Consider the following 60948-nt stretch of genomic DNA (forward strand, 5'->3'; position numbering starts at 1 on the left):
CCGGTACAGAGTCAATGTGGAGACTATATACAGGGTGTACCGGTACAGAGTCAATGTGGAGACTATATACAGGGGGTACCGGTACAGAGTCAATGTGGAGGCTATATACAAGGAGTACCGGTACAGAGTCAATGTGGAGACTATATACAGGGGGTACCGGTACAGAGTCAATGTGGAGGCTATATACAGGGGGTACCGGTACAGAGTCAATGTGGAGGCTATATACAGGGGGGTACCGGTACAGAGTCAATGTGGAGGCTATATACAGGGGGTACCAGTACAGAGTCAATGTGGAGGCTATATACAGGGGTTACCGGTACAGAGTCAATGTGGAGGCTATATACAGGGGGGTACCGGTACAGAGTCAATGTGGAGGCTATATACAGGGGGTACCGGTACAGAGTCAATGTGGAGGCTATATACAGGGGGTACCAGTACCGAGTCAATGTGGAGGCTATATACAGGGGGTACCGGTACAGAGTCAATGTGGAGGCTATATACAGGGGGACTGGTACAGAGTCAATGTGGAGGTTATATACAGGGGGTACCGGTACAGAGTCAATGTGGAGGCTATATACAGGGGGTACCGGTACAGAGTCAATGTGGAGGCTATATACAGGGGGGTACCGATACAGAGTCAATGTGGAGACTATATACAGGGGGTACCGGTACAGAGTCAATGTGGAGGCTATATACAGGGGGTACCGGTACAGAGTCAATGTGGAGGCTATATACAGGGGGTACCGGTACAGAGTCAATGTGGAGACTATATACAGGGGGTACCGGTACAGAGTCAATGTGGAGGCTATATACAGGGGGGTACCGGTACAGAGTCAATGTGGAGGCTATATACAGGGGGGTACCGATACAGAGTCAATGTGGAGACTATATACAGGGGGTACCGGTACAGAGTCAATGTGGAGGCTATATACAGGGGGTACCGGTACAGAGTCAATGTGGAGGCTATATACAGGGGGTACCGGTACAGAGTCAATGTGGAGACTATATACAGGGGGTACCGGTACAGAGTCAATGTGGAGGCTATATACAGGGGGTACCGGTACAGAGTCAATGTGGAGGCTATATACAGGGGGTACCGGTACAGAGTCAATGTGGAGGCTATATACAGGGGGGTACCGATACAGAGTCAATGTGGAGGCTATATACAGGGGGTACCGGTACAGAGTCAATGTGGAGACTATATACAGGGGGTACCGGTACAGAGTCAATGTGGAGGCTATATACAGGGGGTACCGGTACAGAGTCAATGTGGAGGCTATATACAGGGGGTACCGGTACAGAGTCAATGTGGAGGCTATATACAGGGGGTACCGGTACAGAGTCAATGTGGAGGTTATATACAGGGGGGTACCGGTACAGAGTCAATGTGGAGGCTATATACAGGGGGACTGGTACAGAGTCAATGTGGAGGCTATATACAGGGGGTACCGGTACAGAGTCAATGTGGAGGCTATATATAGGGGGTACCGGTACAGAGTCAATGTGGAGGCTATATACAGGGGGTACCGGTACAGAGTCAATGTGGAGGCTATATACAGGGGGTACCGGTACAGAGTCAATGTGGAGGCTATATACAGGGGGTACCGGTACAGAGTCAATGTGGAGGCTATATACAGGGGGTACCGGTACAGAGTCAATGTGGAGACTATATACAGGGGGTACTGGTACAGAGTCAATGTGGAGGCTATATACAGGGGGGTACCGGTACAGAGTCAATGTGGAGGCTATATACAGGGGGTACCGGTACAGAGTCAATGTGGAGACTATATACAGGGGGTACTGGTACAGAGTCAATGTGGAGGCTATATACAGGGGGTACCGGTACCAAGTCAATGTGCGGGTGGTACAGGTTAGTCGAGGTAATTTGTACATGTAGGTAGGGTAAAGTGATTATGTATTGATAAACAGCGAGCAGCAGCAGTGTAAAATAGTCTGGGTAGGCCATTTGATTAATTGTTCAGCAGTCTTATGGCTTGGGGGTAGAAGCTGTTAAGGAGCCTTTTGGACCAAGACTTGCCGAGTAGCAGAGAGAACAGTCTATGACTTGGGTGACTGGAGTCTTTGACAATCTTTATGGCCTTCCTCTGACACCGCCTGGTATGTAGGTTCTGGATGGCAGGAAGCTTGGCCCCAGTGATGTACTGGGCTGTACGCATTACCCTCTGTAGCGCCTTACGGTCGGATGCCGAGCAGTTACCATACCAGGTGGTGAAGCAACCGGTCAGGATGCTCTCGGTGGTGCAGCTGTAGAACTTTTTGAGGATCTGGGGACCCATGCCAAATCTTTTCAGTCTCCTGAGGGGGAAAAAGTTTTGTTGTGTCCTCTTCACAACTATCTTGGTGTGTTTGGACCATGATAGTTCGTTGGTGATGTGGACACCAATGAACTTGAAACTCTCGACCCGCTCCACTACAGCCCCGTCGATGTTAATGGGGGCCTGTTTGGGCCGCATTTTCCTGTAGTCCACGATCAGCTCCTTTGTCTTGCTCACACTGAGGGAGAAGTTGTTGTTGTCTCTGACCTCCTCCCTATAAGCTGTCTCGTCGTTGTCGGTGATCAGGCCTACTACTACTGTGTAATCAGCAAACTTAACGATGGTGTTGGAGTCAAGATTTGCCATGCAGTCGTGGGTGAACAGGGAGTACAGGAGGGGACTAAGCACACACCCGAGGGGCCCCCGTGTTGAGGATCAGTGTGGCAGAGGTCTGGTTGAAACCAGAGGAAGACCAGTGCCCTGTGTTGATATTGGGTCTAGGTCTGTGTTGTAAAGAGAAATCCACTTAGATGACTTGCTATCGGATGGAACAGTAATTCACGGTGTGTTACATAGAGAGTTTCTTCAGTCTTCCCAATACGACTTATGGACTGTGTCCCAAATGGCACCCTATTGCCTATATACTGTATTCCCTACACCCTATTCCCTATGGACCATGGTCAAAAGCAATTCACTATATAGGGAATAGGGAGCCACTTGGGATGCATCCTTAACCATCTGTGCAGAAAGCAGAGAAGGCGTGTGTCCTGTGTTGGTCTTGTCTCTAGGTCTGTGTTGCATTACAGATCTGATTCAGATCACAACTGACTCAATGGACATAAACAGGAAATGGCTCCGTTCCTTCAAGAGAAAGAGAGCATAAACAGGAAATGGCTTCGTTCCTTCCTTCCTTAAAGAGAAAGATCTTTCCTTCCATCTCATTGGCATTCATACTACAACCCCACCAGTTTATCCATCAAATTAAATGATCTTGTCTTCGTCTGTCGGCTGGTGGATTCATAATAATGAAATGATCTTGTCTTCGTCTGTCGGATCTATAATAATGAAATTATCAAGTCTTCGTCTGACGGCTGGTGGATCTATAATAAACTGATCATATTTTAAGAACAAATTTGTTTACATCCCTGTTAGTGAGCATTTCTCCTTTGCCAAGATAATCCTTCCACCTGACATGTGTCATATCAAGAAGCTGATTAAACAGCATGATCATTACACAGGTGCAACTTGTGCTGGGGGGCAATAAAAGACCACTCTAAAATGTGCAGTTTTATCACACAACACAATGCCACAGACGTCTCAAGATTTGAGGGAGTGTGCAATTGGCATGCTGACTACAGGAATGTCCACCAGAGCTGTTGCCAGATAATTGAATGTTCATTTCTCTACCATAAGCTGCCTCCAACATAATTTTAGAGAATTTGGCAGTTTGTCCAACCGGCTTCACAACAGCAGACCGTGTGTATGGCGTCGTGTGGGCGAGCGGTTTGCTGATGTCAACGTTGTGAAGTGTGCCCCATGGGGTTATGGTATGGGCAGGCATAAACTACAGACAACGAACACAATTGCATTTTATCAATGGCAATTTGAATGCACAGAGATACCGTGATGAGATCCTGAGGCCCGCTTTCGTGCCATTCATCCACAACCATCAATCACCTCATGTTTCAGCATGATAATGCACTGCCCAATGTCGCAAGGATCTGTACACAATCTCTGGAAGCTGAACATTTCCCAGTTCTTCCACTGCGTGCATACTCACCAGGATATGTCATGTCTGGGATGCTCTGGATCTGTGTGTTCAACAGTGTGTACCAGTTCCCGCTAATATCCAGCAAATTCACACAGCCGTTGAAGAGTGGGACAACATTCCACAGGCCACGATCAACTCTATGTGAAGGAGATGTGTTGTGCTGCATGAGGAAAATGACTGGTTTTCTGATCCACGCGCCTACCTTTTTTTTTTTAAGGTATCTGTGACCAACAGATGCATTTCTATATTCCCAGTCATGTGAAAATCCATAGATTAGGGTCTAATGAATTTATTTCAGTTGACTGATTTCCTTATATGAACTGTAACTCAGTAAAATCTTTGAAAATATTTGTCTTCCGTATATATTGCTTCTGAAGCTAAGCAGGGTTGGTCCTGGTCAGTCCCTGGATGGGAGACCAGATGCTGCTGGAAGTGGTGTTGGAGGGCCAGTAGGAGGCACTCTTTCCTCTGGTCTAAAAAAATATCCCAATGCCCCAGGGCAGTGATTGGGGACATTGCCCTATATAGGGTGCCGTCTTTCGGATGGGACGTTTGTCCTGACTCTCTGTGGTCACTGAAGATCCCATGGCACTTATTGTAACAGTAGGGGTGTTAACCCCGGTGTCCTGGCTAAATTCCCAATCTGTCCCTCATACCATCACGGCCTCCTAATCATCCCCAGTTTACAATTGGCTCATTCATCCCCCTCCTCTCCCCTGAAACTATTCCCCAGGTCATTGATGTAAATGAGAATGTGTTCTCAGTCAACTTACCTGGTAAAATAACAGTAAAATATGTAAAACAATATGTAAAAAAAAAAAAAAATAATAATTAAACAACAAAGAAATGAACTCCGAGCCTATGGCCTACCTGGGAAAAGGGAGCTAATTTGATGCAGAATGTATGCAGAATGCAGGGTGTAGAGGTCAGACATGTCAGCTGGGTATCTTCTGGCATGTTTAGTCTCACATTACTTTCAAATGGTGTTAACTCTGGTTCAGAGTGAAATCTCTCAAAAGTTTTATATATTTTTTTCCCTTTCACCTCTTGAACTCGAAGGTCTCTAAAGCATTTTCACCGAAATAAACCTATCTACATGACCAGACAAAGACCGTGTCTGTCAAAACATTGTTTATGTCCTGCCTTGGTTTAATTTAAAGATACCTTATAACAAAAAACAAACAGACATGGCTCTTCTCTATAGAGGCTCTTCTATTTAACTCCTCTGCAGAGTTGAATGTGTGCAAAACGCAATGCAAACTCCACAAGGTTACCACCCCACAGGTCCTATTTAAAAACAGCTAAACACATCCTGTCACAGCATTTAATCCATCATGCTGCAACCTGGTCATTTCACCAGTACAGAAACAAAGTCTGCAAAAGTGTATTTTTATTTATATATATATATATATATATATATATATATATATATATATATATATATATAGTTTCACCTTGTAAAACCCTTTACTAACATCAGCCCCTACATCCTGATTCAGGATCAGTTTTACCTGATCAGATTACATGACCAGGGGAGGGAGGACATGGTCCTAGATCAGCGCTCCTACTCTGACACACGCTGCGTACCACCTCAGCCGAGCAGAGCTATTCTTTAAGTGTCGCCCTCTAGTGGCACATTTAAGACATTTCATTTAAAATAAACCTAGATTCTGGTTAATACCGCCTAGCATTTCTCTCTCCAAGCCAATAAATAAACAGACAGACTGTACATGCATAAAGACATAAAATTATGTACAGTATCTCACAAAAGTGAGTACACCCCTCACATTTTTGTAATATATTTGAGTATATCTTTTCATGTGACAACACTGAAGAAATTACACTTTGCTACAATGTAAAGTAGTGAGTGTACAGCTTGTATAACAGTGTAAATTTGCTGTCCCCTCAAAATAACACAACACACAGCCATTAATGTCTAAACCGCTGGCAACAAAAGTGAGTAAACCCCTAAGTGAAAATGTCCAAATTGGGCCCAATTAGCCATTTTCCCTCCCCGGAGTCATGTGACTCGTTAGTGTTACAAGGTCTCAGGTGTGAATGGGGAACAGGTGTGTTAAATTGTGTCATCGCTCTCACACTCCCTCATACTGACTGGTCACTGGAAGTTCAACATGGCACCTCATGGCAAAGAACTCTCTGAGGATCTGGAAAAAAAGAATTGTTGCTCTACATAAAGATGGCCTGGGCTATAAGAAGGTTGCCAAGACCCTGAAACTGAGCTGCAGCACGGTGGCCAAGACCATACAGCGGTTTAACAGGACAGGTTCCACTCAGAACAGGCCTCGCCATGGTCAACCAAAGAAGTTGAGTGCACGTGCTCAGCGTCATATCCAGAGGTTGTCTTTGGGAAATAGACGTATGAGTGCTGCCAGCATTGCTGCAGAGGTTGAAGGGGGGGGGGGGGTCAGCCTGTCAGTGCTCAGACCATACGCCGCACACTGCATCAAATTGGTCTGCATGGCTGTCGTCCCAGAAGGAAGCCTCTTCTAAAGATGATGCACAAGAAAGCCCGCAAACAGTTTGCTGAAGACAAGCAGACTAAGGACATGGATTACAGGAACCATGTCCTGTGGTCTGATGAGACCAAGATAAACTTATTTGGTTCAGATGGTGTCAAGCGTGTGTGGCGGCAACCAGGTGATGAGTACAAAGACAAGCGTGTCTTGCCTACAGTCAAGCATGGTGGTGGGAGTGTCATGGTCTGGGGCTGCATGAGTGCTGCCGGCACTGGGGAGCTACAGTTAATTGAGAGAACCATGAACGCCAACATGTACTGTGACATACTGAAGCAGAGCATGATCCCCTCCCTTCGGAGACTGGGCCGCAGGGCAGTATTCCAACATGATAACGACCCCAAACACACCTCCAAGACGACCACTGCCTTGCTAAAGAAGCTGAGGGTAAAGGTGATGGACTGGCCAAGCATGTCTCCAGACCTAAACCCTATTGAGCATCTGTGGGACATCCTCAAACGGAAGGTGGAGGAGTGCAAGGTCTCTAACATCCACCAGCTCCGTCATGGAGGAGTGCAAGGTCTCTAACATCCACCAGCTCCGTCATGGAGGAGTGCAAGGGCTCTAACATCCACCAGCTCCGTCATGGAGGAGTGCAAGGTCTCTAACATCCACCAGCTCCGTCATGGAGGAGTGCAAGGTCTCTAACATCCACCAGCTCCGTCATGGAGGAGTGCAAGGGCTCTAACATCCACCAGCTCCGTGATGGAGGAGTGCAAGGTCTCTAACATCCACCAGCTCCGTCATGGTGGAGTGCAAGGGCTCTAACATCCACCAGCTCTGTCATGGAGGAGTGCAAGGTCTCTAACATCCACCAGCTCCGTCATGGAGGAGTGCAAGGTCTCTAACATCCACCAGCTCCGTCATGGAGGAGTGCAAGGGCTCTAACATCCACCAGCTCCGTGATGGAGGAGTGCAAGGTCTCTAACATCCACCAGCTCCGTCATGGTGGAGTGCAAGGTCTCTAACATCCACCAGCTCCGTGATGTCGTCATGGAGGAGTGGAAGAGGACTCCAGTGGCAACCTGTGAAGCTCTGGTGAACTCCATGCCCAAGAGGGTTAAGGCAGTGCTGGAAAATGATGGTGGCCACACAAAATATTGACACTTTGGGCCCAATTTGGACATTTTCACTTAGGGGTGTACTCACTTTTGTTGCCAGCGGTTTAGACATTAATGGCTGTGTTGTGTTATTTTGAGGGGACAGCAAATTTACACTGTTATACAAGCTGTACACTCACTACTTTATATTGTAGCAAAGTGTCATTTCTTCAGTGTTGTCACATGAAAAGATAGACTCAAATATTTACAAAAATGTGAGGGGTGTACTCACTTTTGTGAGACACTGTATGTTGACACATCAAAACTTGCGATGGAGGCCAGATGTTTTTAATAAATCATTTTTAATTTAATATGAAAAATAAGTATATTTGTAACACAATGTAAAGTGTAAGAAACCATGTCCCACAACCAGTCATTTTAATCGTTTTCAGCATTTCTTTACAATATAACCCTTTAAGATGTTAACAAGTTGAAAATCAAAACATTGCTAAAAAAAAAAAAAGTTTTAAATAAATCTGTTACTCGTTTACATTCCAGCTGTATTGATGACAACATGGAATTCAAGAAATGAAGACAAAAAAGCATCTTCAACATTTCTCCCATCAAAAACACATGAATGCTACATTTTTCAACATAAGAAGAAGAGCAAGATACAGGAAATATCCTTTTGAATTATCTTAAATGGAATGGCTATGGTACTGTCACTGCGGTGATAGAAATTACACACAATGCCATTTTCCAGTTCAGGACAAACATTTCACTTATAAACCTTAAATCGCCATACTGTAACTTTTCATTGAAACTACGTCCTCAGAAAGTACAAATAAAACTATGAACTACTGGCTTTCTGTCATGGCGCTGTTATAGGTATTACCAAACAGTTAAGAGATTCTCTGCACCTCTCAGTGTCTTTCTGACAGGCGACGGAACAAATCCAACCACTAGCTTTAAAAGGACATCTCTCTAAGATGGAGGTAGACTCCGGAAATGTTCCAAGCTATGAGGGGAACGTAAAATAAAATATCTTAAAAAGGCTTTCAGATAAAATTAAAAAAACTCCCAACAAACCGGTTAGTTACAGACGGCAGTAACCACAGACACCCCTTTACGTTAGAAAACAGAGAAAGAAATCAGTCATGTTCTGTGAAAACACCAGACGCCACCAACCCAGTGTGTACTACAAATCCTAAGAATCATTGATAAAAATTCACATTGAGGTTTGCGAACTTAAAACACAAAGACAATATTGTGTATCTATAATAGATCAGTCTTGTCTAATGAGGAGAAAACCATAGCTGACGTCCGGAACTTGGGTAGACATAGAGCCTCACTCAGGTCTAGACACGCTTTGAAATCGACCAATCATTCATGAAGCAGTTGTGTCGTAATAAAATGTGAAAAGCACCAAAATGTTGCAGATTCATTTATCTGAGATGAAGTGGTTGGAAAAGACAATGCACATACACAGGAAGTAGCACAGGAAATAACACAGGAAGTAACACAGAAAATAACACAGGAAGTAACACAGGAAGTAACACAGGAAATAACACAGGAAGTAGCACAGGAAGTAACACAGGAAATAACACAGGAAGTAGCACAGGAAGTAACACAGGAAAGAAAGGAAGTAAATCAAACCCCTTGAAAATGGAATGTAACTCTTTGATATGGAGCCTCTATATAGTTTCCTGTCTACCCATCCACATGGCTCCAGCCAGACGCCACACCCACCAAGGTTTCTTCTCCACCATGAGTCTGGCTTCCTCCCAGAGGACTTCTCAAACGCAAACACATTCAAACCGTTCTGATTGGTCCAAGAAACCGATGGGTTGAACCCGAGCTGGCCTACATGAATTATAAATCGCGTCATTTTAACGTCAGCACAGACTCATTTGATAGAGAGAATAACGGCTGCATTGAAACTTTAAAACAAACATCCTGTTCTAATATCAACTGTAATCTTTCATTTTGTCTGCATAAAAACCTGGCCTGGCACACTAATTGACAGTTGTCATATTCAGGCAAACCATCGAGGAACTGATTGGTAAAGAAATAGCCGTTAGCTATAGTCTGGTCGTCATTATCAAGGCTATACCCTGATGGTTGTCATATTCAGGCCAACCATCGATCGAGGCTACTTGAAGAACGACAGTAGTGTTCCTTAAAAACACCCAGGGCCCATGCTGCTGGACTGCAGCATATAAAGAGTGGGACATGGAGTTGTCTGACAAGCAGGGATGTAAATGATACAGAATCAAGCCTGTTATTACAACAATCAACCAACCAGGGAGAATCCCAAAACGAGGAGTTACAGGCTCCTACATATAGGCCTTGTATATACCACAGGAAGAGCTAGACCTTGGTAGGGTGTAGCTAGGGGACCCTGACCACTCCCGAACGCTACCACAAAGAGGAGGCTATAAATGGGTAGAAAGAGCTGACATTTTGGGTGGCTACTAGGACGAAGACGGACACTGCAGGGAATGTCTTCACGCCAGACAAATCCCAATAAATACAATGAATTCAATGTAAAACAGATACTGCTACAAATCTGATAATGTGCTGAAAAATGTACTGGGATGCACAGTGTAAACTCTGTATTGAAAATGTAATAATAAAGATCAGAATAATAACATAATTTACATGTCACCATGGTTACTGATAACGTACTGTACTAACAGGGAATGAAACATTCTGTTAACTTTCCCAGAAATCCCAGTTGGAAGATTCCCAGAATCAGGAAGGAATAGGCAGGAAATACAGTATCCTACAACCAGGATTCATGGAAAACATGGGAAATGTACCCGGAAACTCTACTCTAAATCCTCTAAGAAGCAAAAATGATAAAGTAGCATTCATGTTATATTGAGAAAATGTGTTAATATTTAAATATAAAGATATTAACAAGTATTTGTTATTTCATATAAACAAATTAAAAACCAGTCCAACGAAGACAGACAACAAACGCAAGGAGAATTGTTTTTGTTTTTGTTGATAAGACATAAGAATAACAACAGGGGTGTAATGTAATTCAAGCTTCCAAAAGGTGGGATACCAGAAGAGACAGAATAAACGCATCAAACCAACCTCCGCATAACAGAGATTTAACGTCAGTATAACAGAGATTTAACGTCAGTATAACAGAGATTTAACGTCAGTATAACAGAGATTTAACGTCAGCATAACAGAGATTTAAAGTCAGCATAACAGAGATTTAAAGTCAGCATAACAGAGATTTAAAGTCAGCATAACAGAGATTTAAAGTCAGCATAACAGAGATTTAAAGTCAGCATAACAGAAATTCAACATCAGTATAACAGAGATTTAACGTCAGTATAACAGAGATTTAACATCAGCATAACAGAGATTTAACGTCAGTATAACAGAGATTTAACGTCAGTATAACAGAGATTTAAAGTCAGCATAACAGAGATTTAAAGTCAGCATAACAGAGATTTAAAGTCAGCATAACAGAGATTTAAAGTCAGCATAACAGAGATTTAAAGTCAGCATAACAGAGATTCAACATCAGTATAACAGAGATTTAACGTCAGTATAACAGAGATTTAACGTCAGTATAACAGAGATTTAACATCAGCATAACAGAGATTTAACATCAGTATAACTGAGATTTAACATCAGCATAACAGAGATTTAACGTCAGTATAACTGAGATTTAACGTCAGTATAACAGAGATTTAACATCAGTATAACAGAGATTTAACGTCAGTATAACTGAGATTTAACGTCAGTATAACTGAGATTTAACGTCAGTATAACTGAGATTTAACGTCAGTATAAGGTTAAAGTTTAGATCAAGTAAAAGGTCCAAAGCTTCAAGAACGCTGGGAGAGAAACATAATCTCTCCATATTTGTCTGTCTGTCTGCTGTTTGATTAAACTCAAAACGTCGACAGACTCTGAAAATAAATTCATATATATATATATGAACATGCCGTTCAAAAACAGGCTAAATATTTATTTTTTTTAAATAAAAGCTTTTACCCAGGTCCTCTATCTGTTTATTCGTCTTTCTATTCATCTCCTCAGCCAATGGGTGCATCTTCCTGGAGCAGGTAAACACACCCAGTGGAATTAAAGTGTAAACAACAGAGTCCAGTTTCTCAAGTCAGATCAGTTGAGCTAGACATCCACAGGAGTCCCCTGTGTGTCCATATGTACTTGTGTGTGTAAGTCCCCAGACCAGAGTGGTAATAAACGGTGTGTGTGTGTGTGTGTGTGTGTGTTTGGGACAGTAAACAATGTTTTGTGTGGTAGCTCCCGAGCCCGGCAGGACCAGAGGTAAACAGCTGTTTGTGTTTCCACCTCTCAGCCCGGCAGGACCAGAGGTAAACAGCTGTTTGTGTTTCTATCTCTCAGCCCGGCAGGACCAGAGGTAAACAGCTGTTTGTGTTTCCACCTCTCAGCCCGGCAGGACCAGAGGTAAACAGCTGTTTGTGTTTCTATCTCTCAGCCCGGCAGGACCAGAGGTAAACAGCTGTTTGTGTTTCCACCTCTCAGCCCGGCAGGACCAGAGGTAAACAGCTGTTTGTGTTTCCACCTCTCAGCCCGGCAGGACCAGAGGTAAACAGCTGTTTGTGTTTCCATCTCTCAGCCCGGCAGGACCAGAGGTAAACAGCTGTTTGTGTTTCCATCTCTCAGCGGTTCAGCGGGAGGTGAGCTGGATGTTGGGGGTCAAAGGTCAGAGTACGCTCCCCCTCAAGGTCCTGGGGTCACCAGTTGGCCTTCACGGCCTTGACGTCACTCACCAGGTTCTGAGCCAGGCAAATCCCAAATATCTAAACAGGAAATTACATCACAGGTTAGCTAAATTCCATTTCCTCTCTACCAGCCTCTGGCACATAGCTGACATTTATAGCATAGGTTCTCTGATTTAGAGCGACACACAGAGAAAAGGAAGTAATCATGATTCTCGTCAGCAGATGGCAGTCTCAAACTAATTCGACACTCCCAGCAGGGTTTCCTTTAGGAAAATGTCGGGGCAAACCGTAACCGGGAAGATTTTGATTTAACAGCCATTTGAGAAATTTACCGGACCCATATGCAGTGGGTGGATAACCGACTAGGGCGTCCAACACGGTGCTCATAATGACAGAAATCACATTTACAATATGGTAATGATATGAAACAGAACATTTACAATATGGTAATGATATGAAACAGAACATTTACAATATGGTAATGATATGAAACAGAACATTTACATTATGGTAATGATCTTAAACAGAACATTTACATTATGGTAATGATCTTAACAGAACATTATGGTAATGATCTTAACAGAACATGCACATTATGGTAATGATATGAAACAGCACATTTACATTATGGTAATGATCTTAACAGAACATGCAACTCATGTATTAAAGCAGCCAATAAAACGTCATTTTCAAACATTCGCCAAAATGCAACTCGGTGGGAAAACACCACTTTAAACAGGGCTCCTGATAAAACACCACTTTAAACAGGGCTCCTGATAAAACACCACTTTAAACAGGGCTCCTGACAAAACACCACTTTAAACAGGGCTCCTGGGAAAAAACCACTTTAAACAGGGCTCCTGACAAAACACCACTTTAAACAGGGCTCCTGATAAAACACCACTTTAAACAGGGCTCCTGGGAAAACACCACTTTAAACAGGGCTCCTGGGAAAACACCACTTTAAACAGGGCTCCTGATTAAAACACCACTTTAAACAGGGCTCCTGGGAAAACACCACTTTAAACAGGGCTCCTGATAAAGGTTCCATATGTGACAAGAGACGAAAACATCTGTTAGAAACTTAGAAAGAAGGGGAATCTAAAGATGCAACAACTAGGACGGGTTGCTAATACGACTAGGATTAGGAATGCACATTTTGGGGAATATTCAGAGGTGGAAACTTTCTGTGGGAATTAACGGGAATATATGGAAATTAATGGAAATATATGCAAATTAATATTAATACAATTTAAATGTAGGTGTTTTTTTTGCATTGGATATATTTACCATATCATATGGAGACAGAAACATAAACCTTTTACCTTATCATAAGTAGACATAATTGCAAATTATTAAATCCTTCCAATAGAAAAAAAAGAAAATTTAGTTACGAATTGAACTTTAATTAAATGAGTTGACTCTTCACATGAGATGATTTCACTGAACAACAAAAGAAAGGGAATATTGATCCATCACATTTCCCCAAAAACATTTTCAACATATCATCTGTAAAATGATAGTCTAGAAACTAAAGCTTTGGTTGTCTTCCTCTCAGGCTTCCATGTCTTCTCCCTGGACCTCCTCAAAGTCCACCTCTTGGACATCAGACTCTGAGGCCTCATCTTCACTGTCACTTTTATTGCATCTCCATCCGAAAGCCCCCCCAGAAGTTGCGGTCAAACAAATTAAGCTTTATTACCAAAGCATTATTGTAAACACATCGTTCGTGACCGGTGTTTGCCTGTTTGCAGACTTCTTTGTACAGCTTTGAAAGTGCTACTGTATCTTTTTTGGCACGCAAAGACCCAAACGGCATTCCATTGTATGTTGTGAAGCTAATAGCAGTGACGCTTTTACTGTGTAACTCCGGTAGGGCAACATCGGAAAAATAGCACATTGGTAGTGTGTACCGGGGCTCGACCAGTCGGCGAAAGCCAACATCATCGACGACAGAGAACGGTTGATTGTCAAGGGCAATGAATTCCACTATCTTGGCTTTAATGGATTTCGCCTTTGAGTTGTCTCGCTGAAATTGTCATACTCTTTCAAATGACTGCTCGATCCACACAGCAGACATTGTGGACTAGGTTAGGAATGCTGCGTTGCACGTGTAGCGCACCATTTTACGTGGCGTCATTACGTCATCTACCTCCGTTATAGAGGTATGTACCTCATCTACCTCCGTTATAGAGGTATGTACCTCATCTACCTCCGTTATAGAGGTATGTACCTCATCTACCTCCGTTATAGAGGTATGTACCTCATCTACCTCCGTTATAGAGGTATGTATCTCATGTACCTACGTAATATAGGTATATACCTCATCTACCTACATTATAGAGGTATGTAGCTCATGTACCTACGTAATATAGGTATGTACCTCATCTACCTACATTATAGAGGTATGTAGCTCATGTACCTACGTTATAGAGGTATGCACGTCAACTTTGACATCGGTTTTTCACATCGGCGTTAAAACTAGACATCGGGCCGATACCGATGTTGACATTTTTAGCTAATATTGGCCGATTCCGATATGTTCACTGATATATTGTGCATCCCTAATTAAAACTATAGTTCCACGAAGTAAGCTATTTGAAAAATCTTTCCAACAATCTGCCCCTCGATAATCACCAATCCTCAGGATGAAAGAACAATGGAAATAGGCCTACTGCTGCATTGGCCTATAGGCTATGAGTTCCACGAGCTCATTTCTTTAGCTGCCACTGGATCACAGTGTATCAATGTGTTTATATGGCAAAGACCGATGACCTCACATTAGTTGAATTATAACTTTTCCCGATTTTTATCATTTTAATTCCATTTTTTTATTTTTTATTAATCGCTTGATAGAAACAAAAAAACTTTATTGAAATAAAACTGTTCCATGAAAATACACATATGAATATCATAACTGGCAAGCAGAATGGTAAAAAAATGGCAGGATAAATTGTAAGCTTCCCCATTGTAAGAAATCCCGCTCGAAATAGGCTCTTCTATATGCTGTGCGCATGTAATAGACGTGTAGGATAAATAAGACACATGATGACTAACGAAAATACACACAGACCAGTTTGATTACACTATATTATGCTAATTAACCTATAGACCGATAAGCATGACGGTCAAATGTATTTCCATCAATGAATAACAAGTATTATTTTGCAATGGGATTTTTTTTCTCCCAGTCATTTTGGCCCGGCAACCGTTTTATTTATGGGATATATTTGTTTTTGTATATGCCAAAAGCCGGTAATGGTCAACTAGCAGAAACCCTGACTTCCTGTCATGATGATGACAGCAAATGCAGACATAATTTATCTGATTCACACAAAGCTGATTCTTTAACTATACATTTGTTAAATAAATGTCTTTGGAAGTCCTCCTTACCTGTAAAAGTGCAATGCCCACAAAGACCCCGGCTACAATGATCAGGTTGTCCTGAAGCCACCTCTCAAACTGGCCCACACAACCCTTAGTGTGGATGTACTTCTGCTGGTCCAACTCCTGGAAGGAGGAAATGGGAGACATGTTTTAAATACAGTGTTTCTCCCAACCAACAGTTTGGAGAAAAACCTTTTTAACACCGAGTTAGCCAAACCAAACCACTGTCCATTAGACTATGACTCACAGAAAAATGAAGGATAAAAAAATGAATAAAATACTATTTGATTCCCAAATGACACCCTATTCCCTATGGGACCTAGTTAAAATAAGTGCACTTTTAAGGGAATAGGGTGCCATTTGGGATGAATTCACTGTGTCCCCTCTGGCATAGATAGTGTAGTATTAACATTATGCCAAGTGTACAACCCTTCATAGGAGGTCATGAGAGCAGCAATAAGCTTTGTGTCTCCATTAGAGCTGTGATGGTCTTGGAGGGGGGGGATTGGTGCATATCAGAGGAGGGGATTGGTGCATATCAGAGGAGGGGGATTGGTGCATATCAGAGGGGGGGGGGTGCATAACAGAGGGGATTGGTGCATATCAGAGGAGGGGATTGGTGCATATCAGAGGAGGGGATTGGTGCATATCAGAGGAGGGGGGGTGCATATCAGAGGAGGGGGATTGGTGCATATCAGAGGAGGTGGATTGGTGCATATCAGAGGAGGGATTGGTGCATATCAGAGGGGGGGGGGGATTGGTGCATATCAGAGGGGGGGGGGATTGGTGCATATCAGAGGGGGGGGGGGGATTGGTGCATATCAGAGGGGGGATTGGTGCATATCAGAGGGGGGGGATTGGTGCATATCAGAGGGGGGGTTGGTGCATATCAGAGGAGGGGATTGGTGCATATCAGAGGGGGGATTGGTGCATATCAGAGGAGGGGGATTGGTGCATATCAGAGGAGGGATTGGTGCATAACAGAGGAGGGGATTGGTGCATATCAGAGGGGGGATTGGTACATATCAGAGGAGGGGGATTGGTGCATATCAGAGGGGGGGGGTGCATAACAGAGGAGGGGATTGGTGCATATCAGAGGAGGGGGATTGGTGCATAACAGAGGGGGGATTAGTGCATAACAGAGGAGGGGATTGGTGCATATCAGAGGGGGGATTGGTGCATATCAGAGGAGGGGATTGGTGCAAATCAGAGGAGGGGATTGGTGCAAATCAGAGGAGGGGATTGGTGTATATCAGAGGGGGGATTGGTGCATATCAGAGGAGGGGATTGGTGCAAATCAGAGGAGGGGATTGGTGCAAATCAGAGGAGGGGATTGGTGCATATCAGAGGGGGGATTGGTGCATAACAGAGGGGGGGTGCATGACAGAGGAGGGGGATTGGTGCATAACAGAGGGGGGGTGGTGCATATCAGAGAGGGGGGGTGGTGCATATCAGAGAGGGGGGGTGGTGCATATCAGAGGAGGGGGGGGTTGGCGCATACAGTATCTCACAAAAGTGAGTACACCCCTCACATTTTTGTAAATATTTGAATATATCTTTTCATGTGACAACACTGAAGAAATGACACTTTGCTACAATGTAAAGTAGTGAGTGTACAGCTTGTATAACAGTGTAAATGTGCTGTCCCCTCAAAATAACACAACACAGCCATTCATGTCTAAACCGCTGCCAACCATTATTACTGAAACAGAAAACAGGTGGTAAATATAAAGATCCAGTCCATTAAAAAAATTGGAGGCCCCTTACACTTCAGTGTTGCGATGCAAAAATTCTAACAAATTGCACAGCACATAGAATTAAAAAAGTATTTAGGGATATTATTAATACTAATCAGACAGGTTTTTTTTACGATACATTGGAGATAATATAAGACAAGTACAGGAAACAATAAAACACTTTGAACAACAAGATCATTAGATAACTTGTTTTGGTTCTGCCCATATGTAGCTTGTTTTTGAAGTGTTTTTCCCCATATCTAGGAAATACCAGAAATATTAATATATAAACTCCGCAAAAAAATAGAAACGTCCTCTCACTGTCAACTGAGTTTATTTTCAGTAAACTTAACATGTGTAAATATTTGTATGAACATAACAAGATTCAACAAGTGAGACATAAACTGAACAAGTTCCCACAGACATGTGACTAATAGAAATGGAATAATGTGTCCCTGAACAAAGAGGGGGGTCAAAATCAAAAGTAACAGTCAGTGGATGAAGCTGTGTGTGTATAATGTGGATGAAGCTGTGTGTGTGTACTGTGGGTGAAGCTGTGAGTGTATAATGTGGATGAAGCTGTGTGTGTATAATGTGGATGAAGCTGTGTGTGTATAATGTGGATGAAGCTGTGAGTGTATAATGTGGATGAAGCTGTGTGTGTATAATGTGGATGAAGCTGTGAGTGTATAATGTGGATGAAGCTGTGAGTGTATAATGTGGATGAAGCTGTGTGTGTATAATGTGGATGAAGCTGTGAGTGTATAATGTGGATGAAGCTGTGTGTGTATAATGTGGATGAAGCTGTGTGTGTATACTGTGGGTGAAGCTGTGAGTGTATACTGTGGATGAAGCTGTGAGTGTGTGTATACTGTGGATGAAGCTGTGTGTGTATAATGTGGATGAAGCTGTGAGTGTGTGTATACTGTGGATGAAGCTGTGAGTGTGTGTATACTGTGGATGAAGCTGTGTGTGTATAATGTGGATGAAGCTGTGAGTGTATAATGTGGATGAAGCTGTGAGTGTATAATGTGGATGAAGCTGTGTGTGTATAATGTGGATGAAGCTGTGTGTGTATAATGTGGATGAAGCTGTGTGTGTATAATGTGGATGAAGCTGTGAGTGTATAATGTGGATGAAGCTGTGAGTGTATAATGTGGATGAAGCTGTGTGTGTATAATGTGGATGAAGCTGTGAGTGTATAATGTGGATGAAGCTGTGTGTGTATAATGTGGATGAAGCTGTGTGTGTATACTGTGGGTGAAGCTGTGAGTGTATACTGTGGATGAAGCTGTGAGTGTGTGTATACTGTGGATGAAGCTGTGTGTGTATAATGTGGATGAAGCTGTGAGTGTGTGTATACTGTGGATGAAGCTGTGTGTGTATACTGTGGATGAAGCTGTGAGTGTATAATGTGGATGAAGCTGTGTGTGTATACTGTGGATGAAGCTGTGAGTGTATAATGTGGATGAAGCTGTGTGTGTATACTGTGGATGAAGCTGTGAGTGTATAATGTGGATGAAGCTGTGTGTGTATACTGTGGATGAAGCTGTGTGTGTATAATGTGGATGAAGCTGTGTGTGTGTGTATACTGTGGATGAAGCTGTGTGTGTATACTGTGGATGAAGCTGTGTGTGTATACTGTGGATGAAGCTGTGAGTGTATAATGTGGATGAAGCTGTGAGTGTATAATGTGGATGAAGCTGTGTGTGTATACTGTGGATGAAGCTGTGTGTGTATAATGTGGATGAAGCTGTGAGTGTATAATGTGGATGAAGCTGTGTGAATGTTTTGTCAAGCTCTTGTCTTTTATTCTTTTCCCTTATAAATCTAGTGAAGCACAGGTCCTGTTGAGCCCCAGCAACAATAAGGCTCTCTCCCACAAAGCCTGTCTTTGTCTCTCTACAGAGACACTCCACCAAGGATTCCTTCGGTCCAAAGCTAAAACCTGTAAAACGACTCTCCACCAATGGGAGCAAATAGAATCCCTGGGCGTTCAATGAAATGTTTCAGATGGTGACTGAACTTCCCCTAGAGCCATTTCAGTTTGTCTCGTCTTTGTTAAAGCGCTCCTATCCTCTCACTCTCTGCTATTCTCTCCCTCTCTGCTATTCTCTCCCTCTCTCACTCTGCTATTCTCTCTCACTCTCAGCTGTTCTCTCTCACTCTCACTCTCTGCCATTCTCTCCCTCTCTGCTATTCTCTCCCTCTCTCACTCTCTGCTATTCTCTCCCTCTCTGCTATTCTCTCCCTCTCTGCTATTCTCTCCCTCTCTGCTATTCTCTCCCTCTCTCCCTCTCTGCTTTTCTCTCCCTCTCTGCTATTCTCTCCCTCTCTCACTCTCTGCTATTCTCTCCCTCTCTCTGCTATTCTCTCCCTCTCTCTGCTATTCTCTCCCTCTCTCTGCTATTCTCTCCCTCTCTCTGCTATTCTCTCCCTCTCTGCTATTCTCTCCCTCTCTGCTATTCTCTCCCTCTCTGCTATTCTCTCCCTCTCTGCTATTCTCTCCCTCTCTGCTATTCTCTCCCTCTCTCTGCTATTCTCTCCCTCTCTCTGCTATTCTCTCCCTCTCTCTGCTATTCTCTCCCTCTCTGCTATTCTCTCCCTCTCTGCTATTCTCTCCCTCTCTCTGCTATTCTCTCCCTCTCTGCTATTCTCTCCCTCTCTGCTATTCTCTCCCTCTCTGCTATTCTCTCCCTCTCTGCTATTCTCTCCCTCTCTCTGCTATTCTCTCCCTCTCTCTGCTATTCTCTCCCTCTCTCTGCTATTCTCTCCCTCTCTCTGCTATTCTCTCCCTCTCTCACTCTCTGCTATTCTCTCTCTTTGTTTGTGAACAGAGCCCCAGGACCAGCTTGCTTAGGGAACTCTTCTCCAGGTTCATCTCTCTGTAGGTGATGGCTTTGTTATGGAAGTTTTGGGATTCGCTTCCTTTCAGATGGTTGTAGAATTTAACGGCTCTTTTCCGGATTTTGATAATTAGCGGGTATCGGCCTAATTCTGCTCTGCATGCATTATTTGGTGTTTAACGTTGTACACAGAGGATATTTAGCATAATTCTGTATGCAGAGTCTCAATTTGGTGTTTGTCCCATGTTCTGAATTCTTGGTTGGTGAGCGGACCCCAGACCTCACAACCATAAAGGGCAATGGGTTCTATAACTGATTCAAGTATCTTTAGCCAGATCCTAATTGATATGTCAAATTTTATGTTCATTTTGATGGCATAGAAGGCCCTTCTTGCCTTGTCTCTCAGATCATTCACAGCTTTGTGGAAGTTACCTGTGGCGCTGATGTTTAGGGTGTCAGTGGGCTGACTGTGAACGCTCTGAGAGACTCTGGGTTGGAGGTCAGTGATAAAGTAGTCTACAGTACTACTGCCAAGAGATGAGCTATAGGTGTACCTACCATAGGTGTCCCCTCGAAGCCTACCATTGACTATGTACATATCCAGCGTGCGACAGCGCTGCAAGGAGTTGTGTTGGTTATGTTGTCATAGTTGTGTCTAGGGGGGCATATGGGGGAGGGAATGCTGTCACCCCAAGTAGGTGTTTGTCCCCCTGTGTGCTGAGGGTGTCAGGTTCTTGTCTGTTTCTGACATTTAGGTCACCACAGACTAGTCTCTCTCTCTAACTCTCTCTCTCTCCCCCCCCCACCCCACCCCAAACAAACTCCACAGGAATTGTGTACATTAAATGGCTTGTTTCAATACATGGTTCAAGGCAAAGACTACAAGGCTGTATACAGTAGGGGACGCTAACTGTACACAGTAGGGAAAGCTAACTGTACACAGTAGGGGACGCTAACTGTATACAGTAGGGAAAGCTAACTGTATACAGTAGGGGACGCTAACTGTACACAGTAGGGAAAGCTAACTGTACACAGTAGGGGACGCTAACTGTATACAGTAGGGAAAGCTAACTGTATACAGTAGGGAAAGCTAACTGTATACAGTAGGGAAAGCTAACTGTATACAGTAGGGAAAGCTAACTGTATACAGTAGGGAACGCTAACTGTATACAGTAGGGAACGCTAACTGTATACAGTAGGGAACGCTAACTGTATACAGTAGGGAACGCTAACAGTATACAGTAGGGATTGCTAACTGTACACAGTAGGGATTGCTAACAGTATACAGTAGGGAAAGCTAACAGTATACAGTAGGGAAAGCTAACTGTATACAGTAGGGAACGCTAACTGTATACAGTAGGGAACGCTAACTGTATACAGTAGGGAACGCTAACTGTATACAGTAGGGAACGCTAACTGTATACAGTAGGGAAAGCTAACTGTATACAGTAGGGAACGCTAACTGTATACAGTAGGGAAAGCTAACTGTATACAGTAGGGGACGCTAACTGTACACAGTAGGGATTGCTAACAGTATACAGTAGGGAAAGCTAACAGTATACAGTAGGGAAAGCTAACTGTATACAGTAGGGAAAGCTAACTGTATACAGTAGGGAACGCTAACTGTATACAGTAGGGAAAGCTAACTGTATACAGTAGGGAACGCTAACTGTATACAGTAGGGAAAGCTAACTGTATACAGTAGGGAAAGCTAACTGTATACAGTAGGGAAAGCTAACTGTATACAGTAGGGAACGCTAACTGTATACAGTAGGGAACGCTAACTGTATACAGTAGGGAAAGCTAACTGTATACAGTAGGGAACGCTAACTGTATACAGTAGGGAAAGCTAACTGTATACAGTAGGGAACGCTAATTGTATACAGTAGGGAACGCTAACTGTATACAGTAGGGAAAGCTAACTGTATACAGTAGGGAACGCTAACAAAATTGCAGCACATACAGTCATTTGGGGCTTCACAACATAACAGTATGCATAGCAACAATGCTCTGGTTGAGATCTGTATTGCGAGTACACACACACACACACACACACACACACACACACACACACACACACACACACACACACACACACACACACACACACACACACACACACACACACACACACACACACACACAGCATAGGGAGGCATAACCTACTTAATCCCCAATTATAGAGTGTAGTGCTGTGATGCTTCCCAGGGCTATAACTGGAGTCTAATCAGCACTTTTAGAGAAACACACTGTTATTAAGGAAGAGAGGAGGACAGAGGAGAGGAGCCTGAATGCTAGCTAGCTAGGAAGAGAGGAGGACAGAGGAGAGGAGCCTGAACACTAGCTAGCTAGGAAGAGAGGAGGACAGAGGAGAGGAGCCTGAACACTAGCTAGCTAGGAAGAGAGGAGGACAGAGGACAGGAGCCTGAACACTAGCTAGCTAGGAAGAGAGGAGGACAGAGGAGAGGAGCCTGAACACTAGCTAGCTAGGAGGACAGGAGCCTGAACACTAGCTAGCTAGGAAGAGAGGAGGACAGAGGAGAGGAGCCTGCTGAACACTAGCTAGCTAGGAAGAGAGGAGGACAGAGGAGAGGAGCCTGCTGAACACTAGCTAGCTAGGAAGAGAGGAGGACAGAGGAGAGGAGCCTGAACACTAGCTAGCTAGGAAGAGAGGAGGACAGAGGAGAGGAGCCTGAACACTAGCTAGCTAGGGAGAGAGGAGGACAGAGGAGAGGAGCCTGAACACTAGCTAGCTAGGAAGAGGACAGAGGACAGGAGCCTGAACGCTAGCTAGCTACTAAACCCCTAACTACCATGCCTGGCTAGATGTTCAGAGGAAAGGCTGAAATATCAGCCGCCTCTCTCTCTCTCTCTCTCTGGATAACGACCAGCATGGTTTTAAAGACTGATTGGGTCTGAGAGCAAAACACAAGAGAAAAACCAACCCCTTGAAGTCTCACGTCGTAGCCACACTGTGTGTTAAGGACATCTTCCTGAAACGAATGAAAGCAAAACAATCATGAGAATAGAAGAAAGTGAATATGTTCATGTGTTAATAAACTGAATTAAGTCTGAGGTTTATAATGTAGTTCTATAGCCCAGTAATGGTATCTTACGGCAGGGTCTGTAGAATATGTTCATGTGTTAATAAACTGAATTAAGTCTGAGGTTTATAATGTAGTTCTATAGCCCAGTAAGGTATCTTACGGCAGGATCTTTGACGCAGCAGGAGAAGGGGACGCCACAACGCTCTCTACTTGGGTTAAACTCAGTGCAGTTGAAGTAGATATTCAGGTTCCAGTCATTAGGACCGTGGGCTCCACAGCACGACCACTAAAACACACACACACACACACACACACACACACACACACACACACACACACACACACACACACACACACACACACACACACACACACACACACACACACACACACACACGTATAAGGCTTTGTTACATGTTATAACCACCTATGAGCCTTTAGCATTGGAGGTTGGTCCGAACTACAGATCTAGGGTCAGATGCAGCTATGTAATGACACTGGGTCCTTGAGCAAGGCACTTAACCCCTAAAATGCTCCAGGGACACTTTTCTACTACTCACATACAGTTGAAGTCTGAAGTTTACATACACCTTAGCCAAATACATTTAAAAACTCAGTTTTTCACAATTCCTGACATTTAATCCTAGTAAAAAAAAAATTAAGAATGTGAAATGTCAGAATAATAGAAGAGAGAATGATTTATTTCAGCTTTTATTTCTTTCATCACATTCCCAGTGGGTCAGAAGTTTACATACACTCGATTAGTATTTGGTAGCATTGCCTTTAAATTGTTTAACTTGGGTCAAACATTTCAGGTAGCCTTCCACAAGCTTCCCACAATAAGTTGGGTGAATTTTGGCCCATTCCTCCTGACAGAGCTGGTGTAACTTAGTCAGGTTTGTAGGCCTTCTTGCTCGCACATGCTTTTTCAGTTCTACCCACAAATTTTCTATAGGATTGAGGTCAGGGCTTTGTGATGGCAACTCCAATACCTTCACTTTGTTGTCCTTAAGCCATTTTGCCACAACTTCGGAAGTATGCTTGGGGTCATTGTCCATTTGGAAGACCCATTTGCGACCAAGCTTTAACTTCCTGACTGATGTCTTGAGATGTTGCTTCAATATATCCACATCATTTTCATGCCTCATGATGCCATCTATTTTGCGAAGTGCACCAGTCCCTCCTGCAGCAAAGCACCCCCACAACATGATGCTGCCACCCCAGTGCTTCACAGTTGGGATGGTGTTCTTTGGCTTGCAAGCCTCCCCCTTTTTCCTCCAAACATAATGATAGTCATTATGGCCAAACAGTTCTATTTTTGTTTCATCAGACCAGAGGACGTTTCTCCAAAAAGTACGATCTTTGTCCCCATGTGCAGTTGCAAACCGTAGTCTGGCTTTTTTATGCCGGTTTTGGAGCAGTGGCTTCTTCCTTGCTGAGCGCCCTTTCAGGTTATGTCGATATAGGACTCGTTTTACTGTGGATATAGATACTTTTGTACCTGTTTCTTCCAGCATCTTCACAAGGTCCTTTGCTGCTGTTCTGGGATTGATTTGCACTTTTCGCACCGAAGTACGTTCATCTCTAGGAGATAGAACGCGTCTCCTTCCTGAGCGGAACGACGGCTGCGTGGCCCCATGGTGTTTAAACTTGCATACTATTGTTTGTACAGATGAACGTGGTACCTTCAGGCATTTGGAAATTGCTCCCAAGGATGAACCAGACTTGTGGAGGTCTACATTTTGTTTCTGAGGTCTTGGCTGATTTCTTTGGATTTTCCCATGATGTCAAGCAAAGAAGCACTGAGTTTGAAGGTAGGCCTTGAAATACATCCACAGGAACACCTCCAATTGACTCAAATGATGTCAATTAGCCTATCAGAAGCTTCTAAAGCTATGACATAATTTCCTGGAATTTTCTAAGCTGTATGTAAACTTTTGACCCACTGGAATTGTGATACAGTGAATTACAAGTGAAATAATCTGTCTGTAAACAATTGTTGGAAAAATGACTTGTGTAATGCACAAAGTAGATGTCCTAACCGACTTGCCATAACTATAGTTTGTTAACAAAAAATGTGTGGATTGGCTGAAAAATGTGTTTTAATGACTCCAACCTAAGTGTATGCAAACTTCCGACTGTATTCCTGTTAACTCTATAACATCTCGTACTACTGACACATTCCTGTGTTAACTATATAACATCTATTACTACTCACATATTCCTGTGTGAAGTCTATGAGGTTCTGCAGGTCGATGTCGTCGCGGTAAGCCTTGACGTTATTGTTGATGAAGAAGTTGAGCTGGTCTTTTATCCAGTCTTTAAACACAAAGGTCAGGATGCCTGCTGTCAGCTCCAAGAAGAAGATCAAACCCAGGAACACTGAGAACTAGAACACAGAGAACATTAGAACATGTGAGAAAATAGGACATACGTATATTTCAGTGCTGTTCTAGAGATATCCGTAAACTAAAAGAGCATATCTATAATACTGTACTGTTCCGGAAATAGGTACCTTTGTAGCCTGACTGGCTGGCTGGCTGGCTGGCTGACTGTCTCAGAGCAGCAGTGAGACGCCTCAGGCCTGACTGAGGGACTGACTCGGAGCAGCGTTGAGATGCTTTATCTCTTCTCTCTCTCCTCTACTGTATGATGGTCAGCCAGGAACTATGTATTCTCTCTCCTGACTGGCTAGGAGCAGCGTTGAGATGCCCCAGGCCTCTTGTGTTTCATTATATCATCCATTCACTGTAAACACTGAGGAAACAGCAGAGCCACATCAGTTCTGGAGCACTGTAGACCCAGCTATGAGCTATTTCTTCTGTCTCTCCTCTTCAGTAGGATGTGCAGCCAGGAGCACTCTCTCCTCTCTCATAGGATGGCCAGCCAGGAGCACTCTCTCCTCTTCTGTAGGATGGCCAGCCAGGAGCACTCTCTCCTCTTCTGTAGGATGTCCAACCAGGAGCTCTCTCCTCTTGCCTTTTCTGTAGGATGGCCGACCAGGAGCTACCTCTCCTCTTCTGCAGGATGGCCTACCAGGAGCTACCTCTCCTCTTCTGCAGGATGGCCTACCAGGAGCTACCTCTCCTCTTCTGTAGGATGTCCAACCAGGAGCTCTCTCCTCTCTCCTCTTCTGTAGGATGACCAGCCAGGAGCTCTCTCTCCTCTTCTGTAGGATGGCCAGCCAGGAGCACTCTCTCCTCTTCTGTAGGATGGCCAGCCAGGAGCTCGCTCTCCTCTTCTGTAGGATGGCCAACCAGGAGTTCTCTCTCCTCTCTCCTCTTCTGTAGGATGGCCAACCAGGAGCACTCTCTCATCTCTCCTCTTCTGTAGGATGGCCAGCCAGGAGCACTCTCTCCTCTTCTGTAGGATGGCCAGCCAGGAGCACTCTTCTCTCTCCTGTTCTGTAGGATGGCCAACCAGGAGCACTCTCTCCTCTCTCCTCTTCTGTAGGATGGCCAGCCAGGAGCACTCTCTCCTCTTCTGTAGGATGGCCAGCCAGGAGCACTCTCTCCTCTCTCATAGGATGGCCAGCCAGGAGCACTTTCTCCTCTTCTGTAGGATGGCCAGCCAGGAGCACTCTCTCCTCTTCTGTAGGATGGCCAGCCAGGAGCACTCTCTCCTCTTCTGTAGGATGGCCAGCCAGGAGTTAATGGACAGAGTAGTGGAGGTAATAGCCACTGGGGGTGACAGCTGGCTATGAGGCCCAGTTTGTCTCTGTCCCTCAGACTCCATTGTCAACGTTGAACCTGACATAACTTCTCTGAACGATGTCAATTGTTTTCAAGATGCTTAGAGAACATGTTTAGTTCTCAGTAATGGATGTTTCAGGCTTTTATAAAACAAGTGGTTACTTATTTCCCATCTAGATCAATACCAATCCTACGTGTTCATTCATGGTAAGTAGCCAATTGCTATGACATTTCCATTACATTTTAGTCATTTAGCAGACGCTCTTATCCAGAGCGACTTACAGTAGAATGCATACATTTCATTTTTTATTTTTTTTTTCCTGTGCTGGCCCCCCGTGGGAATCGAACCCACAACCCTGGTGTTGCAAACACCATGCTCTACCAACTGAGCTACTGAGCTATGAATGACCTCAACTTTCAGATCAAACGAAGCTAGAGTTATTTTTGTGAATCAATCTAACATGTACTTTCTACTGACCGACCTGCCTGCCTATCTAGTGCCTTCACACTCCTTGACTTTTCCCATATTTTATTTTGTTTTGTTACAGCCTGAATTTAAAATAGATTACATTTAGATTTGTCGTCACTGGCCACGTTGTTATTTGTAGCAGCAGTTTCAACACCAAACAGACCCTTACGTTCACCACACACAACCTTCTCAGACTGTTAGCGAACACAAAACAAATATTATTGTTATATCAATCGATCAATTGATATTTGTGTTTTTTCATCAGAAATTATTGCTTATGGGTTACAGAGTTTAATGGTTGTGATATGAGAAAACTAAGGATGGTTCAACATTGTAGTTACTCCACCATAAAAGCCAAATTGACAGAGTGAAAAGGAAGCCTGTACAGAATAAAAATATTCCAAAACATGCATCCTGTTTGCAACAAGGCACTAAAACAGTACTGCAATTAATATTTTGTCCTGAATACAAAGTGTTATGTTTGGGGCAAATCCAATACAACACATTACTGAGTAACACTCTCCATATTTTCAAGCATAGTGGTGGCTGCATCATGTTATGGGTATGCTTGTAATCGTTAAGGACTGGGGAGTTTATCAGGATTTTTTTTTTAAGGAATTTAAGCACAGGCAAAAATCCTTGAGGAAAACCTGGTTCAGTCTGCTTTCCACCAGACACTGGGAGATGTCTGGTGGGAGACTGGGAGATGTCAACAACTTAAAACACAAGGCAAAATCTAGACTGGAGTTGCTTACCAAGAAGACAGTGAATGTTCCTGAGTGGCCGAGTTACAGTTTTCACTTAAATCTACTTGAAAATCTATGGCAAGACCTGAAAATGGTTGTCTAGCAATGATCAATAACCATTTTGACAGAGCTTGAAGAATTGTGAAAATAATAAAATGAGCAAATGTTGCACAATCCAGGTGTGGAAAACTCTTACAGACTTACCCAGAAACACTCACTGCTGTAATCACCTGCAAAGGTGCTTCTACGAAGTATTGACTGAGGTGTGTGAATTAGATCATTCTGTAAAGTTTTTTTTTTTAAATCAAATTGTTTTTTGGGGGGTTTTTTCACTGTCATTATGGGGTATTGTGTGTAGATGGGTGATCAAAAAAAAATATTTAATCAATTTTGAATTCAGGCTGTAACGCATCAAAATGTGGCTTAAGTCAAGGGGCATGAATACTTTCTGAAGGCACTGTACGTTCCTCCCTCCTCTAGATCAAACCAAATCACATTTTATTTGTCACATGCGCCGAATACAACAGTTGTAGACCTTTCTGTGAAATGTTTACTTACAAGCCCTTAAGCAACAATGCAGCTTTAAGAAAATAGAGTTAAGAAAATAGACTAAATAAACTAAAGTAAAAAAATATATAAAGAAAAAGAAAATAAATCACAAACAATAAAAATAAAGAATTCATTAAATAATTGTTTAAAGAAAAACATTGAAAACATACAAATAGAAAAATCCAATATAAAAAAAGTTACGAAAAACAAATTGTATTTACTAATAATATGTGTATATTTTTGGGCTATGTACAGGGGGTACCGGTACCGAGTCAATGTAGGTAGGGGTAAAGTGTCTATGCCACCAGGGTGTGAAAAAAGGTGTGAGTTGTGAACAAAGATGTGGATAGCAGAGTTGAAGGTAGAAATTAGATTAACCATGAGGTTCAACATGTTATCGCCCAAGGCCACAGCCTTACTATCCACAGAGAGGTTAAACGAAGTAGGCTATATAAGAAATACATAGCTGAACTCTAATAGGCTGACCACACCGCTTGCGTCGCGTGCGCGAGCGTTGCAAAATATATTTAGAAATCTATGTTATTCAATTATTACACCCACACTGCTCGCGCGCGTCAACGAGCGTCTGCGTTGCCAAGGGCAAAAATAGAACTCCTTTCTATTTCTGACGCAGATCGCACTGCAAGTCCTGCCTCTCCCATCTCCTCATTGGTTTATAAAAGCAGCTACCCACGTGCCATCGCCTCATTGGTTATACCCACGTGGGTGACTGAAAAACGAACGAGGTCAGTGGCGGTAATGCACCTAATTTATGAAAGTCGCAACATAAAGTCAAGAGAAGAAAAAGACTGTAAGGAGGAGAGACGACTAGAAACGATTCGGTTGACCGTTTTATGTGTGGATTCATTGTCGGAGTAGAGGACCTTGTGCATTTCAGGTAAAATAACAACTCAATGTTTATAACCCAGGACAAATTAGCTAGCAAGTGCAAGCTAACTAGCTAAAGTGCCGTAAATGTTTAATGCTTTTCGACCTGTCCCCAAATTAATATAATTGGTTTAGAGTTTGTTTTGATATTTTAACCTGCGTGTCGTCATCGTGTTTTGTGTGGGGGGGACACAATAAATGTATGCACGATGGCGCAGGATGGCATACGCGCACAGCCGGTTTGGATTCCGTGTAAAGATGTATAAAGCATATTCCATTAAAAGTATAAACTTAATTTAAACTCACAAATTTGAGCAGCAAGGTGTTTTCCCGTAACGCCCCAATGCAACCAGCGAATCCCAGGATGAACATGACTCCTCCCACTACGATGAACAGCCACACAGGGTCGAAGCCTCCCAGGTCTGTTATGGACGCCATGTTGGACAGCACCCCCTGGAGGACAGGAGGACCAAGGGGTTATTACAGATATACAGCACCCTAACCTCCCAGGTCTGTTATGGAGGCCATGTTGGACAGCACCCCCTGGAGGACCAAGGGTGTTATTACAGATATATTGACAGACAACGCCCCCTGGAGGACAGGAGGACCAAGGGGTTATTACAGATATATAGACAAAAAGACCACAGAAAGCGTAAGAGTACAAAAAAGAAGAAGAAATGCAGGTGAAATTTATGTAAGAAAGCAGTGTTGCGCAACCTCTTCTTTGGCATGATATAAAAAGCCAATACAACAACACACCTTACTGTGAGAGACTCCAGGTCTTCCCTTCCAGGACAATAAACACAGACGAACAGGCAGTCCCCTCCCCCTGCTTCCCCTAACACACTACCTCCCCTAACACCCTGTTCATTTTATGACTGTTTATGTCTTTTTGGTCACGTCTCCTTCCCTCCTTCTATGCTGTGTGCACCTTCCCACTCTCATACACCAAGCCCCTCCCCCTGCCACTCACAACAAAGAAGAAAGATAACTTCTTCTGACAACAAGCAGTTTAAAGTCACCATTTGCATTTGTGGTTTGGTTCAACATAAATGGGTCATATGGACACCGAAACAGAGACATGATTTGACTGTCTCAGCCTCCAGTATTTATGCAGAAATAGTTTGTGTCGGGGGGCTAGGGTCAGTCTGTTATATCTGGAGTATTTCTCCTGTTTCAGTCGCCAGTATTTATGCTGCAATAGTTTATGTGTCGGGGGGCTAGGGTCAGTCTTATATCTGGAGTATTTCTCCTGTCTTATCCCGTGTCCTGTGTGAATCTCTCTCTTTCTCTCTCTCTCTCTCAGAGGACCTGAGCCCTAGGACTATGCCTCAGGACTACCTGGCCTGATGATGCCTTGCTGTCCTCAGTCCACCTGGTCGTGCTGCTGCTCCAGTTTCAACTGTTCTGCCTGCGTCTATGGAACCCTGACCTGTTCACCGGACGTGCTACCTGTCCCAGACCTGCTGTTTTCAACCCACTATCTCTACCGCTCCTGCTGTCTCTACTCTGAATGATCGGATATGAAAAGCCAACTGACATTTACTTCTGAGGTGCTGACCTGTTGCACCTTTGATTGTGCAACAAAGCTTATTTAGAATAAAAACAAACATGTTTCAACCTTTATTTAACTAGGCAAGTCAGTTAAGAACAAATTCTTATTTACAATGACGGCCTATATAGAGAGAAGCAGAGACAGAGAAGCAGACAAAGACAGAGAGAAGCAGACAGAGACAGATGTAGAGAGAGGTAGAGAGACAGCGAGAGAAGCACAGAGGTTGAGAGAGAAGCAGACAGAGGTAGACAGAGAGAGAAGCAGACAGAGAGAAGCAGACAGAGAGGGAGACAGAGAGGGAGACAGAAAGGGAGACAGAGAGGGAGACAGAGAGGGAGACACAGAGACAGACAGAGAGAAGCAGACAGAGGTAGAGAGACAGGGGTAGAGAGAAGCAGACAGAGACAGAGAAACCGAGAATCCACAACGTTATTACCCAGACTGACATTAAAATATGTAATCTAATCTATGTTATCAGCCGTCTATGTTAGACAGACGCTGTCCTAGATACAAAGACATAAATAATACATCTGATTAAGACAAATGCCTCTCAAATTAATTTATAATGTAAAGCATATGGTTTCTCATCGAAGCTGTGATGGTGGTCTTGGTTGTTGCGGGATGCACACAATGACAATTCCCCATTATTATGGCCATTTTTAAAAGTAAATGTAATTGGAATGTAAATGTGATTTTTGTGTTTAGCCACCCGTAGCTGTTAGCTAACATGGTTCTTTGTTACAGAGGGAGGTTGAGGTAAAGGCAGAGTGCTGGGCTGTAAGGCTCAAACGCTGAGTTACACAAGCAGCCCAATTCTGATTACTCTTTCGACCAATAAGATCAGGTCTTCTGCAAATAATTGGGCATAAATATCCAAATTGTGCTCCCTGTGTAAACGCAGCCTTAGACCGGTTAAGATGTGTGCTGCAGGAGACAGAGCAATATATTTACAGGGATATACACAGCTCTCGATAGTATACCACTACAGACTAGGGATGGGCATGGTGAATTAAATAGCCAGATATCTGAACAGACACTAGCATTCGATTAGGAGTAAAAATGTTTTTTTTTTTTTTTTTTTTAGGCTTAAAAAAAAAAGAAGCTTTGTTTAAATTCAATTATCCTTACATGGATATATGACATTTGAAATTCTTAATTTAATAAAAACAACAAAGGAAATCAGTCAACTGAAATACATTCAATAGGGCCTAATCTATGGGTTTCACATGACTGGGTATATCTGTTGTTCACAGATACCTTAAAAAGGTAAGGGCGTGGAACTGAAAACCAGTCAGTACCTGGTGGGACCATCATTTGCCTAATGCAGCGTGACAAATCAAATCAAATTCCTCTGACACCCATCCAGAAGTCCTGGATGGCAGAAAGCTTGGCCATAGTGATGTACTGGGCCGTACGTACTACCCTCTGTAGTGCCTTGCGGTCGGAGGCCGAGCAGTTGCCATACCAGGCAGTGATGCAACCAGTCAAGATGCTCTCGATGGTGCAGCTGTAGAACCTTTTGAGGATCTGAGGACCCATGCCAAATCTTTTCAGTCTCCTGAGGGGGAACAGGTTTTGTCATGCCCTCTTCACGACTGTCTTGGTGTGCTTGGACCATGTTAATTTGTCGGTGATGTGGACACATCTCCTTCGTACAGAGTTTAATTTTATTTAATTTTTTTAAATGGGGGGTATCAGGCTGTTGATTGTGGTCTTTAGAATGTTGTCCCACAACTCTTCAATGGCTGTGCGAAGCTGCTGGATATTGGCGGGAACTGGAACGCGCTGTCGTACACGTCGATCCAGAGCATCCCAAACATTCTCAATGGGTGACATGTCTGGTGAGTATGCAGGCCATGGAAGAACTGGGTCATTTTCAGCTTCCAGGAATTGTGTACGGATCCTTGTGACATGGGGCCGTGCATTATCATGATAATACATGAGGTGATGGAAGCAGATGAATGGCACGACAGTGGGCCTCAGGATCTCATCACGGTATCTCTGTGCATTCTAATTGCCATCGATAAAATGCTACTGTGTTTGTGGTCCGTAGCTTATGCCTGCCCCATACCATAACCCCATGGGGCACTGTGTTCACAACATTGACATCAGCAAACTGCTCACCTACACGACTCCATACCACTTCTCTAGCGTGCCAGTGGACATCAAAGGTGAGCAAGTCGATTACAATGCAGAACTGCAGTCTGGTCAAGACCCTGGTGAGGACGACGAGCACGCAGATGAGCTTCCCCGAGACAGTTTCTGACAGTTTGTGCAGAAAATCTTCGTTTGTGCAAAACCCAAAGATTTATCAGCTGTCCGGGTGGCTGGTCTCAGACGATCCCGCAGGTGAAGAAGCCGGATGTGGAGGTCCTGGGCTGGCCTGGTTACACCTGGTCTGCGGTTGTGAGGCTTGATGGGCGTACTGCCAAATTCTCTAGAACGACGTTGGAGACAGCTTATGGTAGAGAACTGAACATTCAATTCTCTGGCAACAGCTCTGGAGGACATTCCTTCAGTCAGCATGCCAATTACACACTACCTCAATACTTGAGACATCTGTGGTATTGTGTTGTGTGACAAAACTGCACATTTTAGAGTGGCCTCCCCAGCACAAGGTGCACCTGTGTAATGGTCATGCTGTTTAATCAGCTTCTTGATATGACACACCTGTCAGGTGGATGGATTATCTTGGCAAAGGAGAAATGCTCACTAACAAGGATGTAAACAAATTTGACCACACAATGAGAGAAATAAGCCTTTTCTGTGTATGGAAACCAACACTTTACATGTTGCATTTAGATTTTTATTCATTGTAGTTTTGGTGCGTTGAGCTACTGCTGCGTATTTATCCATCCAGGCTACCCTGACTTCAGTATGTATTTATCCCTTCAGGCTACCCTGACTTCAGTATGTATTTATCCCTCCAGGCTACCCTGACTTCAGTATGTATTAATCCCTCCAGGCTACCCTGACATCAGTATGTATTTATCCCTTCAGGCTACCCTGACTTCAGTATGTATTAATCCCTCCAGGCTACCCTGACTTCAGTATGTATTTATCCCTCCAGGCTACCCTGACGTCAGTATGTATTAATCCCTCCAGGCTACCCTGACTTCAGTATGTATTTATCCCTCCAGGCTACCCTGACGTCAGTATGTATTAATCCATCCAGGCTACCCTGACATCAGTATGTATTAATCCCTCCAGGCTACCCTGACATCAGTATGTATTAATCCCTCCAGGCTACCCTGACGTCAGTATGTATTAATCCCTCCAGGCTACCCTGACTTCAGTATGTATTTATCCCTCCAGGCTACCCTGACGTCAGTATGTATTAATCCATCCAGGCTACCCTGACATCAGTATGTATTAATCCCTCCAGGCTACCCTGACATCAGTATGTATTAATCCCTCCAGGCTACCCTGACCTCAGTATGTATTAATCCCTCCAGGCTACCCTGACTTCAGTATGTATTAATCCCTCCAGGCTACCCTGACATCAGTATGTATTTATCTCTCCAGGCTACCCTGACTTCAGTATGTATTAATCCCTCCAGGCTACCCTGACATCAGTATGTATTTATCTCTCCAGGCTACCCTGACTTCAGTATGTATTAATCCCTCCAGGCTACCCTGACATCAGTGTGTATTAATCCCTCCAGGCTACCCTGACGTCAGTGTGTATTAATCCCTCCAGGCTACCCTGACATCAGTATGTATTAATCCCTCCAGGCTACCCTGACATCAGTATAATATTTATCCCACTTCAAATAGAAATCACAGGTGCTCACCTGCACAATATTCAACAGAAACATTTATTCTAACAGAATCAGTTTTATCATGGTGAAAAATCAGACTTGTCTTTTTGCTGTTGCTGTTAGCCAAAACTACTGGAGAAAAGCAGTATGTTCGCTGTTTATTGTTGTTGTTTAGAATTTTGACTATCTGGAAAATCCAAAAACAATGTCATGATAACATTTGAATAGTAATGTTTTTCCTTACCTTCTCGGTCCATGCCCACAGCCCTATGCCCAGGAAGGCTGCTCCTAGTAACTGTTGAATAAAACACACAAACAAAAGGTTAGATAAACACTACTCATACTCCCTCAAAGTACATACAGTGTGTGTGTATATATATATAAATAATATACACATAACGTACACTGACTGTACACACATATAGTCTTAATGCTGGACTAGTGGATATAGTGAGGCCTGTGAGTGAATGGAGGGCTGCCTGTCTTGGCCTAGTTTCAAATGATGACAGTTGGAAGAAAGTGGTTTCTTCACACAGCTTCTGTATGTCAGACAGTCCGTTACTAATGCTGAGAGTCTCTGGAATATATAATATATATTCAGGGTTACCATAGTAGCCCGTAGCTGGAGAGGCCTCATTGGCATAAAGATCATACAATGACTAGCCATAATTATTACAGGATTAATCTAAAGGTCAATTCCACTTAAAATGTATGCCAAAGTAAAATCATTGATTTTAACTCTATGAACAAGGATTGCTTTTAACCATTTATTGAACATTTTACAAAAAACACACATACTGGAAGAACTGTGCAGATGCTAAATTTGGTAACAGATTTTCGGTTAAATGTCCATAAGTTATTGTGATGTGACCACGTTTTCCAACAACTCTTAAAAAATATCTGCTCCGAATTAATATTCAAAAATGTCTGCAGGAAGAATGTCAGCTATGACATCTTGAGTTTGAAAAATATATATATTTTGGTTAATGAACTACTGTAAGTGAAGTGGATTTACACCCGATAACAGAATTTAAATTTTCGGTCCCTGATCTGTACTAAAAAGAAATGCATAATTATGGATATGTTTGTCACTCTCTTCCTGGTTGTGTATCCTAAATAGGTAGCCTACACACAAAAGGTAGAAATATGCAATATCATCCTTTGTTTATTTGTTTTATTATTCAATACACTGGATATTATTTTAATTATCTCCACCACCAAACAAGACCAATTTCGGAATGATCTGAAACAAACCAAATGTAAACCAATCATAGATGTCTATGTTTCACAAGTTTGTACATAAAATTACAAAACAGTAGAGTTCTGTTCAGTAAATTACAGTAGAGTTCAGCTCAGTAAATTACAGTAGAGTTCAGCTCAGTAAATTACAGTAGAGTTCAGTAACGTAGAGATCAATACAGTAGAGTATAGTACAGTACAGTTCAATACAGTTCAGTACAGTACAGTTCAATACAGTAGAGTATAGTACAGTTCAATACAGTACAGTAGAGTACAGTACTGTATAGTTCAGTTCAGTACAGTAGAGTACAGTTCAGTACAGTAGAGTACAGTAGAGTACAGTAAAGCAGAGTTAAGTACAGCAGGGCTCAACACTAACACTTGTCTGCTTGCACGGGGAAAGCAAAAAGATTTTTGGACATGAAGAATATAGATTTAAGTTGTCTGAATGGAAAGGTAAAAAAAAATATATATATTTTTTAAATCACGCTAAAATCACAATATCAAACAATTAGGCTACTCAACCAATTAGGCTACTCAAACAATTAGGCTACTCAAACAATTAGGCTACTCCGACCAGAATTGTATCAGTGTCTTCCAGATGTAATGTGTTACACACTGTCCTCACATCACTGTATAATTATTGTAGGCCTGCATTGACAGGCACAAGTGTCTTTCAAATCATCCAGTCGTGAGATTCGTTTGAGATCAAATCAAGCACGTGTTGATATTCATTGGTAGTTAGTGAGTTACTAGCCCAGTTATAGATCATTTTTTGGTAAGCAAAACAAATCCTAGAAAAATCATGGTGTGTGAGCCACCTGCTTGTGAAGGGCTATGGTTGGTCACAAAATTAGGTCAGCCGGCGATCGTCAAGCAAGTAACTGTCGGTCTCATGGTAATTGACAGTTAATTAACAATAAACACATTTAGTATCTCCTGGCTTCAACACAGCCTACCAGCCACTGATGCAGACCTTTTGGAACATCTACAGTTGAAAAAGTCTAATAAATCCATGTAATATAGTCTACACCATCACAATAAATCCATGTAATATAGCCTACACCATCACAATAAATCCATGTAATATAGTCTACACCATCACAATAAATCCATGTAATATAGTCTACCTACACCATCACAATACATCCATGTAATATAGTCTACATACACCATCACAATAAATCCATGTAATATAGTCTACACCATCACAATAAATCCATGTACTATAGTCTACACCATCACAAAATATCCATGTTTCTGTAATATAGTCTACCTACACCATCACAATAAATCCATGTAATATAGTCTACCTACACCATCACAATAAATCCATGTAATATAGTCTACCTACACCATCACAATAAATCCATGTAATATAGTCTACCTACACCATCACAATAAATCCATGTTTCTGTAATATAGTCTACACCATCACAATAAATCCATGTAATATAGTCTACCTACACTATCACAATAAATCCATGTTTCTGTAATATAGTCTACCTACACCATCACAATCAATCCATGTAATATAGTCTACACCATCACAATAAATCCATGTACTATAGTCTACACCATCACAATAAATCCATGTTTCTGTAATATAGTCTACCTACAGCATCACAATAAATCCATGTTTCTGTAATATAGTCTACACCATCACAATAAATCCATGTTTCTGTAATATAGTCTATACTACCACAATAAATCCATGTTTCTGTAATATAGTCTACACCATCACAATAAATCCATGTAATATAGTCTACACTATCACAATAAATCCATGTTTCTGTAATAGTCTACACTATCACAATAAATTCATGTTTCTGTAATAGTCTACACTATCACAATAAATCCATGTTTCTGTAATATAGCCTACAGCATCACAATAAATCCATGTTTCTGTACTATAGCCTACACCATCACAATAAATCCATTCTTTATTTTAGACAGATATAAAGAAGCATGATATGAATAAAATGTAGTCTGTTTCAGAAGAACAGAATATCACACTTGTGAGTTGTTCTTATGCCCTAATTGTGGTTTTACCAAATGGCTGTGGGCTACACTAGTTCATTCAGCTGACAAGAATACAATTGAACAAAGCTGAATAAAATAGAAAGGCAATTTTTTCCAAAGGATTTGAGGGAGTCTGCATACGCGGCTATTCTGTGTGGAACGGTTAACAAAGAAATAGGTATTACTACAGTTGAAGTCGGAAGTTTACATACACCTAGGTTGGAGTCATTAAAAAAACATTTTCAACCACTCCACACATTTCTTGTTAACAAATTATAGTTTTGGCAAGTCGGTTAGGACATCTACTTTGTGCATTACACAAGTCTTTTTTCCAACAATTGTTTACAGACAGATTATTTCACTTATTATTCACTGTATCACAATTCCAGTAGGTCAGAAGTTTACTAAGTTGACTGTGCCTTTAAACAGCTTAGACAATTCCAGAAAAAGATGTCATAGCTTTAGAAGCTTCTGATAGGCTAATTGACATCATTTGAGTCAATTGGAGGTGTACCTGTGGATGTATTTCAAGGCCTACCTTCAAACTCAGTGCCTCTTTGCTTGACATCATGGGAAAATCTAAAGAAAATCAGCCAAGACCTCAGAAACCAAATGTAGACCTCCACAAGACTGGTTCATCCTTGGGAGCAATTTCCAAACGCCTGAAGGTACCGAGTTCATCTGTACAAACAATAGTATGCAAGTATAAACACCATGGGACCACGCAGCCATCATTCCGCTCAGGAAGGAGACGCGTTCTGTCTCCTAGAGATGAAGGTACTTCGGTGCGAAAAAGTGCAAATCAATCCCAGAACAGCAGCAAAGGACCTTGTGAAGATGCTGGAGGAAACAGGTACAAAAGTATTTATATCCACAGTAAAACGAGTCCTATATCGACATAACCTGAAAGGGCGCTCAGTAAGGAAGAAGCCACTGCTCCAAAATCGCCATAAAAAAGCCAGACTACGGTTTGCAACTGCACATGGGGACAAAGATCGTACTTTTTGGAGAAATGTCCTCTGGTCTGATGAAACTAAAATATAACTGTTTGGCCATAATGACCATCATTATGTTTGGAGGAAAAAAGGGAGGCTTGCAAGCCAAAGAACACCATCCCAACCGTGAAGCACGGGGGTAGCAGCATCATGTTGTGGGGGTGCTTTGCTGCAGAAGGGACTGGTGCACTTCACAAAATAGATGGCGTCATGAGGCAGGAAAATGATGAGGATATATTGAAGCAACATCTCAAGACATCAGTCAGGAAGTAAAAGCTTGGTCGCAAAAGTGTCTTCCAATTGGACAATGACCCCAAGCATGCTTCCAGAGTTGTGGCAAAATGGTTAAGGACAACAAAGTCAAGGTATTGGAGTGGCCATCACAAAGCCCTGACCTCAATCCTACAGAACATTTGTGGGCAGAACTGAAAAAGTGTGTGCGAGCAAAGAGGCCTACAAACCTGACTCAGTTACATCAGCTCTGTCAGGAGGAATGGGCCAAAATTCACCCAACTTCTTGTGGGAAGCTTGTGGAAGGCTACCTGAAATGTTTGACCCAAGTTAAACAATTTAAAGGCAATGCTACCAAATACTAATTGAGTGTAGGTACACTTCTGATCCACTGGGAATGCGATGAAAGAAATAAAAGCTGAAATAAATCACTCTATTATTATTAAAAACTGAGTTTAAATGTATTTGGCTAAGGTGCATGTAAACTTCCGACTTCAACTGTATATGCTTCATTTAGAGTTATTAATGTAACTTTAGTTATTCTACAACCTTTGGGCTATATGTTTTGATTTTTAATACATTCTAAGGCTGCATGATGAGACTCTAATGATGACTTGAAAAAAGTTGCTTGAAAGGCATGAGCTCTGCTTAGTTTTTTTGAGCAAGCAGGCTGTACACACTACATCAGTCTCTCATTCACAATTTGACAAGCACTTGATAAGGTCTATAATTTAATGACCGCATCCCCTTAGTGTGGCCGCAATGCACCCTAAAAAAAATCCATGCCTTTTGCGGCCAGCGGCCCTTGACCCAGAGTGCTGCGTTCTGCCCTTCTCCCTGAGTGCTGGGTGCTCTGAATCACCTCTCACTCACATGGCTCTCCATCATGGGATCGGGTCTTTCTCACAGGCTACAAGTGAAGACAGACCCATCGGGGACACAACTGCCCGCGTCCTTATCCAATCCCGAGGTGCATATTGAAAGAAGTTGGAAGAACTGTCCACATTTACTTTACGTCAGTCAACAAGATGAGTAGGCCTAACGAACAGCAAAAGCACTAGCCTATGTCAATCTACTGTCCTCCATAGTACCACAGTTGACATTCTGTGCGAGAAATAAATATTCCAAAACATAGTCTGGGACAGTTGTGGGATGGGGATAGATCCCAAATGAATACAACCACTTTAGTTGTGACACAAGACTATGATTCGAAAAAGTATTGTTTCTTATGCTCTATATAATTCACAAGTGATAATATATAATTCACAAGTGATAATATATAATTCACAAGTGATAGGCTAATATTGTCACTTATCAGACTATTCTTGATTTAATCTAGTATTTCCATATACGTGTGAATTTTGTTTTGATTTATAATGGACCATTTATCATGCACCTGTATCAAAACGGGGGCAGCGGGAAAAAAAATAATATGTCATCTATGCACTTAAATAGCGAATGGAGGACGCTTTCCTGTGGTTCATGTTCATGCCAGCCAGGTAGGCTATACTCCTGTTGTAAACATAAGCAATGTGCTTAATATTAGGAAAGTTGAGAAATAAATATAGTAGGCCTAGCCTATATAAAGCTGATGGGGTTCTCCTCTTTTTAGTAGAGGCCATCAATGTTTTCTTGTGCAATTGCAAACCCTCTAGAAAGGTTGCGCAACATGAACTCTCATGAAGTGTTTGATTAGATTTTTAATTACATTTGTCAGAATGTCGGAAACATCAACTTGCTTGAACATGCTGTAGGTCACGTAACTGTTTTGTGGACTTCACAGGACAGAAGTTTTTCTCCGATTTTGTGATGAAACAAAGGTGTGGTTGAATTTATTCTGCCACTGTCTTCTTATTGTCTCAGCCTTTAGGCCTATTTATATCACGGTCGCAAGGCATATGAACTAACAGGTTATAAAGCAGACAAGGCAATTATCACAACACATAGGTTCAAATATGGCTTCTTTTTTTTCTGGCTTCCCCAGAGATTTTACCCACACACTGCAACTGGCTCCTATAAAATTTACATGTTGGTGTTTATGGGTCCTTTTACATGGAAATGACCCTAAGCATGTTGTTATTGATTGCCTCTTAGAGTAGACTTAGATCTGTTGTTGCCACTTCCCTTTCAATTAGCAACATATCACCATCACCCCTTCAATCACACACAGGCAGACAGACAGGGAAACGATGGGGGAGGGACGGAATTCTTTATTTATTTTTTATTCAGGATGCCCCTGGGACCTGGGACCTGGCTGTGACTGGGGAGTACAACAGAGTGAGAGTCCAGGTAAGGTATTAGTTGGAGATCAGTGGAGGTCAGGGCCGTTTAAGATTAGGGAGGACAATTATAATGGTTTCATGAGCATGGCCTTATTTCTATTACAGCATATTGGTTGACTGTCCTTCATATTCCATTCACCCAGTTCAATGTAACAACAATAGGTTTAGGCTATTACATGATACTCTAATGTTCCCTGTACCCATCATGAAGTTGCTACAACCTAGCCTATGAATGAAAGTTTACAATGCACGTGCACAGGTCGAGAGAAATATCAGTAATCAAGGTAACAGACATTGACATATTCAATATTGCCTTGCACACTCTTGCCTGCATCTAGTTGACATAGAGCGTATTCATGAGTCCAACAGTTGCAAACAAGAGTTTATATTGGATACATTCAGGTATGTTTATCTCATTTTGTTCCGTTTGCTTCCGTTTAAGAAACATTTTTTTTTTTTCAACAGAATTGGCAGAATGAATACACCCCTGATCACACAAACACATTTCACTTTCATAGCAGCCACGTAACAGCGAGATCCCTTTGATCGTTGTATTCTTCCTCACATCTACATGCACTCCTCCTCTTCGCTTCGCTTGTGGACTTCAGTGCGCAACACATCAGCTTTCTCTGACTAGGCAAAAAAAAAATCTTTACAAACCAAAACTTCAAATCATAACCACTAACGTCTACACACAGCCTACATCGTTGTCACCATATTTGCGTCATAGGTCACCATAGCTACTAGAACTAACACGTTAGAAAAACTCGCTACAATCATGCAGTACAGTGTACAGTTTGCAAGCAGTTTAGCAGTTACACCGGTAGGCCCCGGTGGCAATAAATTAATAAGACTAAAAGCTTAACTTGACTTGGAAGAGTTCCAGTGTTGTGTTGGATAGCCATAGCCAGCTAGCTAACATAGCATCTCTCTGTTTGAGCAGGGTGTTTCAGTAGGCTAAACTAACTAGCTGCATTCGCTAGCTAAGTGAAAGTAAAAAAAGAAGAAAAAAGAATAATATATAGCTCTCTCTCAAGCTCCTTCATTTTGTAAGAAATTAATTTGTTCAAAACTGTTCAATTAATGTCTTCTCTCTCTCTTTGAGTCAACTACTCACCACATTCAATGCACTGCAGTGCTAGCTAGCTGTAGCTTTTGCTTTCAATACTAGATTCATTCACTGATCCTTTGATTGGGTGGACAACAGGTCAGTTCATGCAGCAAGAGCTCTGATAGGTTGGAGGACGTCCTCTGGAAGTTGTCATAATTGTAAGTCTATGGAAGGGGGTGAGAACCATGAGCCTCCTAGGTTGTGTATTGAAACCAATGGACGTAGAGGAGGATGGAAGCAAGCTGTCCTCCTGCTACACCATCGTGCTACTCTACAGAGTGCTGTTGAGGCTACTGTAGACCATCATTGCACATGAATGTATTTAGTAACGTTTTATTTTAAAAGGATAACTTTTTTTTATTTTTATATTTCAATATTTTATTTTTATGAAATTCACTGAAGAGGATGGTCCTCTCCTTCCTCCTCTGAGGAGCCTCCACTGTTAGAGATCAGAGGTTAATGTAATCCCATCAAACTAATCCAGGAGGATTAGAGAGATAGAGACGCTCAACTGCTGTCTCCCACTGCCCCCCCCCCCCCCCCCGGGTGTATGTATCATAATCACACTGCGGCTAGGGATTCCATCCTATCTCCATGTGGACAGTAGGATTATAGGCACTTGGGGAGAAGCACTCCTTTAATCCATGTGATCCTGTTAACCTCAGATAGTAAGAGTGTGTGTTAATCTCAGCTAGCCCAACCTTAAACCTAGCCTACACAGCTCAGCGCTTTAGATAAGCTTGGGAATGGTCTATACTAGAGACACTCAACGCCCTCTCATTCATCGGCGACATACTCTGCTGATAATATGACACTAAATCGCTTGGCTCTGGTAAAAAGATTCACACATTCCCAATTCACCACATCCGATGCGGTGTAATCGATGTAGGGCCTATCAAATGATGTGTTATCTACGGTGCAACAAAACCACACAACTGCCTTTCCCAGGGACTAGCCTATATTAAGATATTAATTAACAGAGTTGTATAATGTTACAGTGGAGACCAGATATTAACAGATGTGATCGGTCCAGAGGGGTTCCAATCTATGAGGTAGTGTAAACAGAGGAAGAGTCGGCTTTTCAAGTTGCAAAATTCAAAATTATATATTTAAATTGTACAGGAGGTAAAAGGGGAAGTCAGTGGAAAATACTGGAGATCAATAAAAACTTATTATTATTTTTTTTTTAAATAAGGTAAGGAGCAAGCGCTGCATGCATATTATGTATGGCAAACAGGTGCTGTACAGATTACAATATAACTTCTGACCGTTTGGAACAATGTAAACACTAAATAAATTATAAGCGTACAAAAGAGTCTGTTGTAACGTTTTTTGTACAGCAAAGACTAAAAACAGTCACATTAAATCGTGACTGCAATTTCCCAAAATGGAACGGTTCAGGCCTACTCATTGTTTACAGTAATTATTTAACGGTCACTTTGTTAATTTATTTGAAAACTAAAATGCTTGATTCCATTTAAAATCATGAATGACTTGTATGCTGTGTGATGACATGAACTAATAAATTATTGATTGATACACTAGCCTATATTTGAAAAGTAAACTCAGCAAAAAAAAAAAGAAACTTCCTCTCACTGTCAACTGCATTTATTTTCAGCAAACTTAACATGTGTAAATATTTGTATGAACATAACAAGATTCAACAACTGAGACATAAACTGAACAAGTTCCACAGACATGTGACTAACAGAAATTGAATAATGTGTCCTTGAACAAAGGGGGGTCAAAAAAAAAATCAAAAGAAACAGTCAGTATCTGGTGTGGCCACCAGCTGCATTAAGTACTGCAGTGCATCTCTTCCTCAGACTGCACCAGATTTGCCAGTTCTTGCTGTGAGATGTTACCCCACTCTTCCACCAAGGCACCTGCAAGTTCACTGACATTTCTGGGGGGAATGGCCCTAGCCCTCACCCTCCGATCCAACAGGTCCCAGACGTGCTCAATGGGATTGAGATCCGGGCTATTCGCTGGCCATGGCAGAACACTGACATTCCTGTCTTGCAGGAAATCACGCACAGAGCGAGCAGTATGGCTGGTGGCATTGCCATGCTGGAGGATCATGTCAGGATGAGCCTTCAGAAAGGGTACCACATGATGGAGGAGGATGTCTTCCCTGTAATGCACAGCGTTGAGATTGCCTGCAATGACAACAAGCTCAGTCCGATGATGCTGTGCATAAACCTAATTTCAAGTTAAAGTGTACTGTTAGCCAGTTAACGTTAGCTGGATGGCTCGCTAGCTAACGTTATGTATGCTCTCCATTTTCTGGAGGACCAAGTTTTGAAATCAGTGGAATTCGAGTATGATAGCTAAGGAGATGGAGAAAACACTAGTCTGGATTACATTGTCAAACTAAGGCAACCATGCATGGCATCAGACAGGAGACGCGTCCAACCATGATGTATACTGGTAAGATTTTCAGAAATTACACGTTTCTTATTTGACAGAAAGTGGTTTCATTTCAAGTGTACTGTCTGGGTAGCTAGCTAACATTAGCTGGCTGGGTAGCTAGCTAATGTTAGCTGGCTGGGTAGCTAGCTAACATTAGCTGGCTGGGTAGCTAGCTAACATTAGCTGGCTGGGTAGCTAGCTAACGTTAGCTGGCTGGGTCGCTAGCTAACATTATGTGTATGATCTTATTCTTCGTATCTCAGACACATTTGCTTGACTAGTTGTAGCCATAGAACCTGGTTGGTTAGTTACCTGCAGATTCATGCAGGGTAGTAATGTCATGAGTTGTGATTATGGTCCATTGTTTACCTCGCTAGCTAGCATGTCTTAACAAAAGACTCTACTCTAATTCTGACAAAGTATTTTCATTTAAATTTAAAGTATACTGTTAGCTAGCTACCTAACGTTAGCTGTCTGGCTTGCTAACTAATGTTAGTTACATCATGGTTGGGATTCATTGTTCACCTAGCTAGCTATCTAGCTACATTTCTTAACAAAAGACTCTAGTCTTAGTGTGCCAGAGCTCAGAATAGCTGATGCATTTTTGAACGCTCAACACGTGATGAATATGTCCAGTGTCAATAAACGTCGCCAACAAAGCGTAATTCAATTGTTGCCGGAAGCACAGTTACAGTCACCAATGCTCTGGATAACATGAAAAAAGCCTAACCAGCTCTGCTAGGGGGAGTAAAATGGTCAGAGTGGAGTGTTCTCTCATTATGTATCTGTAAGTAGCTAGCCAATGTTAGCTTGGGTGCTTGATTGTAGTTGTGAGGTCAGAGCTTTCAGAACAACCCTACTTATTGGCCAGAGCATCCAGTCTGAGCTCTGACCGCGAAACCACAGATAGGGCAAGTTATGTTCAGTGAGGTGTTATGTTCAGTGAGGTTTTTTCTCTCTCTTAGATGTCTGGAAGGAGCTGGCAAGTTAGTACAGAACGGTTGAATCATCCCTTAAAGAGATGGGTGGGGCTAAGGCTTAAGAGCGTGTGAACAATTCTGAATGGGTGTAGACAAAGAAGGGCTCTCCAGTAGTAATACCAAAACATTGAAAAGAGGTTTTCTCAAAAGTGAGTTTACAAGTTGATCAACTTTCAAAGCAGAATTACTTTCCCATTGTTTCCTCAAATGCAGTGTATGATATACCATTTTGTAGCTTGGAGTCTCTTACTTTTATCCAATGTAAAAAACAGAAATTCAAATGTTGCTACATAAGACCGAATCCAGGTGGTGAGTCACATTTTGTTACGTTACAGCCTTATTCTAAAATGGATTAAATAAAAAAATGTTGCTCATCAATCTACACCCAATACCCCATAATGACAAAGTGAATACAGGTTTTTAGAATTTCTTCCAAATGTATAAAAAAAAATATACACACAAATACCTTATTTACATAAGTATTCAGACCATTTGCTATGAGACTTGAAATTGAGCTCAGGTGCATTCTGTTTCCATTGATCATCCTTGAGATGTTTCTACAAATTGATTGGAGTCCACCTGTTGTAAATTGAACATGATTTGGAAAGGCACACACCTGTCTATATAAAGGTCCCACAGTCGACAGTGCATGCCAGAGCAAAAACCAAGTCATGAGGTCGAAGGAGTTGTTCATAGAGCTCTGAGACAGGATTGTGTCGAGTCACAGATCTGGGGAAGGGTACCAAAACATTTCTGCAGCATTGAAGGTCCCCAAGAACACAGTGGCCTCCATCATTCTTAAATGGAAGAAGTTTGGAACCACCAAGAATCTTCCTAGAGCTGGCCGCCCAGCCAAACTGAGCAAATCAGGTGAGAAAGGCCTTCGCTAGGAGGTGACCAATAACCAAATGGTCACTCTGACAGAGCTCCAGAGTTCCTCTGTGAAGATGGGAGAACCTTCCAGAAGAACAACCATCTCTGCAGCAGTCCACTAATCAGGCCTTTCGGGTAGAGTGGCCAGACTGAAGCCACTCAGTAAAATGCACGACAGCCCGCATAGAGTTTGACAAAAGACACCTAAATGACTCTGACCATGAGAAACAGCCTTCTCTGGTCTGATGAAACACAAGATTGAACTCTTTGGCCTGAATGCCAAGCGTCATGTCTGGTAGAAACCTGTCACCATCCTTACAGTGAAGCATAGTGGTGGCAGCATCACACTGTGGGGATGTTTTTCAGCAACAGGGACAGGGAGACTTCTCAGGATCAAGGCAAAGATGAACAGAGCAAAGTACAGAGATCCTTGATGAAAACCTGCTCCAGAGCGCTCAGGACCTCAGACTGGGGCAAAGGTTCACCTTCCAACAGGACAACGCAGGAGTTGCTTTGGGAGAAGTCTCTGAATGTCCTTGAGGGGCCCAGCCACAGCCTGGACTTGAACCCGATCGAACATCTCTGGAAAGACCTGAAATAGCTGTGCAGCATTGCTCCCCATCCAACTTGACAGAGCTTGAGAGGATCTGCAGAGAAAAATGAGAGAAACTCCCCAAATACAGGTGTGCCAAGCTTGTAGCGTCATACCCAAGACGACTCGAGCCTGTAATTGTTGCCAAAGGTGCTTCCACAAAGTACTGAGTAAAGGGTCTGAATACTCATGTAAATGTGATATTTCTGGAGGGGGGGGGGTTATAAATTTGCAAACATTCAAAAAAAAGTTTTGCTTTGTCATTATGGGGTATTGTGATGTCATGTCATTATGGGGTATTGTGATGTCATTATGGGGTATTGTGTGTAGATTTATTTAGATTGATTGAACAATTTAATCAATTTTAGAATAAGGCTATAACCTAACACAATGTGGAAAATGTCAAGGGGTCTGAATACTTTCCGAATGCACTGTAAGTATTGAAATATAGGCCTAATACGGTATTAAGACTCAACAGGATGCCCTCTTAGGCCTACAGCTCGATGGTGGTTATACAAGGCTGCATTACTAAGCCTGGTAATGATAATGCCGTTACTTATTATTATAATGATCATAACAATAACAGTAATAATAACAATAAGATCAAGGAAAAATATCTATTATTATAAATAAAACAATTCTGATCATTTGGAACAGTGTAAACACTAAATACATTTTAAATATATCCAGAGGCTGGTCTAATGAAAAAAAGAGTCAAGCCTTTATTACAGCAAAGCAAAGATTAAAACAGACACATTTGTGAAATTGTTTATCCGACATGTGGTTGGTTCCGTGAGATTTGGTGTTCACGGAATCAGTAGGCTAATAAATAAAAACTTAAAACAGTCAACAGAAGCAGAATCTGTCTTATTTCTGTAGAGATATATGGATGATTTATAAAGCCAGGCACATTTAACAGTTAGGTTATTGATTATAGATCTAATTACGTTGGGGTTTCCTCTCTCCTGACTTTTCTTAGACAATTAAGGCAGGGGCTGTTTTCTCGTCTCCTAACTCTGCTGCTGCCTCCACCGCATTGTTCTCAACATCAAAAATGCTTGTTAACGTTGAATTTATGCACATGTGTTTCAACACCACGGTCCAACACGGAGGAAAGTGCGTTTGTTATAAAATTATATTTTTTATGATAACCATATGCAATTTCAGTAGTACATGTCTTAAACGGCCTACACAATGGATCAGTCCACTCAGACTGGGGGGGCCAATCAGACAGGTGTCTTGTACACCATAATTAAAAAAAAAAAAGAAATTGTTACTGCACGACTGAAGATATCTCGGTCGACCAAACAATGAACCAGTCGACTACATGGGCACAGCCCTTACACACCTTAACATTATATTATGTGAGCTAAACATACAAATTAAAAAATATAGATAAACCTTTTCCTTAAAGTATAATTTTTTTACATAACTAATGTTACTGTCCACACTGCAAAAAAATAATAATAATACTGTACTGTAATTTGAAACAGTGAATTTAAATATTGTAGAATTCCATTCCTATGGAGGACTGCTGATACAGAGCAGTGCCAATATGGCCGACCAGTAGCTTCAAAGCCTCTCAATGGCCAATACATACCATCAGCAATCTAGGGTTTAACTATATCATTGGTAGCGCCTTGCGGTCACTCTCACACACACGCGCAATTCAGCCGCACTCACACACGCATTTCAGTCATAATATCGCCCAACCCTACATGTAACAAAAAACATTTTCCAATAGTTTTGTTCTGAACAGAACAATGTTTTTTTTGTTTCGTTCCATGGTTCTGACCAGCAAAACAAAGTTCTGAACCCCCAAAAATAACTGGTTTATTTCGTTCCTTTCACTGCCATTTTTTAACCTGTGAAATCAACTTTGTTTTCAACTAACAAGCTTGAGCTAGCTAGCTAACAAGCTTGAGCTAGCTAGCTAACAAGCTTGAGCTAGCTAGCTAACAAGCTTGAGCTAGCTAGCTAACAAGCTTGAGCTAGCTGGCTAACAAGCTTGAGCTAGCTGGCTAACAAGCTTGAGCTAGCTAGCTAGCAAGCTTGAGCTAGCTAGCTAACAAGCTTGAGCTAGCTAACTAACAAGCTTGAGCTAGCTAACTAACAAGCTTGAGCTAGCTAACTAACAAGCTTGAGCTAGCTGGCTAACAAGCTTGAGGTAGCTAACTAACAAGCTTGAGGTAGCTAACTAATAAGGTTGTATATGCAGAGCGGAACCAGAACAGAAAACACGCCTTACTTTTTATGTAGTTAATACATCCAACGTAAAACTTGATAACTAGGTCTATAGTATCCTTAACTAGAATTCCAAAAGTTTATTCATTCATCTCCAGCTAATCATTTTTTTTTTTTTAATTCTCCCCATCTTCTGAATCAAGCTGGTAACGTCAGTACAGTAACCTATGGTAACGTCAGTACAGTAGCCAATGCTTCAGAGGGGGGAGGGGCATGCAGCCTAAACACATACAGGCAAATATTTTCAGCTTGCAGGCAGACACTGGAATACAGTGCATTCAGAAAGTATTCAGACCCCTTGACTTTTTCTACATTTTGTTACGTTACAGCCTTATTCTAAAATGGATTAAATTGTTTGTTATTCCCCCTCATCAATCTACACACAATACCACATAACGACAAAGCAAAAAATATATATATATATATAAAAAAAAAAAAAATGAAATATCACATTTACAGTGGGGGAAAAAAGTATTTGATTCCCTGCTGATTTTGTATGTTTGCCCACTGACAAAGAAATGATCAGTCTATAATTTTAATGTTAGGTTTATTTGAACAGTGAGAGAAAAAATAACCACAAAAATATTGAGAAAAACGCATGTCAAAAATGTTATAAATTGATTTGCATTTTTATGAGGGAAATAAGTATTTGACCCCTTCTCAATCAGAAAGAATTCTGGCTCCCAGGTGTCTTTTATACAGGTAACAAGCTGAGATCAGGAGCACACTCTTAAAGGGAGTGCTCCTAACCGCAGCTTGTTACCTGTATAAAAGACACCAGTCCACAGAAGCAATAAATCAATCAGATTCCAAACTCTCCACCATGGCCAAGACCAAAGAGCTCCCCAAGGATGTCAGGGACAAGATTGTAGACCTACACAAGGCTGGAATGGGCTACAAGACCATCGCCAAGCAGCTTGGTGAGAAGGTGACAACAGTTGGTGCGATTATTCGCAAATGGAAGAAACACAAAAGAACTGCCATCTCCCTCAGCCTGGGGCTCCATGCAAGATCTCACCTCGTGGAGTTGCAATGATCATGAGAACGGTGAGGAATCAGCCCAGAACTACACGGGAGGATCTTGTCAATGATCTCAAGGCAGCTGGTCACCAAGAAAACAATTGGTAACACACTACGCCATGAAGGACTGAAATTCTGCAGCGCCCGCAAGGTCCCCCTGCTCAAGAATACATATACATGCCCGTCTGAAGTTCGCCAATGAACATCTGAATGATTCAGAGGACAACTGGTGAAAGTGTTGTGGTCAGATGAGACCAAAATGGAGCTCTTTGGCATCAACTCAACTCGCCGTGTTTGAAGGAGGAGGAATGCTGCCTATGACTCCAAGAACACCATCTCCAACGACAAACATGGAGGTGGAAACATTATGCTTTGGGGGTGTTTTTCTGCAAAGGGGACAGGAAAACTTCACCGCATCATTTGACGGGGCCATGTACTGTCAAATCTTGGGTGAGAACCCCCCTCCCTCAGCCAGGGCATTGAAAATGGGTCGTGGATGGGTATTCCAGCATGACAATGACCCAAAACACACGGCCAAGGCAACAAAGGAGTGGTTCAAGAAGCCAGTCTCCAGACCTTAATCCCATTGAAAATCTGTGGAGGGAGCTGAAGGTTCGAGTTGCCAAACGTCAGCCTTGAAACCATAATGACTTCGAGAAGATCTGCAAAGAGGAGTGGGACAAAATCCCTCCTGAGATGTGAGCAAACCTGGTGGCCAACTACAAGAAACGTCTGACCTCTGATTGCCAACAAGGGTTTTGCCACCAAGTACTAATCCATGTTTTGCAGAGGTCAAATATTTATTTCTCTCATTAAAATGCAAATCAATTTATAACATTTTTTTGTTGTTATTCTGTCTCTCACTGTTCATATAAACCTACCATTAAAATGATAGACTGATCATTTCTTTGTAAGTGGGCAAACGTACAAAATCAGCAAGGGATCAAATACTTTTAGAAATGTACTTAGAAATGTCCTTGTTTTTTAAAGAAAAGCACATTCTTTGTGCATTAAAATAACATCAAATTGATCAGAAATACAGTGTAGACATTGTTAATATTGTAAATGACTATTGTTGGTGGAATTATTTTACGGAATATCTACGTAGGCGTACAGAGGCCCATTATCAGCAACCATCACTCCTGTGTTCCAATGGCACGTTGTTTTAGCTAATCCAAGTTTATCATTTTAAAAGGCTAATTGATCATTAGAAAACCCTTTTGCAATTATGTTAGCACAGCTGAAAACTGTTGTCGTGATTAAAGAAGCAATAAAACCGGCCTTCTTTAGTCTAGTTGAGTATCTGGAGCATCAGCATCTGTGGGTTCGATTACAGGCTCAAAATGGCCAGAAACAAAGGACTTCCTTCTGAAACTCAGTCTATTCTTGTTCTGAGAAATGAAGGCTATTCTATGCAAGAAATTGCCAAGAAACTGAAGATCTTGTAGAGCGCTGTGTAATACTCCCTTCACAGAACAGCTCAAACTGGCTCTAACCAGAATAGAAAGAGGAGTGGGAGGCCCCGGTGCACAACTGAGCAAGAGGACAAGAACATTAGAATGTCTAGTTTGAGAAACCGACGCTTCAAGTCCTCAACTGGCAGCTTCATTAAATAGTCCCTGCAAAACACCAGTCTCAACGTCAATATTGGAGAGGTGACTCCAGAATGCTGGCCTTCTAGGCAGAGTTGCAAAGAAAAAGCCATATCTCAGACTGGGCAATATAAAGCAAAGATTAAGATGGGCAGAAGAACACAGACACTGGACAGAGGAACTTTAACACAACATGCCATTGGAACACAGGAGTGATGGTTGCTGATAATGGGCCTCTGTACGCCTATGTAGATATTCCATTAAAAATCAGCCGTTTCCAGCTACAATAGTCATTTACAACATGAACAATGTCTACACTATATTTCTGATCAATTTGATGTTATTTTAATGGACAAATACTTTCTTTCAAAAACAAGGACATTTCTAAGTGACCCCAAACTTTTGAACTGTAGTGTAAGTATTCAGACCCTTCACTCTGCACATTTGGCAGCGATTACAGCCTCAAGTCTTCTTGGGTATGACGCTACAAGCTTGGCATACCTGTATTTGGGGAGTTTCTCCCATTCTTCTTTGCAGATCCTCTCAAGCTCTGTCAGGTTGGATGGGGAGCGATGCTGCACAGCTATTTTCAGGTCTCTCCAGAGATATTCGATCGGGTTCAAGTCCGGGCTCTGGCTGGGCCACTCAAAGACATTCAGAAACTTGTCCCGAAGCCACTCCTGCGTTGTCTTGGCTGTGTGGTTAGGGTCTAAGTCCTATCGGAAAGTAAAGAGCATGATGCTGCCACCACCATGCTTCACCGTAGGGATGGTGCCAGGTTTCCTCCAGATGTGACGCTTGGCATTCAGGCCAAAGAGTTCAATCTTGGTTTCATCAGACCAGAGAAACTTGTTTCTCATGGTCTGAGAGTCATTTAGGTGCCTTTAGGCAAACTCCAAGTGGGCTATCATGTGCCTTTTACTGAGGATTGGCTGCCATCTGGCCACTCTACCATAAAGGCCTGATTGGTGGAGTGCTGCAGAGATGGTTGTCCTTCTGAAAGGTTCTCTGGAGCTCTGTCAGAGTGACCATCGGTTTCTTGGCCACCTCCCTGACCAAGGCCCTTCTCACCCCGATTGCTCAGTTTGGCCAGGTTGCCCGCTCTAGGAAGAGTCTTGGTGGATCCAAACTTCTTCCATTTAAGGATGATGGATGCCACTGCATTCTTGGGGACCTTCAACGCTGCAAAAAAATGTTGGTACCCTTCCCCAGATCTGTGCCTTGACACAATCCTGTCTCGGAGCTCTACGGACAATTCCTTCGACCTCATGGCTTGGTTTTTGCTCTGACAAACACTGCCATTATGGGGTATTGTGTGTAGATTGAGGAGGAAAATGTTTTACTTAATACATTTTTAGAATGAGGCTGTAATGTAACTAAATATGGAAAAAGAGAAGGGGTCGGAATACTTTCAGAATGCACAAAATTTCTGAGTGACAGACTGAGGGCATAGGCGCTTTGTTTAGTTTTGTTGTGGGACTAGAAAAAAAATGCCTGGAACGTAAATCAACAATATTAACTGGTTCACATGCTTTTAAAATAACAGTCCGGAACAGTATGTATCACTTTCGTTCCAGTTTCCATTTCCCGTTTGTTGAAAAATGGATTTATTTTCCGGTTTGCGGTTCTGTTCCCTGAACCGGTTCTAACCACTGCTTGTAAACCCATTGATTTTCGGAAGCTAATGCCATTGTAAGTACTGGAATGTGTCAGTTTACATCTCACAGTTGATTCTTATATCAACTATTGATTCTAATGAGCAGAGTGTGCTGTACTATTGATGTCAGGGATTGAAATAAGCTGAGGGAAATGACTTATAAAGATGCAGGGTTATGGTAAGGAGGAAGAAGAGGAGTGCATGTGGATCCTATCTGGTAGAAGAACCGTTGTAGGAGTCGTGGGACACAGCGTCTCAGGGAAAAACACATCAACACCCCCTATCCTTTGTTCTTCTTACCGTGTGTGTGTGTGTGTGTGTGTGTGTGTGTGTGTGTGTGTGTGTACGTTCATGAGTGTGAATCAGTGTGTAAAACAATACCGGCCCACAATGCCTCTGCTCAGTACAATAGGGTAGAAGGCATTGAAAGGAGGGTTTGGGGGGTGTGGGTAGTGGAGGGTGGTGACGACATTGAAAACCCTTAGAGACCATAACACTGCAACCACTAGAACAGCTGTAACCTAATAGTTTGCTTGTTCACCAGGAATGGTCTAACAAATAATCAAGACCTTTTTTTTTAAGGGAATAAAGCACAGACAGATGGGCTGTTTAGTGAACACAGATTAAGCCTAAAATAAAAGGCAGTTGCTTTCATGAAGCATTGGATTAAATTGTGAGGATGACCACAATGTATTTTCCTCATGAGCAAAAAACTATAGTTTTTTAGTTTTTTTTAACTTAAAGTTGTGATCCATTTAATAAAATTTAAGAGACCAGTAGAATGGATAAACCTGGTACTTTCACATTACGTGGGGGGGGGGGGGGGGGGGGGCGGGAAGCATCTGGGAACTATACTGAGCAAATATTAAAATGCAACATTTTATTAATCTATGTACAGTTTGTGCAAATGGCGTGAGGAGGTAAGGCAATAAATAGGCCATAGTAGAGAAGTAATTACAATTTAGCAAATTAACAATGGAGTGATAAACGTGCAGATGATGATGTGCAAGTAGAAATACTGGTGTGCAAAAGAGCAAAAAAAGTAAATAAAAACAATATGGGTATGAGGTAGGTAGATTGGATGGAGTATTTACAGATGGGCTGTGTACAGCTGGAGCGACATGCACATTTTTTTCTGATTTTAGTGAGTTAAAGTTCATATAAGGAAATAAGTCAATTGAAAAAAATTCTATGGGGGGGGGCAGGTAGCCTAGTGGTTAGAGCGTTGGGCTAGTAACTGAAATGGTCGGTAGATCGAATCCCCGAGCTGACAAGGTACAGAAGAGGGCTGGCTGGTATTGTTGAGAAGAGGGCTGGCTGGTATTGTTGAGAAGAGGGCTGGCTGGTATTGAGGAGGGCTGGCTGGTATTATTGAGAAGAGGGCTGGCTGGTATTGAGGAGGGCTGGCTGGTATTGAGGAGGGCTGGCTGGTATTGAGGAGGGCTGGCTGGTATTGAGGAGGGCTGGCTGGTATTGAGGGCTGGCTGGCTGGTATTGAGGAGGGCTGGCTGGCTGGTATTGAGGAGGGCTGGCTGGTAATGAGGAGGGCTGGCTGGTATTGAGGAGGGCTGGCTGGTATTGAGGAGGGTTGGCTGGTATTGAGGAGGGCTGGCTGGTATTGAGGAGGGCTGGCTGGTATTGAGGAGGGCTGGCTGGCTGGTATTGAGGAGGGCTGGCTGGTATTGAGGAGGGCTGGCTGGTATTGAGGAGAGGAGGGCTGGCTGGTATTGAGGAGAGGAGGGCTGGCTGGTATTGAGGAGAGGAGGGCTGGCTGGTATTATTGAGAAGAGGGCTGGCTGGTATTGAGGAGGGCTGGCTGGTATTGAGGAGGGCTGGCTGGTATTGAGGAGGGCTGGCTGGTATTGAGGAGGGCTGGCTGGTATTGAGGAGGGCTGGCTGGTATTGAGGAGGGCTGGCTGGTATTGAGGAGAGAGCAGGCTGGAAGGAGGTGACACAGAGAGGGAGGAGAGGAGTAAAGAATGGAGGGGAAGGGGACTGTTGTTTTAACAGTGGCACTTATCAGACAGACAGGGGAATGTGGGAATGTGTTAGTCTATCCAGCACAGCAGTGTAACCCTAGTGTTAAGGCCATGTTAGCCTATCCAGAACAGCAGTGTAACCCTAGTGTTAAGGCCATGTTAGCCTGTCCAGAACAGCAGTGTAACCCTAGTGTTAAGGCCATGTTAGCCTATCCAGCACAGCAGTGTAACCCTAGTGTTAAGGCCATGTTAGCCTGTCCAGAACAGCAGTGTAACCCTAGTGTTAAGGCCATGTTAGCCTATCCAGCACAGCAGTGTAACCCCTAGTGTTAAGGCCATGTTAGCCTGTCCAGCACAGCAGTGTAACCCTAGTGTTAAGGCCATGTTAGCCTGTCCAGAACAGCAGTGTAACCCTAGTGTTAAGGCCATGTTAGCCTGTCCAGAACAGCAGTGTAACCCTAGTGTTAAGGCCATGTTAGCCTATCCAGCACAGCAGTGTAACCCTAGTGTTAAGGCCATGTTAGCCTGTCCAGAACAGCAGTGTAACCCTAGTGTTAAGGCCATGTTAGCCTGTCCAGCACAGCAGTGTAACCCTAGTGTTAAGGCCATGTTAGCCTGTCCAGAACAGCAGTGTAACCCTAGTGTTAAGGCCATGTTAGCCTGTCCAGAACAGCAGTGTAACCCTAGTGTTAAGGCCATGTTAGCCTGTCCAGAACAGCAGTGTAACCCTAGTGTTAAGGCCATGTTAGCCTATCCAGCAAAGCAGTGTAACCCCTAGTGTTAAGGCCATGGATAAACTAGTTTTAGGGTGTCTGTGATTGTAAGATTGCAAACTAGCACTACATGAATAGACTAGCGTCCTGTACAGGAGGTAGGCTCCTGATATATGGGTCATTCTGTCTCAGACAAGGTTACTTAAGCAATAAGGCCTGATATCCTGGGAAATTATTGTGTGAAAAACTCCAGACTAAGGGCTGTTCTAATGCCCGGGGGCGAACTCAAGGAGCTCTTAGGAAGGTGTTTTTCTCAATCATTCCTTAGATCGAGGGCCTTATTGCTTTTATAAAACGGTTGCCAACATATAAAAAAAAAAGATCAATGACATGTTCTATTAAAAACATTATATTGAGTAAATCTGTTTTATTTCATCCATCCATCATACAAAATAGTCTGTGGCAAAAGCCAGTCGTTAGAGGATTCTGAAGTTACTAGCAAAAATGGGCAGGTCGTTCCTTCTATCCATTATATTTGCTATGGTTGCTATGCTAAACAAATCCTTGGTATGAAGCTATGCAAGCTAGCTACTTCTCATTCGCTAGCTAACTAACTAAAGCTAACACGCGATCACATCAAGCAGCCGAAAGGACAACAAAACTTTTGTTTGTTTACCTTTGTGTTTCTATTGCCATTTCTCTGGACATATCTATTGTAATGATCCTGATAAATGAATTTGCCTTGATCAGAGAAGCTGTCTGCCTCTTCACACTCATATTTGCACTGTGGAGATCACAAAAGAAACCTGCACAATTTTTCGACAGGTCGGTAAGGCAGACAGCAAGGTTTAGACAAACCCCAAATGTGGCAAATAGAATGCTAGTCTAATAGCAAGGGGAGATATTGTCTGGACACTTTTTTCAAGGGGAGATGAAGTATATACATTGACTGGCTGGGATGTGGGACATTGTTAAATCTAATGGAACAGGTATTACCCAGAGGGTGTGAGGGGGGGGGCGGCAGGTAGCCTAGTGGTCAGAGTGTTGGACTAGTAACCTGAAGGTTGCATGATCAAATCACCGAGCTGACAAGGTTTAAAAAAAATCTGTCGTTCTGCCCCTGAACAAGGCAGTTAACCCAATGTTCCTAGGCCGTCATTGAAAATAAGAATTTGTTCTTAACTGACTTGCCAAGTTAAATAAAAAGAAAAACAATATCAACCAATCAGCATTCTGGATCCAAAAAAACACCTTTTATAATTACTACTTAGGCCTGCAACATACAATAACCCTGGCAGCTCCTTGTGTGTGATAATGACAGTGTTGCTGCACTGACTCAGTGGCTACCATGTACTGTACACTAGTTCACACTAAGCCATGCTTTAACAGGTGTGTAAGGGCAGAGTAGGTTAGCTCAGAGTGGAGGTTAACAGTCAAGGATAGGACAGGCATTAAGGCAGCACAGGGACAGTTAGCTACACACACAAAATATTGCCCAATGAGTCAAATAATAAACTATACAGAGGAAATGGGAATATTGCCAGTTTCAAATCACTTAATGTTGAGATACATACGTCAGGGACTAACTTACTGTACAGTATTTACAGGACAGTAGGATTGTTCATTAAATACTCTGAATGTAATAGTTTTAAACTTACTTAGCTAAGTTAAGTTCAGAGTTTAACTTCTCTCCTCTATTCGGGCAGCACTAGAAAAACTCATGTTTAGAATAAATGCATGCCACGTGTGAGATACAAATGTAAGTTACTTACCCAGAATATGATGTTAAATCCAAACAAGAAGTATTTGACACAGCAGCTCACTTCGACTGCTTTAAAAAGCTGGTGTTGTTTTCGACTGCTAACGCTATTCATCCTGTAAATGTCTAGTTAACTACAGTAGCAATGTACTGGTTAGTTAACTTGTTTACTAACCTACAATCACGGCAGTGACAAAATAGCTATTTATTTTTTATTTTTGTAGCACATAGGCTACCTAACTCTATAAAACAACTTGAAACAATCAGCTAGCTAGTCAGACAAATCACAAACACATCGCCATCTAGCTATAATGTTATATAATGTTAGCTGTATACTCTTCCTAACTAATCAGAAAGTTGAAAGATAAATCCAATTAAAGCTTGTTCTTGTTGATACATTCTCGATTTCCTCCCGTTTCATAGCGTTTGATTGTTTTTTGCATTCCACCTTTCTTGTTATTAACAACAAACCTCGCTGTCATTTGCACTGAGGTGTGGAAACCCATCCTGACAAATGTATGGAAGATGTATTTTTTTAAGAGTGACCTCTACTGGAACTATTCACTAACAACACTGCTGGTGTACTTCTTCCTGCTGCAGTGCACAGACCAAACAGAACAATGGGGAGTGATGAACATACCCTGTGAAAACTATTTAGGTATTTGAACAACATAAATACATACTTACCAGGTAAGAGAGACCGGCAATTCTTCTTGCATTTTGTTATTTGACAGTTTAAAGTCTGACTTTTTTTGTGACATGTAACGACTAAACTAAAACTAAAATGGATCAAATGAAGCAATACAGGACAAGACAACAATTGACAACATTAAACTTAAACACACACACACACACACACACACACACACACACACACACACACACACACACACACACACACACACACACACACACACACACACACACACACACACACACACACACACACACACAGCCTCCGAGCGAGCGCCTCGCCCGTTCCATTACAATGGTTGGGATTTTCAAATCCGAACAACACCAAGTCTTAACCAATGAGGGGGAGAGAAAAGAAATTGAGAGAACCAATCAAACCCGTTCCTCAATTTCTGAGCGAATATTGTTTTAACAAACGGCCTCCTTTCCAGACCATTGTGTCACAGCTCTCTCTGTGCTGTGAGTCTCGTCAGGCTATATCCGTGATTCCTGACCTGTCCATATCTACTGAAAAGCATTGCAAATAATGCTCTCTCTCCCAGTTTGATTCAAGGTCTGATTACATTAATCGCTAAGCCCAAGAAAGACTTGCTTCTCCTCGATAATTGGCGTCCAATATGTCTGCTCAATAACAACTACAAAATAGTATCCTCTATATTTGCAAAAAGAATGAAGGCAGTATTGGACTCAATTACAGGAGAGACCCAATCTGGCTTCATGAAGAATAGACATATATCTAATAATATCTGACTGGTGTTAGACCTTATTGACTATTCTGATCTAATATTCCAAGATGGTTTTATTGTCTTCTTAGACTTTTATAAAGCCTTCGATACAGTGGAACATGAGTTTCCATTTCTCTCCCTTGAGAAATGTTTTTTGGGGGGGAATTATTTTGTAGTACGATTAAAACTTTGTAAATGAATGGGAACAGTTCCATTAAATTAAAGCATGGCACTTCTCCTAGATTTGATTTGAAAAGAGGAATTAGGCAAGGTTGCCCAATTTTGCCTTAGTGTAACAGTGTAGGTTCCGTCCCTCTCTTCGCCCCAACCTGGGCTCAAACCAGGGACCCTTGCACACATCAACAACTGACACCCACGAAGCATCGTTACCCATCGCGCCACAAAGTTTTGTTACATCCAGTGATATTAAAAGGGATCTCTATTGCCGACAGAGATATTAAAATGGATCTCTATTGCCGACAGAGATATTAAAATGGATCTCTATTGCCGACAGATATATTAAAATGGATCTCTATTGCTGACAGAGATATTAAAATGGATCTCTATTGCTGACAGAGATATTAAAATGGATCTCTATTGCTGACAGAGATGTTAAAAGGGATCTCTATTGCCGACAGAGATATTAAAATGGATCTCTATTGCCGACAGAGATATTAAAATGGATCTCTATTGCAGACAGAGATATTAAAATGGATCTCTATTGCCGACAGAGATATTAAAATGGATCTCTATTGCCGACAGAGATATTAAAATGGATCTCTATTGCCGACAG

General features: G+C 42.3%; 1 protein-coding gene across 1 annotated transcript; it reads right to left on the minus strand.

Moving 5' to 3' along the window:
• Window positions 1-7964: 7964 nt before the first annotated feature.
• LOC115166614 (tetraspanin-17) lies at window positions 7965-59370 on the minus strand. Its single transcript, XM_029720394.1, has 8 exons — window positions 58751-59370; window positions 35281-35331; window positions 30027-30173; window positions 25595-25765; window positions 23537-23662; window positions 23275-23322; window positions 15754-15870; window positions 7965-12438 (listed from the first exon to the last, which is right to left on the minus strand). The coding sequence occupies exons 1-8, from the start codon at window positions 58850-58852 to the stop codon at window positions 12373-12375; spliced, it is 828 nt and encodes a 275-aa protein (XP_029576254.1). The 5' UTR covers window positions 58853-59370; the 3' UTR covers window positions 7965-12372.
• Window positions 59371-60948: the final 1578 nt, after the last annotated feature.

This window comes from Salmo trutta, chromosome 3 (assembly GCF_901001165.1).
Source record: "Salmo trutta chromosome 3, fSalTru1.1, whole genome shotgun sequence".
Taxonomy (NCBI): Eukaryota; Metazoa; Chordata; class Actinopteri; order Salmoniformes; family Salmonidae; genus Salmo; species Salmo trutta.

What these genes read in the sequence shown, in the direction of transcription:
- LOC115166614 (XM_029720394.1), bottom strand. Translation starts at nt 58,852, where the DNA reads ATGAATAGCGTTAGCAGTCGAAAACAACACCAGCTTTTTAAAGCAGTC. An exon ending in TAGACTTCACACAGGAATAT is followed by an intron (nt 23,663 to 25,594) that starts GTGAGTAGTAAT and finishes TGTGTGTTTTAG; the next exon opens with TGGTCGTGCTGTGGAGCCCA. An exon ending in TGGGCATTGCACTTTTACAG is followed by an intron (nt 12,439 to 15,753) that starts GTAAGGAGGACT and finishes TTTCCTGTTTAG; the next exon opens with ATATTTGGGATTTGCCTGGC.